The sequence below is a fragment of the Penicillium canescens genome (genome assembly GCF_028828765.1).
Source record: "Penicillium canescens strain IBT 15451 chromosome Unknown utg000003l_segment0_segment0, whole genome shotgun sequence".
Taxonomy (NCBI): domain Eukaryota; kingdom Fungi; phylum Ascomycota; class Eurotiomycetes; order Eurotiales; family Aspergillaceae; genus Penicillium; species Penicillium canescens.
In genome coordinates this window covers 4,598,489-4,667,417 of record NW_026703965.1, presented here as the reverse complement: position 1 = coordinate 4,667,417, position 68,929 = coordinate 4,598,489, and the positions used below count along the sequence as shown (strand labels likewise).

The 68,929-nt window shown below is 47.9% G+C and overlaps 17 protein-coding genes across 17 annotated transcripts; 11 read left to right on the top strand and 6 right to left on the bottom strand.

Annotated features, from left to right (window-relative positions):
* Positions 1–6,303: 6,303 nt before the first annotated feature.
* On the top strand, positions 6,304–7,138 carry N7446_005086 (uncharacterized protein; the record flags this gene model as incomplete). The annotated part of the gene is made up of 2 exons (XM_058513834.1): positions 6,304–6,442; positions 6,504–7,138. The coding sequence occupies 2 exons, from the start codon at positions 6,304–6,306 to the stop codon at positions 7,136–7,138; spliced, it is 774 nt and encodes a 257-aa protein (XP_058375163.1).
* A 13,715-nt stretch (positions 7,139–20,853) lies between these two features.
* Positions 20,854–21,400, top strand: N7446_005085 (uncharacterized protein; the record flags this gene model as incomplete). The annotated part of the gene is made up of 2 exons (XM_058513833.1): positions 20,854–21,025; positions 21,081–21,400. The coding sequence occupies 2 exons, from the start codon at positions 20,854–20,856 to the stop codon at positions 21,398–21,400; spliced, it is 492 nt and encodes a 163-aa protein (XP_058375162.1).
* A 1,104-nt stretch (positions 21,401–22,504) lies between these two features.
* N7446_005084 (uncharacterized protein) lies at positions 22,505–23,045 on the bottom strand (the record flags this gene model as incomplete). The annotated part of the gene is made up of 2 exons (XM_058513832.1): positions 22,505–22,707; positions 22,760–23,045. 2 exons carry the CDS (start codon positions 23,043–23,045, stop codon positions 22,505–22,507), a joined length of 489 nt encoding a protein of 162 aa, XP_058375161.1.
* A 1,109-nt stretch (positions 23,046–24,154) lies between these two features.
* N7446_005083 (uncharacterized protein) lies at positions 24,155–25,075 on the top strand (the record flags this gene model as incomplete). Its single annotated transcript, XM_058513831.1, has 1 exon — positions 24,155–25,075. One exon carries the CDS (start codon positions 24,155–24,157, stop codon positions 25,073–25,075), a length of 921 nt encoding a protein of 306 aa, XP_058375160.1.
* A 2,575-nt stretch (positions 25,076–27,650) lies between these two features.
* N7446_005082 (uncharacterized protein) lies at positions 27,651–28,922 on the top strand (the record flags this gene model as incomplete). The annotated part of the gene is made up of 1 exon (XM_058513830.1): positions 27,651–28,922. One exon carries the CDS (start codon positions 27,651–27,653, stop codon positions 28,920–28,922), a length of 1,272 nt encoding a protein of 423 aa, XP_058375159.1.
* A 2,137-nt stretch (positions 28,923–31,059) lies between these two features.
* Positions 31,060–31,524, top strand: N7446_005081 (uncharacterized protein; the record flags this gene model as incomplete). Its single annotated transcript, XM_058513829.1, has 1 exon — positions 31,060–31,524. One exon carries the CDS (start codon positions 31,060–31,062, stop codon positions 31,522–31,524), a length of 465 nt encoding a protein of 154 aa, XP_058375158.1.
* A 6-nt stretch (positions 31,525–31,530) lies between these two features.
* N7446_005080 (uncharacterized protein) lies at positions 31,531–32,205 on the bottom strand (the record flags this gene model as incomplete). The annotated part of the gene is made up of 3 exons (XM_058513828.1): positions 31,531–31,744; positions 31,791–32,086; positions 32,134–32,205. 3 exons carry the CDS (start codon positions 32,203–32,205, stop codon positions 31,531–31,533), a joined length of 582 nt encoding a protein of 193 aa, XP_058375157.1.
* An 807-nt stretch (positions 32,206–33,012) lies between these two features.
* Positions 33,013–35,692, top strand: N7446_005079 (ATP-binding protein; the record flags this gene model as incomplete). Its single annotated transcript, XM_058513827.1, has 8 exons — positions 33,013–33,443; positions 33,506–33,609; positions 33,660–33,778; positions 33,828–34,659; positions 34,709–34,895; positions 34,948–35,020; positions 35,069–35,488; positions 35,543–35,692. The coding sequence occupies 8 exons, from the start codon at positions 33,013–33,015 to the stop codon at positions 35,690–35,692; spliced, it is 2,316 nt and encodes a 771-aa protein (XP_058375156.1).
* A 1,072-nt stretch (positions 35,693–36,764) lies between these two features.
* On the bottom strand, positions 36,765–39,038 carry N7446_005078 (uncharacterized protein; the record flags this gene model as incomplete). Its single annotated transcript, XM_058513826.1, has 1 exon — positions 36,765–39,038. One exon carries the CDS (start codon positions 39,036–39,038, stop codon positions 36,765–36,767), a length of 2,274 nt encoding a protein of 757 aa, XP_058375155.1.
* Positions 39,039–40,026: 988 nt separating this feature from the next.
* On the top strand, positions 40,027–42,067 carry N7446_005077 (uncharacterized protein; the record flags this gene model as incomplete). Its single annotated transcript, XM_058513825.1, has 3 exons — positions 40,027–40,244; positions 40,290–41,274; positions 41,330–42,067. The coding sequence occupies 3 exons, from the start codon at positions 40,027–40,029 to the stop codon at positions 42,065–42,067; spliced, it is 1,941 nt and encodes a 646-aa protein (XP_058375154.1).
* Positions 42,068–44,625: 2,558 nt separating this feature from the next.
* Positions 44,626–45,996, top strand: N7446_005076 (uncharacterized protein; the record flags this gene model as incomplete). The annotated part of the gene is made up of 2 exons (XM_058513824.1): positions 44,626–45,154; positions 45,203–45,996. The coding sequence occupies 2 exons, from the start codon at positions 44,626–44,628 to the stop codon at positions 45,994–45,996; spliced, it is 1,323 nt and encodes a 440-aa protein (XP_058375153.1).
* A 9,459-nt stretch (positions 45,997–55,455) lies between these two features.
* N7446_005075 (uncharacterized protein) lies at positions 55,456–56,058 on the bottom strand (the record flags this gene model as incomplete). Its single annotated transcript, XM_058513823.1, has 1 exon — positions 55,456–56,058. The coding sequence occupies one exon, from the start codon at positions 56,056–56,058 to the stop codon at positions 55,456–55,458; it is 603 nt and encodes a 200-aa protein (XP_058375152.1).
* A 2,124-nt stretch (positions 56,059–58,182) lies between these two features.
* Positions 58,183–58,392, bottom strand: N7446_005074 (uncharacterized protein; the record flags this gene model as incomplete). Its single annotated transcript, XM_058513822.1, has 1 exon — positions 58,183–58,392. One exon carries the CDS (start codon positions 58,390–58,392, stop codon positions 58,183–58,185), a length of 210 nt encoding a protein of 69 aa, XP_058375151.1.
* Positions 58,393–60,042: 1,650 nt separating this feature from the next.
* Positions 60,043–60,926, top strand: N7446_005073 (uncharacterized protein). Its single transcript, XM_058513821.1, has 3 exons — positions 60,043–60,273; positions 60,335–60,719; positions 60,770–60,926. The coding sequence occupies exons 1-3, from the start codon at positions 60,051–60,053 to the stop codon at positions 60,858–60,860; spliced, it is 699 nt and encodes a 232-aa protein (XP_058375150.1). The 5' UTR covers positions 60,043–60,050; the 3' UTR covers positions 60,861–60,926.
* A 639-nt stretch (positions 60,927–61,565) lies between these two features.
* On the bottom strand, positions 61,566–62,434 carry N7446_005072 (nmrA-like family protein; the record flags this gene model as incomplete). Its single annotated transcript, XM_058513820.1, has 3 exons — positions 61,566–61,654; positions 61,709–61,830; positions 62,322–62,434. The coding sequence occupies 3 exons, from the start codon at positions 62,432–62,434 to the stop codon at positions 61,566–61,568; spliced, it is 324 nt and encodes a 107-aa protein (XP_058375149.1).
* Positions 62,433–63,335, top strand: N7446_005071 (uncharacterized protein; the record flags this gene model as incomplete). Its single annotated transcript, XM_058513819.1, has 4 exons — positions 62,433–62,575; positions 62,793–63,060; positions 63,124–63,139; positions 63,199–63,335. The coding sequence occupies 4 exons, from the start codon at positions 62,433–62,435 to the stop codon at positions 63,333–63,335; spliced, it is 564 nt and encodes a 187-aa protein (XP_058375148.1).
* A 2,392-nt stretch (positions 63,336–65,727) lies between these two features.
* Positions 65,728–66,495, top strand: N7446_005070 (uncharacterized protein; the record flags this gene model as incomplete). Its single annotated transcript, XM_058513818.1, has 1 exon — positions 65,728–66,495. The coding sequence occupies one exon, from the start codon at positions 65,728–65,730 to the stop codon at positions 66,493–66,495; it is 768 nt and encodes a 255-aa protein (XP_058375147.1).
* Between the last annotated feature and the right edge of the window lie 2,434 nt (positions 66,496–68,929).

Below are 68,929 nucleotides of genomic sequence, written 5' to 3'. Positions count from 1 at the left end.
AGAGCATGGAGTCATCCAGGTCTACTACTGTTCCCCGGGTTCTCATCATCATACGCCAATCTTGCTCAGGGACCATGGCATTCCCAGCGTCTATCTTCCTCAGGAAGCAGACCACTCCCTTGGTCCGACCTCCATACTTTGCCCGCCACCATTGAGGCTTTGTCATTTGCGACGGATTGACTCGATCCCAACGTCCAATGTAGCTGACCAGCTGCCGGGGGCTGATTTCTCGACAATGCAGAATATCGACCCTGCGCTGGTTTTTCCAAGTACTTCGACAACTACTCCTGAGCCCTTGAGATTTACAACAAATCTTGGCGCCGCTGCTGAAGTCTGTCCTATCCCCGCTGATACCGGTATCTCCCCTTGGTTTCTTGATCAACCACTAGGGCATTCCCAGATAGTCCATGACAAGAGCGCGTGCATAAACGATCTTTCACTGCCTGACTGTCATGATTATGACAAGCAGCCTGATCATAAGCCGGATGTTAAGGACCAGGAATTTGATATGCACAAGCGAAAATTCAAGTGCAACATCATTGGCTGCAGAATGGGGTTCAAGCGTCAGGACCACCTCGAGCGCCATACAAGGAGTCACTCGAAGGAAAAGCTCTATGTCTGCTGGGTGCCTGGATGCCACCGTGCCTTTTCACGCCGCGACAACCTCCAAGTCCATTGTACGAAGACACATGCGAGACCGGGTGGTCGCAACCGTTACGTTGCCACCCTCGACGAGACGAGCCCCGACTACGATCCAGATTTCCGTGGCCAGCTGTCGTTTGACGGGCGTCCACTCAGATTTTCAGCACCTACTAGCCTCCTACCTGTAGCTAAGCCTCAGCAACCATGACTTTGTGCAAGATTGGAAATCAATTCTGATTCTTTCAGATAACAAACGAACGAAACTAAGTAGCCTGAGTAGATCCCCTTTATCCCGGCTGGTCTCCTTCCGATGTAGCTAGGGCCAGTTCTACGGTACAACACCACGCCGCTGTGTCGACAGCTTCAAGAGTGAAGAGATGGCTGTTAGATGAAAGAGATCTCTCCCTGCAGAGCATATAAGTGCCGGTCTTGTGGGACAGTAGACCGGTATATCTCACCGAGGATATCTCAGCGTTGATGAATACCCGGTGAAGCGGCCATACGGCCGACGGTGACGTTTCGTTCATCCTGGTGAAAGATCAACGCTTCACGAAGACTTAGTAAATTAGCCGTTTCTATTTTCTTTAAAGGTTGACATTTGATTTATTGGTCCTCTGTCTGCCACATTGGAAAGAATGATTGGCCTCCGCCATTATATTAAACCTCCAGCAACCCTTCACTGCCAGTTCAAACGCAGCGGCCACATCCCCCACCCACCCACCCCCAGCGACTATACCGGGAAAGAATTGAAGCAGATGGACAAATCCGGTCAAGATGGTTCGTATAACTTCATTTCACCGCGTGCCTGTGCTCACAACGGACTAGATATCGACTTCGATCTCGACCTTCACGCAATCTGGCGAGAGTCCTCTTGTATACCGGCGCCGCCTCCTTGTCTTTGCGCAGATCACGAAGATATTGCGCTAGACTTTCCGAATGGATCAAAGTCTGTAGCACACGAGGGACAAGGATCCCCCTTGGTCGAATGCTTCTTCCACCCCGACAACGATAACCAGTCGGGCTTCAAGTGGACGGGCCCAGATCCTCTGTCGTTCGCCACTCAGGCTGATGACCTTTTCCTTTACATGTCGGCGTTCTTTCTTTTTGAAGAGGTCTTCTGGGTGGAGTTGAGGCTTGCAAGGTTTCATCAGTTAACGGGCGAGACGGTGGGAGAGCATCTGTTCTTCCTGCCCCGTGTTGAAACGGCCATGGGGAATCTACGTCGGGTACGTGGACAGATCCTGGACATCATATCCCTAGCCACTGTAGGAGCGATACATCCTTCCTTCCAATTGTCTTTGTGGCCGCACACAGAACCTCTACCGTATTCTGGTCACTCTACTCTGTCCCCGCTAGCGACACTACCCACGACGCCATCCCTGGATCCATCCTTCTTTGTACATAATCTCCTGGAAAACTACAAATGAATGTGACGCACGCATGTGACTGTACTTGTGTTTCCATTGTTTTCTGAAGAACGTCCGCAAGGTCGTCAATAGTCACGTAATGGCAATGTGCTTTGTACGACATTCTGTAAATAAAACAAAGCCTCGTCAAAGGATTGACACTACGTTTGAGTACGGGGTCTTGTTCTCCGTTTGGTTCATTACATGACAGTAAAGAAATACATAGCACACTCCCATTGGCAACCCCCTCATTCGGTTCTTTTGAGATCCACCAACATGCCCAGACTACTTTTCGAGCATTGATTCCAGCCATTGAGCACGACAGTCATTCGTTCCCACGATGATTCCAAAGCCTGCTCAAAGGAAAGCAGTCGTAATCGCTGCTCATCATGAGGAAGCTGAGGTCCATTCCTCTCTTTGCTCGGGTTATTGCTAGCCTCCTTCGGGAATTGACGCTTCTGGTCGACATCCTCGCCACTGAGGTGCCTAGGCATACATGATGCGCATAGACGTCGATAGAGCCCCACAGACCGAGCCGCTTGAAATGCTAGTTTCGGATCGTCGCGATCGAGATTTGCTAGTGTCGCCAAGATGGGTTGAAAGTGCTCGATCGTCAGGGTTTCTTTCTGGTTGGTTTCCAGCTACGGGAGGGAGAATGTCAGTAGTCAGCCACAAGATCTGACACTGTATGGGATGCACCTAACTTACCTGTCGTGGGTTGGAATCAGAAGCGTCCTTTGGGTGGCCTTTGTCAACCTGAATTGGCAGTTCACTCGGCTGCTGATATCCTTCACTATTTTGGTCCGGTACGTTCCTTGGAGCATCCATTTCGTAATGGGCAAAGAAATGATTTCAGAAAAATTAGTCTGTACCGGATGATAGCCTCTCTTATAGTCCACCTGGAGACACGTAGTCACCTTGTTAGTGTTACGACAGAGGTATGGGTCTCAACGCAGTCATCTATTTGATTTTGATGGCTATTTGGTATTTGCGGCCGTTGATCAACCCTATTCCCATGCTAATGAATATGTTAGTAGCCAAATAAGTTGTCCAAGCAGCGTTGGATCATGTCTCGCAGCTTCAACGGCTACATAAATTCAAGCGCTATATTTCTTAATTCGAAAGCATTTGGCTGGCCAGGACCGGTGAGCAACAACTGACACAACCATGTCAGCGACTGGTGAAAGACCGGGAATTCTGTATCAAGCCGGGCACTCGTGTCTGCTTGATTCTTAGTTGTCGGCGGCAAAAGCCCGGATTGAACTAGCCTCACAGGTGGTGTCTGGTCAACGTTGAATCAACGACCATCTCGCCTCACAAACAGGCGTCTTTATATGTTGTCCATGTATTTTGTCAACAATCCAGGGTCACGTTGAAATCAAACCGTGCACAGCAAATGGCAAGACATCGTTTTCGATAGGATTTGTTGAAGGGAGGGCCAACTTAGCAACTTGGGTGGGCAAGCAGCGATGATTCAGGTATTCTAGGTTTCTGTGCGAGTTTTGCTGACTTTTCTACCTTTTGTTTCGTCCGTGTTATTTCAAGGGGCCACACCTTCCTCTATACACACTAGGTCTCACTTACTAGTGATCGATTTCCGTACGCAGACATCGCTCTTGACAGTGGGGTGAATGCCTCCTACTTTCGCCTCATTTTCGGCACAGAAATCTCGATTCATCTTAGTGTGGGCGACAGTTCACAGATGATACAACAAACTACGGCAACATCCTCGCAAACAGAAGCATGTGACACGGATATGATATTCCCAAGCGACAAACTACTTTTCTACGGCGACAGAAGCGAACAAAAAGACCTGATCGATCTCATACCCACCGAACAGCCTGGCATGGAGTTCCACCAGCATGAAAAGTGCGACTCTATCTCTCATGGCTTGACACACCCATTGCACATCAGCCAAACCAGAGACCATGGTCATCTTTGTCAACAAATGAGTTGCTCAATTCCAGGTTCCAGCCATTGCGGATGGCGGCCTGTGGTCTGTTGGTTTCGATACCAGCCTATCTGGGAGCCATCGAACTCACCCTTGGAGGCTTCCCCTGGCCATTTTGACCTTGTGCCTAATTTGTTCGGAACCTGCCCCTTCCCAGCCCCACAGAATACCGATGATCCGTGGATAGAGCGGCTGGGAGGGCAGCACATTGGACAAGATACGCAGGTTGCAGAGGCCTGTCAAGTCTTCCGACAATCCCCCAATCCCATCCGCACGCAAGATCCCTCCGATTTCGGTCTCGGAGATTCACAAGCCAGCACCCCAGGGCAGCAATTCAATTGCAGACTTTCGGGATGCAAGCGCCAATTCAAACGCCAAAAGACCTTGAACCGCCACCTGGCAAGCCATTCAGGAGCGAGACCTCATGTCTGCTGGGTCCCTGGGTGCCAACGCAGTTTCTCGCGGCGCGACAACCTCAATGACCACTATAAAACACACGGCAAACGTGGGGGCCGCAATCGGTATGTGGCTACCCTAGACAAGACAAGCACCGTCTATAACCCTGAGTTCTGTGGGCAGCTAACGCCTGAAGGCTGGCCACTTGACCATGCTCGCCATGACTGATCTGGTGCTTGAGATGTACAGTGGCACCGGATTTCCACTGTTCTTCGACTTTCTGTTACCAAGGACGAGAAGAAATGGCATAGAGTTTAATACAGTTGCATATTGTCTCTTCCCTCTTGGCCTACTCGCTTTTGTGCTGTGAAACTATGTTTCACTCAACCACAGGCCTATTGCCTTTCATTGGATTTTCTAAAAACCGATTCGATATATGTAGCATTCAGATTAGCAAACGCAATACGAAGAAGTCCTTACTGAAATGGAAGTTGTATGATATTCGCGGCGGCCTTGAACCCTTGGCGGAGCTCTCTATTCTCTGACTGGAGTTGCTCGTTATGAAGTGAACAGCCTGGTGGTAGTGGGCGGGCTTTTATGACGCGAGGTCTCGGTGCTGCTCGAGCGTTTTGATATGAGACTCGGTGCGCTCGCGCATTAAGGGCTGCTTCAGATGGTTCTTCACACGTTTCTTCGATGACCGACCGGGGGAGGTTAGCGTTCCTACGCGACATGCTCAGTCGTTATCCGTTCAGGGACGTAGGGCCCCTATTGCCGATATTGTGGCTTATGGGTAAGTCACGAGTTCCGCAATGCTGGGCGCGCCAGGGTCGGTGAACCTTTCGCGTTCGCGACCGCGTGTGTCACCTGGCGCTAGCCAATGGCCTCGAAAGGGATAGCAATAGTAGAGCAGGGCCTCGGGAAGAGCTTCAGATTGAGCAGAGCCCAAAATCAAATTCCCCTCGATCGTTAGTCAAAATAAGGAATGGTATGGGGGCAAGAGGGACAATGGGCGACAGGGAGCCGGCGTTCATCCCTACAATTTCTTGCTGTCACCACCCTAATCACACACCACACAATCAATGTATCAGGGGTTTTGCTTTCTTTCCTTCCTTTCTTTCCCTTCTTCTTCGTCTATTTAATTTCTCTTCTTTCACGTCGAATTGGGAATAGTAGTAAAAGCTGCAACAAGGGGGGTAAATTCTGTGTTGTGGAAATTGACGCTATCCTTCGAATCCATTCCATTTCACTTTTTATTTTTGCAACGGCGAACTGATGACCACATATCCAAATATGACCCAAGGGCATGAGCCTCAGGACTAGATATCCGATAGAATAGATGAACAAATCTAAGCAGAGACCAAACGGAACATAGAAACATACAATTGAGTAGGGAAATAGTGGTTATAAGATTAAAATGTTCAATGCGGATGTGGGACGGCCAATGTCGGGTCTACGGGTGAGAATCGACCTTATCGTAATCCATCTCCCTAGTTCCAATATTCTAAAGCTGATCCCACAACTTGTCGCACGTTGGAATGCCATCTCGGTGGGTCGAAGCTCCGCTGCGTATGCGGTGGGCGTACTATTGCCGCAAATCTGGCCATGAGCGTGTTGGTCTTCCTAATTAACATATGGAGGAAGACCTTGTCAGCTTCGCTTCCGTTATGGCATTAATTGTAAGGGATCTTCTTAAGATTTGGGTGAAGTTCAGCAGAGTATCGTCTGACTGTACTAATGGGACTAAAAAATTTAAAAAAATAAAAAAAGAAATTAACGGGAGCTGCTGCTTTCCATACCCAACATTCCTCAATGATTTACGTGGAATGCGCCTGGTTGTCATGGCGTTTTGCATCCACGGACCCCTGCGACACAACAATATTACTCCTTCATATCGCGAATACCAGCATGACAGGAAAATTCATCTTCCCAACAGAAGCTGAGAATCGTTTCATAGTGGCAGACCTGGTGAACGTGACATGGGATGTTGTCGCCCCCCTCATCTCGATTTACGAGAGCTGTGGTAGCATTAATCGCAAATTGAAAGGTGAGATATCAACCCAAAATTCCCTGTAGCTTTGTACGGACTATTTACCTATTTTGAATAGATAAAATAACCAACAATAATAGCTACATATGGATTGCGACTCGGAGAGACTACGCTGAAAATGGGTGCCACTTCGTACTCCAGCCATTCACAGCACAGGGAGAATCTTATGGTGACAATATTACCGGTATTGAATTTGGGATATCGAAACGGTACACAGATGATCCACCACCAGTCTCCTATAATTTCGTCAAACCATCTTCATCCATGGCTGGAAGCACCACGACAGCACTTCAAAGTTCTCAACCTACCGGGGTTATTTCCAAAGCTACATCGTCCTTGATAGATACTCCGGCTTCCAAAGATAAGCACGGTCTATCGAGTACAAGTAAACTCGGAATTGGTCTTGGAGTCTCGTTGGGTTTCTTACTGATAGCTGTCACATTGGGTGCATTCATCTTGACACGGCGAAGAACCCGTCAGAAGGAGAGTGGGAAAGCCCCCGCAAGTATCCAGATCAGCAATGGACTAGCTACTGATTCCATATACGAGGATGGAAATCCCCATCATGTGGCCTTGTCACAGATGGAGACAACGGCTTCACTTTGCCAGTTGCCCAGTGATGATCAAAGGCCGACAAGAACGGAGAGACGGCTGAGTGAATTGATGTCCATTGAGCGAGTGGAATTGGACTGATCTACTTGTTGGGCTGTAATATACATAATATTCGACTGTCTGTCAGAAATGGATCCAATATCACCACATACGTGGTTCCTCTACTGTGCCCGTTGTGCGACAGAGTCTGAGCCTGTTATTGTTTAAAGGAAGGTTAAGCCAGAGGGAATGACTGAGACTACATATACAACAAGCAGATCAAGTTGGTTCTAAATCAACTTGGTTCTTCGTATAGACCATGCGGGAATCAAATCTGATGGTGCGGCTTGAACAGCCTTAAATCATAACACGCCCTACTTGAAAACAGAATCCGTTAGTTGGGTTCAAGCTCAACACGATACTCAACAACAAGCTGCGTAAAGGCCTGCTGGGGTTCATTTTCCATTCCAGATACTTTGAATTGATCACGCTCCTACCCAACACGTATCCCTTCTTCTCCATAGGCTATAAAAAACCGGCGGAACTCCCTGTAATACTCGTCTCCAGAAATGGCGCACAATTAATCAAGCGGGTCGGCATCTTCAATGGTAAACGTTTTTTAAATCCAAGTGCGGATCCTAGAGTCTTAATGTGAAGTTACTGGCCATTATTTAAGACACATGATTTTGTGTAATGATCTCCAATGTGCGACCTCAGGGAGAACAAGACCAAGACTGTATTTCAAATAAGAGGTTCCGATGATACTGAGGAAGCATTTACGCAAAACCACTGAGATGTTTAAGTCTGAAGTCTCTCTCAATGAGAGAAACTTCCCCTGACTTATACTCATGATAGAAGGATCTGGGCTGACAGTTTCATGTCTATTATACATGTATCGGGTATAAACCGTCTAACTAATCATTCATGGGTTCTCAACACTGTAGGAATCGAATATCTGTCAAAAATTTTCAGTGTCGGGTACCTCTCCTTGAATGCCTGGCCATCGATGTGTACCCTATTGTGGATACTTGGGTTCAATCCAGTTTTCTGTCAATTCAATATATGTAACATCGAGATTAGCAGACGCAATAAGAAAAGTTCTTAATTAAATGGAAGTTATATGATATTCGCAGCGGCCATGGACCTTGGCGGAGCTCTCTGTTCTACGACTGAAGTTGCTCGTTGTGCCGGAGAACAGCCTGGTCGTAGAGGACGGACAGGCGTTTGTGACACGAGGTCTCAAACATGCTACTCAGTTCGTGATGGGCCATAGGCCTTCTGTTCCCAATGTTGTGGCTTATCGATAAGTCCCGAGTTCAGTAAGGCTGGACGCGACAGGGTCTGTGAACCTTTCGCGTTTCGCAATAGCGGTTGTCACCTGGCGTAGGCAGCTCCGGTCGCATCCCGTGTCATTAATCCTAGCCTCACGCTGTGCTAGGCTAGAGCGACGTGACAAACAATCATCCCGGACAAACACATGTACGGTCACAGAGATAAACGCGGTAGGCCTACGACTTGTCCAAATGGATGATTATGTCCGGGTAACTTATTAACATGTTTGGCTACCCTAGAAGCCGCCTTCGATGATTTTCTGCCGAACCCACTTTTTGTGATTGGCACTCTGGGCCCCAACCGCCGACTCATCGCCCTGTCCGGATCGTCTACTATCGACCAATGTTTCTCCTGAGAGCCGCGTGGCCTGTTCAGGGACAGTATGTGCAACAGGCAAAAGAGCCGGCGTCCAACTGGGCTCAAACACTGTGCCAGTATTGGAAGATTCTGCTCGGTCGGAGGCTGTAATCGTTTCGGATGTTGCATGGTAGAAAGGGTCATCGTCCGCCCACCACGTGCAAGAGGGTTCAAGGTCCAGGTCAATCAATCGAAAATCGCCACTCGTTCTAGGATGAACGAAACGGCGTACTGCTGCGCGTAACGGGTTGCTTGCGCATACTAAGACCAGTTAGCGTTGGCATAATCCAAGGGGTAACCGACGGAGCGCTCATACCCGAAACCGCAGTCGTTCCGCTTGTACCATCCATAAGGCGTGCCAGCTCCTTGGCGATATTGATGGCATGAAAATGGTATTTCAAGCGCGTACGGTTGCGGTAACGAATCTGGTCCACGGGCCGAGTATCTAGGATATGTGTGGTAAATTGCAGGATCTGCCACCGAGTTAGCCCTGTAAAATTTATAGCGAGAAGGAGAATTCACTGACATCAAATCCCCGGTCATCTCGATGTCTATGCTCGGGACAATCGTCTCGGTCAAACATACGGTCGAGTTCAAGGATTTGCGAGATTTCATCCCCCACCCAGGTGGGATGGTCTGTTTCGATAAGCACATGACACCGCAAAGCATCTGAGAAGAAGAAGGCCACCTACTGAAATTTTTCAGCCTAACTTGCCACAGGACCTCTAGCCGTCGCACCGTGTTCCTCCGGCTTCGGCTTTCTTGAACGAGATGTCGTATGAACGGCAACGCGCGGAAGAGTCCAATATCTTCAAGTACGAAGACGACAGTCCCGTACTGGCCCAGGTGAGGTGCGTGCCCGTAGGGACCCAGCACGCACACTGGAAAATGAATCGTCGAGTGCGCACGATCCGCAGCTTGTGCGATCCTTCCGGTCACGCCCGGTCCAGGCCGGGCCACTATGCGTAACACATGAGTTGTCGGTGCTCCTGGGTTGCTTTGCCCTGTACCTACCGAAGCCACGTAGAATGCGGGAAGCTGCAAGCAGGACCTTACTCCAAGGCGTGGCATCCAGAGCTGTACATACTGCCCCGGTTGAGTCACGCACTCCGCCGGTACCGCAATATCAAGCCATAAGAGCCTGTTGGAAGACCGCGCGAGGGCCCGTCGAGAGGTGATGCGCCACGATCTGTGGAGCCACATGGTATGTAGACATGTCCCCGCGCTCCAGGCAAATCCGGCGCAAATACCGCCTAGTAAAACCCAGCGGTAGGACGATACCCGGTCGATCAAATGGTAGAAAAGGGCGCCAGTGGCGATCGAAGCAAGCATATGGTGGATCTTGAGGCCAAGTTGCGGCCACCGTCGAAGAATCGCAGCGAGCGTCCACGGCAAGATCGAGACGAAACTGCATCCGGCCTGTTCAATATTAGCCACTTCTAGTCAGACATCCTTTGGGGAAATGGGAAGGCTGCCGTTCTCTAGCCGCCTCACGTACCAGGAGTGGGATGACGAGGGGAGCTCCAAGGCTTGTATTTCGAGCAACTGTGCCTAAGACGGACCCATGAAGAAGGCAATGCAGCACGCAAAGGCGGCCTAGCCACCTATGGGCCCACTGGAACGTGCCCCGTTCGACACGGTAGACGTGGGCCGGAAGGCTGAAGCTAAACCCGGAGCAGAGGGGAACAAGGTGGGTGACCGCCAAGCATCCGGCTCGCTTCTGCACATCCGCCCAGGTCTGAGCATGAAGACTGATTGCAATAATGTTGGCAATCACCAGGGCTGCAAGTACTCCCCCTTGCAAGTATGACGGGATATCCAGCCACTGGAGCACGCCTGGCGTTGGCGCCTGGAAGAAGCGTCTCCAAGATACTGCGTGTTGCAACCTCAAAGGCAAATAGCTGAATCGGCGTGCGAGGCTGTAAGATATCCAGCATACAAGAGCGAGGAGCCCACAAAGACTAAACTTGTCTTGGACGGGAGCCCTGGCAAGCCATTCGGCAAACTTTGACACAGGGCGGGACATGCTTTTAGGCGAGACAATACTGGACATCAGCAGGTTTATATCGTATTTTCCATACGTTGTCTGGACAACGCTGACCAGAGCTTTGTTTGAGCGGTCGAAAGCAGCTTGGGATGTTGATGCGCTGATCATTGCTGCTGGTGAGCAAGATGGGAAGGCCCTTTTCTACGGCTCCTTGGGCTGAGATGACCGGTTGATGATTGAAAATGATCATCATCGAGCCCCCGTCAAAAAACGATGGACAGCGTAAAAGGTGCGTCTCGTGAAGTTTATGTTCAACGTTGAAGCCCAATTCCGCGCTCATCGTGTGCCTGCAATATAATGCGTTTTTCAATTGTCCCATATTTCCAACTGTTGAAGTCAGTCAACGTGCTGAGACGCATTTTCAGATGTCGCATGGCCGCTTGTCCGGCTAGGCAGTGTGTGTCATTGTCAAGAGGATCAGGGAGGCAGCTGTGGTCAGCGACGGCGACCGTGGAAACCGTTGTGATCCTCCGCCCGTGGGGTTTTCACACCAGGGCTTTTTCAATGGACCAAGTCATTCTGGCTATTGATGCAATCATACCCGAACTCGCCGAAGACGCAAAGAGCGTTGTTTCTACGGAAGGCGGTCTTGTTGTAGCAAACACGCCTCCGAGCTATATTCCGAATAGGATTCTAATCTAGTGCCGATCTGACAAGGCTGGACCAATCACCACAGAATCCGTGCTCTATAACCCCTTCTGGCTACGTAGTATTGCAGTCCCATCAGGCTTGCTTTTGCTTAGTGTAAATCTTGGCATTTGATTCCTGGTCTGGAAGTTCCTAGAGGTGTTACGATGAATGTTTGGCTGAAGACCATTTCAAGCAATTCTCTGGCCCTAATGTGAACGTGATTGTTAGATCGCACAGATATCAGTAAATATAGCTCCTGTCAAAAGATTTGAAAAGCTCCTTTAATTCCTTATTGGGCAACTTGTACTTGATTCGAAAGGAACAAAAGAAACACAAAGGATAGACGAAAGCAGCGGTTTTGCCTACCTCCAACCCCTTGCAACATCCATGTCGGCCCTAAGAGTGAGTGATGGGCTTATGAGAAGAGGTGACATGTATATGAGAAACTTCCAGGAGCTCGGCAAGAATACCCGCTTTCTCCCCGCTTGACCTTTCGAGTCTGAACATGAGCTTTGCCCTAACAAACCAGGATTTACCGTTCATCTGCTTCAGCATAGAAGAAATTGATTGCTTGGCTGGACTGGAGGATTCGCCCGCGTCAATCTTAAAGTTTGTCGGGTCCACTGTGGAATATATCCAGATGAATCCGTTGGAGTACTCGAAGGACGCCGCACTCCCGTTCAATTTCGAAACCAGCGTGTTGAATAATGGCCCGAAGATTGTGACTGGAAGGCCAACACAGACATACATTGCCTCATCAGGGCTCTCTGGACGCACAGCCTTGAGTACCGATTTAGCCTCTTCAATGGATCTTGAATCAACAACGACCGAGTCAGATACCCAGAATTCGGTTGACCAGCGGTTGGAAGAAAGAGGGCCTCTATGCAACAGGGAATGCTGGAGGCCAAAGAGGCTTCCGCTGAGACGTTTTGTTTGCTTCTTTTCCTTCGCGCCGAGAAGGATAATCTTCAGGTTTGCTGAATGCGTTGTCTCCAGAATTCCAAGCTGATAGTCATGTGGTTCCAGGTTCGTGAGCTGTGCTTGAGGGAAGACATGAGTGAAGCCATTCTCGATGGATACGAATTTGCCTTGGCTATCAGCTTTGTTTGGTGGATGACCTTGTGGAATCATGGTGGACGAGTGTGATGTTGATGCTCTGGCCACAGAGCTTTGACTGTTCCCACTTCCAAACTAGCTCCTCGGTCTTCGAATATATAAAAGGGGTTTTGGTGATCGGGACTTCCGAGGAGGAGAGACCAGCATGAGGAACATGATCCCTGCTTTGCGCAGCATCTTTACAAATGGCCATTGGAAGTCAAAATACGTACCTATCCGTACGCCACAAATGCGACAGAAACGGATGTTCCAGTACTTGTAACATTGAGTGCAGTATCACACAGTTCTTCCCAGCAAGATCTTGTCGTAGTAATCCGCAGATACTGGTCTCTGTCGACGTAAATGTGCAGGATCAGGTATAAAGTTGGCCGTCTTTGGGATGAGATTAGTGTATAAGACTGTATGGGAGCGCCTTACAGTGAGTGATACTCTGACGGTCTAGGATAAAAAAAGCGCACTTCACGGAGGACCAAGCGAGGTTAAGTGTTTTCCTATCACAACTTGAATGTGGCCACACTGATCTGGGCTTCCATAGTGGAAGGGTATATCCTGGTGAAGTATCAAGCCACAAATGTTGACCAAGCTGTTTGAGACTACATTGGCATCATGCCAAGAAACAGTTTTCACTCAACGTTGGCGAGCTGTTTAAACATAATTCTCTCGCACGACGAGAGACAACAAGCTCAAGGCAGACACATTCAAGGTCTACATTGATGCTGCTGATGGACGCACAGAAAGACTATTTGATCTGTGAAAAAGCTTAGGACAAGAAGAAAAATATACGATGGAAATGCTCGTAGAAATCGCAGTCAACTTAACTGAATCTTTACTCTGGACATTAAGCATGTCAATTTGTGACTATGGCTGGGGCGTGGACTAGGCTGCTTCACTGACATTTTTCCAAATCTACCTGAATTGGCTTTGCTAGGATTTACCACTTTATTGCGGGTAGAAGTGTTGAGCGGACGGAAGATGTAGATGTTGGGCGCTGCCATACTCTGGCGATATCAGACACGTGCAATGAAAAAGAAGACACTTGCTCAGATCGCACTGTGGAGATATGATGCAGAAAGCCTACCAAGTGATGTACATATTCTCTCCAGCGTATGGTGACAGGGCCAAATATGGTTGGGAAGAATATTAACATAACGAGCCTCTCGGTGAAAAGCGATCACATCGCTTAGCACGCGTCAATACAAAGACCGTGTACTGACAAACTAGGATTATGCACAGCTCCAATACTAAGTACAAATCAAGTCTCCTCAACAGCGCCACTTATATGTGGTTTTTCCTGCTCCCAGGACCGCCATATAACCAAATAGTGTACAACCGAACTCTCATTCTGTTGGATAACGCGTTTGGTAACTATACTTATCGGTACTTTCTGGCCATTCTGGAGATGTCAGCCCATTATCTCGAAATATTCTCCTCGAGCGACTTACGAAAACAGAAGAGTCATTGCAATGCATGTGGCAATGCTGGCTGTACTGGGAAGACACAGAGGATCTGTTCGAGTAGGCGGATTGCCCTCCGTCGGATACCACAAATGCGCGGTCTTCACTTGTTTCCGAAATATCATCCTCGGAGTGCTCGGAGACTGGCTCTGAAGCACAAGAGCCATTGAGCTCACCGTGAGAGGACATGACATCGACAAGCTCACTTTCTCCTTTCAAGGTCATCTTAGCCAGGGACACTAGGTGTCAGAAGAATCAACTGGGTATGAACGAAATGATGTGTTTGACTTTTCCAGTCTGGTGCGCCGCCCGCTTATATAGCCAAAATGTCTATTTGATGACGGTGTCCCAACGGGCGCAGTAATTCTTGGAGGGCGGATGGAAGCCTCAGAGACATGCGGGAGTAATTCAGCCCAGCTTATGGTGCAAACCCAGTAGACAGTTGATTCACTAGATTCCTAGTGAGGAAGACCCGGTGAGAGGCAGACTTGTTGACCAGATTAGGCGTTGAGAATCGTTGATCGATTGACTTCCCTGCGTATGCTTCATTATAACGCTGGCCATATCGATGCCAGTGAAATCATCAGCAATCCGACAAACCCATCATCAACAGGGTTGCAGTAAACATTTTGCAACGTGTACCGCGTTGACTCAACAATGGCGAAGCAGAGCCCGGAACACCACCGACATTTTAATTTGCGGGCCGCCTAAATTGAGAATTTTGGATCAACATTGCTGTTTCTTCAATGTGTCACGGAATTCAACTTCAACACCCAAGGCAAAAGAACGGACGGATTAGTCAGGAGAGCAAGATACATAATGTCTGACGCATTGACTGATTCCTGGGACCCAGCGGTCGCTCTACCATAAAACCCTAACATCCGTCTCGCTTGGTTTGCCTATGATCCTATCTATACCGACGGGTCTCCTCGCCAGTAAAACACCTCTTCAGCGCGATGTTTTCAATTGGGACAGACTCAGACCCGTCATCTGTTCCAGTATCGCGGTCTTCGGTATGTCTTCCCCCGGATGCAGTCAATTGATTCTCACCTAAGAAACGACTTACAGTCTTTCGCTGGCCACTCAAGGATCGTTGCTTTGGAAGCTCGACCGAGAAGTCCCTCGGCCAACCTCACGCGGTTTGCACCCGACCGCCGACATTGGGTGCTCTACGAGACCGCCCAGGAGCACGAATTCTTATCGTGGTGGCTGGAGACCGAATATGGACAACAACTGACCAAAAATGGACAATACAAATTCAGATGGTCGACTTAGTCGCGCTCCTCGGAGGTGTGGAGGCACTTTGACCAGGTGGCAGAGCTCAGGTCTGGTCGACCCAAGGTAGTGTGTCGGTCTTGCCTCACGCCGCTGAATCACCCACATCACCCACATCACAAATCTCATGGAACGAGCGCAATGGGTAAGCACCTAAAATCCAACTCTTGTCGGAGAAGCAAGCAGAAGGTGTTCGTTTCTGCTGTCACCCCAGGCGCAATCCAGGAGGCCCGTGCGGGCTTTCCCCCCGAGAGGAGCAGATTCACCAAGGCGCAGCTCAAAGAACAGCTTCTGCGGACAATTACATCCGCAAATCTTCCATTTGGGCTCACGGAAGAACCCACATTCAGGGAATTGTTGAACCTGGTCTATGCCGGACCTCAAGTTTTGGAGCTTCCCTCGTCAAAACAACTCCGCCAGCATATGCACGATGTGGCAACTACCTACCAAGAGTCACAACTGCAGGATCTGCCCGGGGACTCCAAAGTTTCGATTGCCTTGTGCTGTTGGAAGAGTCCGCTCGGGCACGACTTTCTGGCTATTACTGCGTATTACTTTGATAAAGAGTGGAGCTACCGAGAGGTGCTGCTTGGATTCGAGCTACTTTGCAGGCCCGAGACAGGGACTGACCCGGGTGATCAAATACTTGCACTGATCGGGAACAAAGGGCTGCTTGGTCGGATATTCAGCGTGACAATTGACTATAGGGTCGACGAGAATCTGGTGCTGTCATTACAAGAGAAGTTGATTTCCTCTGGTGGTATCAGCCGTCTGCAGTGCTTTGTTGGGCTTCCTGGCACAGTGCAGGCCATCCAGCTCTGTCTTCGGCGGTATATCGAAAACATCACAAGCTCCCCAGAAAGGGAAAGGGTTGAGAATGTGCGAGCAATATCACACGCCAATGGTTGGACTGAACCTTCAGATGGCGAAGAAATAATGTGTGTTTTGGAAAAGGTGAATGTCCTCCGTCCTCCTGACGAGAAACAGCTCTGACCCTTGTGTCTTGCAGATTCGATCGTTTGCAAAGTTTGTCAACGAGACCCCCGGGAAGCGCGATGAATTCTTGTGTCTTCAGCCCCCATGGATTCGACTCTTGCCGTTGGACGATGCAAACGCCCGCTGGAATTCGGTGTTTTTGATGTTGAAGCGAGCCAGCAGATTGCGAAGATTTATCGACCAGTACTGCCAGGAAAGGGAGAATTTACGGTACAAATTGACGAATACGGACTGGCGCAAGGTTGACTACGTCGTGCAGCTGACAATGCCATTCATTCAGTTCACGACGGCCCTCCTGGCCTCGAAAGAGGCGACAGTCCATAAAGTCTGTTTCGTGTTCAAGATACTAATGAAGCATATCGACGAGTCAGCTGAAATATTGAGAAGAAAATCAGCTCCATGGAAGCGGACCCTACTTGAGGCGTCGCTTGTCATGAAGATGGAACTTGGAGAAGTCTACGAAAAGACATTTCAAGACTTTGGGGTCATGTATGGCACTGGAACTTTTGTTGCGCCCCAATATAAAGTGTCCGCATTTGATGGCGCCTCGTCATGGCAAGCCTTGGGCCATCCCGAGCGCTACATCGAATATCTGAGGATCTTTCACCTACAGTATCGGCCGCAAATGCCCACGAGCTTGTCTTGTGTGAATGGACTGTCTTGCTCTCCGCAGTTGTTGGGGCTCGACCGGCTTCTGCATCCACTAGCTGGTCTGGCGGGTAGTTCAAGGAGTGGGCAAGATGAAGTTGATCAATATCTTCGCGAAGGTCTGAACAACTGCTCACTATACTTTCTGCTGACTACTGACACAACAGGGGTTGTCAATACATCGCCATGTGCTTACTGGAAAGACCATCAACACGAGTGGCCTGTTCTCACTCGACTGGCTCGAGATCTACTCTCCATTCCGGCTACAGGTGCTGGCACAGAGCGACTTTTCACAGTTGCACAAAAAATCTGCTATGCGCGTGGGGAATATTTAGATGAGTCGGCCATGCAAGACCTAGTGATGTATGCGTACTCGGAGGAATCTGAAAGAGGGAAGCAATTGATCAGCCGGGTAGAACGTAACAAGGCAAGTAACGAAGAATGGGAGGAGTTCGAAACAGAGGCAGAAAGGCCTGAACCGATCAGCGAGGATGAGTGGAGCCCAGCTGAAGCGAGTATTGACGAGCGCCCAGAGGACGACGAAAACAGCGAGGCAGACACAGTGATTCTGGAAAGCGCGCCTACGGATGACCTGGGCCAGGATATGGCGGATGAAGGCGATGAGGACTCATTCCTGCCCCCGCCTGTCACGCGGCTCATCAATAGCGTTCGAAGAAGATTCTCAGGCAGAATGACAGTGATCTAGCAGGGTATCTCATCATTCTTCTCCGGTGTTTGTTTGTTGGAATTCACCCTGCCTATCCTGCAAGAACGATACTCGCATTACAACTTCATTGTGGCTGATTTATAATAAGCCGCGCCCATGGAAAGGAGAAAACGTCATATCAACAGATCCTGTGGAAAGCGCGTATGCAAGACAGTCAACGTTACAATTATCGCTTTTAGCACTGCCAGTCTTGTTTCGATTTCTGAGAAATGTGGTGGCCTTTAGCTTACGCCCCTCCCCATCATGGGTTCATCAAAACTATGTCGTAGCAGTAGCCTAATGCCAAAATAAGCAAGTATTTCAACTTTGAAAGCAGAATACATGATACCATGCAGCTCTCAATTAGATCTTACTTTGCGGTTTAACACACGAGATAACGCGACTATCTCAAACAGATCAGCGGACGCGTCCATATTATATTGTCGTGTTAAAATATGGTAAAAGTGACAAATCAGTTTGACGATAATCAACGTTTCTAATTAATCCCTGAACGAATGATATAAGTATCATTATATGTCTTGCTGGCGCAGTCGAACGTAGTAAGACTGTCAACCGTTGAAAGTATACAGCTTTTGATCATCAAAATGACCGGTTGAGCGAATACCGGGTCTCCATTTCAGGCTTTAGCTGTGCATCAATGTTAATACAGTACAGATGGATTAAGAGAGCAAGATAACCTGTTGAGGCCGCCAACAATCAAACTGATGGAACTATCAGCAAAACGTGTTGACCTTTGCTTGTGCAAGTATTGTCGGGATATATCCTTCTGTCAGAACACGCGAGCGGTAACTTACCGCTAGCGACTGATAGATCACATTTCTTTGCTTGGTGTATGTAATCTTGCGCTAAGCTGCGGCTCTGGCGCTGAGACGGATTCAGGGGTAGATGGAAGGAGAGGAGACAGACAGAAGAAGGATATACATGAATCAATCAACTTTCGCTTTAGGAGCATGAACACTGTTCACTTAACTGCGTACACGGTACCTAGCTGGTGATACCAACAAGTATAAAGACACTAGATGAGAGAATGGTAAGAGTTTCCAGAGTTGCCTAATCCATGTACGTCTCTGCCACTCCTACGTCATTCCTCCGTTTAATGGTGCCGCGGTTCTGTCAGCAGCAAGCCTCTTGCTTTAATATCCTGTTGTTATTACCTTGGCTGGCAAATTAGCATCGTGGTAAGATTCTACAGCAACCCAAGTATGGCATTACGAGATGAGGTTGTTAGCGTACGCGAGGCCCAGTGATCCTCTATCGTCTGCACTCGGGCAAGATTGTACAACAAACGAATAGTGCATTCTTACCATCCCAACGTTCAAACAAGCTGGGATGAATCTAACTTTCTATTTCAATATTAACAGAGGCTTTGACTAGTACAGGAACATGGTTATATGTGGCTGCCGCTGACAAATGTTTGTCTTGGGGACGTAACTCTGTGTAAGAAAAAGGGATAAGAATGCATAGACTCCTTTAGCAACGAAGAATCACAGCCTTCAGAAACACAACAGGCAAACTATGGACGAAACCTAAGCTGGGAAGGTGCTGGAAGATTCCCCCGTAGACATGACACTCAGAGAAGTCCAAGCTTTTGCAAAATCCAGGCCCGTTTGGCACCTTTCATGGTTGCCCCATTTTTTTTGAGATATGTTTTGGTAACTGGGAGGCCTTTGCAATCAGGATGCCCGGCGTGTTCCAGCCACGACAATGGTGTCCCGTACATATCGTCGAGAGCATTGACTTGGGCTCCGTTTTCCACCAGAATTCTCGTTGCGTTGTAAGAGCCATACTCAGCAGCCCAGGAGAGAGGGGTACGTTTGTTTTGATCGCGATCGTCAATTGGCGCGCCAATATCCAGAAGTCGTAAAAGAAGCTCAGTACAGTCCCCCATAGCGGCGTAATGAATCAGGGACCTCTTGAAAGGGCCCCTTGGGTTGCATATGCCCCGGGATTGGACCGACTTCTGAGTTGCTTCGAGGAAAGCCATGATGTTCTCGTCCAGCGCATTCATCTGGATATTTTTGAGGCGCTTGAATTCACCATCCATGGTTGTGGTGGATTGAGATGACATGGTCTTTAGACACTTCGAAAAAGCCAAAGGTCAGGGTCGCGAGAGCCCATGACCAAGCTGGGGGATCATAGGCTATATAGTAATGGTGGGAGAGGATGTCCCATATCTCCCAAAGTATAAAATATGAATATGCTTTCTGCTATCCATGTGCTTTTTGGCGGGTTCTATTTCATTTTAGTGATGCAGGATGCTACTTGGAAGCACAGGAGTAAGGTTCAAGGGCATTCTGTTTTATCAGTACATGTTTCATGGCCTCGGCAAATTGCGGCTGCCGGCCACAACATACAGTATGCAGCGGACTGTTGGGTTGAAGAGACGAAAAGGCTAACAAAAAGCCAGAGGCAACTCACCCGCACCGTGTTGTAGTGCCTCAGAAACATGAATTGGATCGTTCAACACAGTGTGTTGTGGGGACCAAGGCTGGGTCGGCCTACTTCCGGAACAAGACCGCCGACCACACACACGGCCTGATACGCCTCGTAATTGGATACATGGGTCCTCGGTTATGAATAGCATAGCTCTATCAGAATGGACAAAGACCAAGGTCGAAATCTATGGTTGTGCATTTCGCGCCCCGCGTTATCGTAGACGCGGCACATCACTTCGATAATGGCCTGCTACGCCACAAGTGTCCAAGTGCATATCTAGTCCTCACTTCTTCAGCCACGACGACACGCCATAAAGCTGTAACAGGCCATTTTCCTTCGGCCGGGTTGTGAGGTGTAATCTGGTGAGATGTTGAAAGGAAGTACCTCAGAACTCTGGAGCTCATCAGTTCTGAAAAGGTTGCCCGCATGTTCTAGCCCTAGATACGTCAAGGGTTATTGGGCAAGCATCAAGTTGTCTTAGCAGGCCTAAACTGATCTAACCGATTCCTGACCGCATAGTGAGCCTCAATAACCGACCATACTTGCCAAAGTGTTAATCTCCCATGCACCTCAACTTTGGTCAGCCGACTGACATTTTTAATTCAATATGTGCCCCCTACAGGCGATCTGAAGGCTCTCAGAAATCCCGGTAATTCTATAAAAGCCTCTGTCATCCTTCCTCGTTTTGCTCGACTACACACAACGCCAAATCAATCGGTTAAGAAATACAGGACACGAGACGCAACACACAATATATTTTCGAATTTTAAGCTCCTGTAATTCGTCTAAGACAAGGAAAATGCGCTTCTCCATCATTATGATTCTCGCCAGTGCCTATGCAAGCGGATCTCTCGGCGGCACCCTTGAGATCATTGATATTGATGGTCAATGCGCGATATGGTCCTATGACAACCATGGCTGCACGGGATCTTCAGCATTCTTTGGCCAGCTTGAGGGAGAAAAATGCTCAAGTAAGTGGACTTCTGGCATAAGAGTCAGCAAAAAGAGTTACTAACAAACTCGCAGCGGTGAACGAAGTCGGAGACCGCACCCATCGCTACCCTGTGCACGGGGTGGAGGCTTGTGGCACGGAAGACAATTCGTCAGCTGCATGGATTCAGGTGGAGGATACGGGGGTGGTCACCTTCTCCAATCACCAAGGAGAAATGTCGTCATGTACATTAGACAACGGACTCAAGCATGGCAGCCGATGTATTGCTTCTGATTCGGGATCTTCCACCAAGGCGTCCTCCGCTTTGACGACGCCGAGGTCTTCGTCATCAGTGTCGGAATCATCCTCGACTACCTCCCAGACCGCACCTTCTTCTGATTGTTCCGCGGATTGAGGAAATATGAAGAACAAGTGGCAAAGTGACATCACTCTCGGGATGTACCAAGCATACCCTTCACTGCTTTGTAGGTGCATGGAATTTTTGGCTTCCTGTTACTTATGTTTTTCAGTGTCTGGTGTAATTTCCTTTCTGAACATTATATGTACTGAGGGTAAATTAGACGGAGATGTGGACAGCAATGCATTGAGTTAAACTGGATGGGTGTTCTGATAGATTTATGCTGATTCATAGATTGTGATTCGATTCTGCATTTTGTTTTTTAGGTTCAGTTGGGAGAGTAGTAATAGATTGTACTGTATCTATGCTTTGCTTTCCAATTTGGGCGCTTCTCTTGAAGATTTCCATCGATATGATAGTATTCGAGACCTTGTCCCAATCCGACGAAAAGCAAATAAGGGACTTCCCATTTTCGGAAATTTGGGCCATGGTGATTGAATATGCCCTTTGATGTTGCAGGTTAGTTTGTGCGTTATATTGTCGTCCCAGGGATTGAACATACATATAATATGACGCTTCTTGAGTTTTCCGACGGTCTTCGAGCTCGACGACAAACAGCTCGCCAATCACGGGAGCACGGGTAATGCAAATACCAATAGCAGGCTCAAGATGTATCTTGCTACCTTGAGAATCTGCCAGAATCAGTTCGGAATTCGCATGGTTTGCTTGGAGCGACTGCCTGCTTGTCCTAGCGCATTGTTTAGTCTTTCAATTTTCTTTCTTATCACTTGGATCGAGGAATCACATACAACAGATCGCCCTGTTGGGAGTAAGAAGCTATGTCGATGGAGAAACCGTGCTTGAGATTTGCAAGTTGGGGTTGGGTTGTATGCAACTCCCTGCAGTGGTATTCGACCTCTAGCACACGCACGTAAAGTGGGTTTACGAGTGCAGCCTTGCTACTAACATCGACGGGCGTGGCGTACGTTCTTGCTACGGTGTTTTTCCGGAAGCCAACATACCCCGGACGACCGCTACGGAACGTGCTATCACTCGTGGATTGCCGATTCCGCAGTGCAAATATTTTTATCGGTAGGGACTCTCGCAGGGCGGTCTTTGGGCCGATTGGTCGGTTTTGGGGCCCTAACAAGGAGTCATCAGCTAGCTGGTAACGATCTCTCTGTTCTGGACCGTACTCAAGATCTCTTGGAATTTGTTAGATTGAGGCTTCCCAATTGCGAATAATCGGTCGACTATTGTGAAACAATTTGTTGTATAAAGCTCCCCGCTAATTTTGTCGAGTATTCTCGCAAGGTCCTGGTGGTCGTAGTTTCTCATAACGCATGCTAGGGCTTCGGATTTCTCTGGACATACATTAGTATTAGTGTTAAAAAGAGTGCACGACGTAAGACTGACCGGATTCTTGCATACCTGAGGCACCTTTGAAGCCCCATTCAACAGTAGTGGGCCACCACTCAGGTTCCTCTTCCAGTCTCGATTTCACAGTGGCCAAAACCCCGTCATTAATAAAATCCCAATCAACGGCGGTTGGCCACCAATGTGGTTTGTTTTCCAATCCCAGTTTCGCAGTCGCCAGAAAGTGGTTGTAGAGCACTTCTCTATCGTTAGGGCAGAGTGCTTGGAACCCCCAATAGTATTGATCGGCGTAAGTTGGAACTGAAAGGTCGACCTTTGCGTCCATTGTGTTATTCATGGATGGGTAAAGTTTGAAGGTCCAAATAGTAGAAGGGTAAGGAATTTTTTTAAACTCAAGAGCAACAGATCAATCGTAGGGAAAGTCACCACCCTGACCTAGCTGCTGAGCTAGCTTGGAGGGCATGAAAGCTGGACCATTCCTATTCGGAGAGCCGCTAGGGGCCTTAATCCCTGTTTGGGTTTCGCAGGCATAAGCAACCTATAATCAAATTGAAGGCTTTCGACTGCAATGCGGTGAATCCAATTTTTCTTAGTTTGGTTTATCGCACACTTGGCTTGGCTGCTAGTTATGGAGTAGTTTACCGAATTGAGAATTTTCCCCCTGCGTCCTTCAACTCCTTCCTTACGAGGACTCCGTGTCCATGTATCATGGAGCCGATATTTTCATGAATTTTGGACAAATAAGTCACAAGAATTTTCATCTCAAGGCCTCCGGTCAAGACTGACTACGTTGTCTGAATCGCGCCCAAATGTCGCCTGTTCACATTCCTCGTATTTATATTGAGAACTAACACTTTGGCGGGGGCCTCACAAAAAGCGTGGCAGCTCCTAGGATCAGTTCGGCCGATTCCAACATAAATTACAATAACTGTCGTAGATGGGAACAGGAGTCGCAGCTTCGGAACTAGGTTGCGAGCAGGTCTCGCCAACCCATGGGTGTTGGAAGCCATGGAAGGGTGGCGCCATCCTGGCCGATAGGCTGTAGCCCTCCTGGGCATAGCCAGGAAGTGTTGGTGTTCTGTGCGTACGTCTAGCCCGTAATCTCGAAATTGTCTTAACCAATACACGTCCGGCAATTACCGCCAAGGCCTTAGCGCGACTCACTCGCGTCGCATCCAATGGAGTAGCTCTTACGGGGCCAAAGAACAACGTCAAGCGTGTGTTGGTCAAGGCGACTACGAGATTGCGGGCTAGACGCCGTAATATAAGTAGTACGTACGCTCCTTTGTATATCCTAACAAAATTTCCTGCATATCATCTATCAACTGAAAGAACTGATGTTCATATCGGCTTAGCGCATGCAAACATCCCTCAAAACTGCTACACCGCATACTCTCTGCAAGCCTGGCCACGATTGGCCCACCGCATCCAAACATGAAGCCAAAGGCATGGGTATACAGATTCTCAATACCCCAAAGATATCGTAACGTCATCGGGTCTATCTTTGAGTTGGTTATGACGGAGAGCGGGTATTACGAGCTAGCCGACCCCTTGTTGAGTGGGCTCACCGCCACGGAAATCTCTTTGATAGCGCACCTGCTCGGAGTCACAGAAAAATTCCTCTACGCTAGCAGATATCTGAATCCTTTGAGGGAGCAGGACCCTTTCATGGTCTACTTTGAGCCACTGATCAAGAAGGGACTGCAAGTCTTAATTCTTGGTAACGATATTCTGGATTTAATGGAGAGAATCCAGCGTCCGGCAACGTACTGGGGCAGTCGAATTGCGGAGGTGGAGACCAATGGCGGACTCATACATACGCCTGAAATCTGGATCGTGGCAATAACCCCCAATCAGCCCACGCACGAAGCGCCAACAGAGCTCGCGACATCAGAAGAGCCATTTGACGCCTTAGTCCAGCCTGTGGAGAGCAAATACATGTACAGAGACCCCGATACGAGCATGCCGGTGATGTGGTTAAAGGGTACGGGCGTATACTTGAGATATCGAGATCCTCAAATGGAGACTCAACGGTCGAAATACATGTGTACCGTGAAATCTTCCTCTTTTGCGATCGATTGGGATGATCTTTACCAAGACATACGGCCCGGCTCTACCCTACCCTACATCGACGCTTCAGGAGAACCCCACACGATCAAATTTTCAAAGCATGATACGGCGATGGAATTCAAGTCGGATATTCATAATGAAGATCGCTCGGTTGTTTTGTGGAAGAGAATGTACGTTCCCGAGGCGAACGCGGTATTCAATGGCAGGGTGCTAGACAGAAATGGGAGGAATGTTTTGGGAGAGGTTGAGTTTGCTTTCAAGTTCCCTTTTCAAAGTAACATATAATTGGGGATGACATTGTAAGTTATAATCAAAAGTCAGACCTGCCCGCATGCGCTCTTCAGATCAAGCTTTACATGTCCTTATGGCGCCTGTCCATTCTAAGGAGACTTGACCCGGCAATGTAGTTCTGGGTCGTCCGGATCCTGACCTGTGAAGCTCAAGATGAGTGAGGTATTTCAGCATCAAGTGCTGTGTCGAGGTGCTCATTAATGTAGTATGACAAGAGCCTCCAAGCAAAAATGACAGCAGTTGTCGCCCATTGCCAACTGTGTTTTGTACCCATGGTTTGAGGGCGAATGACGGTGTGTAGAGGACTTTTGCGGGAGCCGACCGGCCTACCTGAGAGTCCATCTCTGCACCGCTTCGCCGGTCGGCACGACTCTCCACTCTGCGTGGGTGATCGTAGGGTGCAGGCGAGGTAGATGGAAATAGAACAAGCGACTGCCAATCACTCGTGAGTGTACGTGACCGACACTCGGCATCGTGATCAGCAACTGTGGCCATAGCATGGATATGGATTTTTGAAGCAAGCCTAGCAAGAAATGAAATCCTGATTGTTTATACTTCAGATTACAAGGCGACCGTTCATCTTTGCAAGTGCTGGACACCACTAGGCCTTAGTCAAAATTTACTGGCTGCGTTGCTCAATTCGAATCTGACATAGTTACCTTACCAGCGATGACAAAAAGACAAGGATTCAGCTCAGTGGAGCCGCGTCGAATAAGGCCGAGATTGTTGACAGAAAATGCAACTCGTGGGGCTGGAGCAATTGACAGATCTCTGTGCTTCTTGAATTGACTGTAGAAATCACTATGTTGGCCCTGGAACCTTCAAAAGCATTTCTAGGGGCTGTTTATCCCCTAGGAAATCCTCTTTTGGTCCCGGGGCTATTTCTAATACTAGGAAAACGATATGTACCCCTGGGATCTTCAGTTTACGTTCCCTAGCTGAATACGAAACTGGCTCTGGGAATACATTGACCAGACCTGGGAGCTATGACGCCCCTGGGAGCTTACGTTAGAGTCCTAGAGTCACTATACTGCCTTCCGAGGATCGCAGAAGCTCTCACAAGACACCTTCACCAACCCTGCGCACAATTCTGCGTCATTGGATCCCCCCAGGAGGCCAAATCATCGCCCCAGGATTCAACAAGTCGTCAACAGGAACGCGGCTTTGATTCCCAGAGGTAGGGATACCAAGGCCCCGGAAGCTACATCGGGTTTCCTGGGGGCTACGTGGCTCCTAGAAGCTGCTTCTTTGCTCCCAGGAATGTTTCAGGAGCCCCTGGGAGTAAGATAACTCCCAGGGTCAAGAGATGAGCTCCTGGCACCGATAGAACCGTCAACAGGAACGTGACTGGTTTCTTGATAAACATCTCCCTAGATTACAGAGCCCCTTCCTGCAGGCAGACAAGAGGCGAAAGCAGGAATAAGTAAGAAGTAACGAGGCAGAAGCCAGACAGGAACAAGATCACGGTGTTGGATTATAAGAATAATTCCATTCAATGCCCGAGTTCCGATCCTGAACTTTACATATGGCATTGAATCAGCGCCACCAATGCCACCAGCACGTCTTGTCTAATCTGGAGAGCCCAACTACATCATCCAAGTCCTCCAATATGTAGCGCGAACAACACGGTATTCCACGTTCAACGTCTCGGGTTTAGTGCTCACTCTATGGTAAGCCAAAATCAGTGAAGTGTTCCAGGTGTATCGAGGCAAATGTAGCGTACTATGGGCAGTGCAGAACTTCGATCCGCTCTCGGCCCACGTATTACAGCCTTGCTTAACACACTTGATGGCGGGACTTGGCATCTTGGGCTGGTGAAGTAGGGACTTCAAATTGATTATGATGGAGAAATTGTTCGAATACAATAGAGAAACGCAGTAGGAAAGCAGTAGAGTATCTTCGAGCAGCTCCGGGGAAGAACCTACTATTTGAGGTCCAGTCCACCAACACGAATGCAATGCTGCCTGCTGATGCATGCGATACCTCCCAAGGTCTGACGCTGCTACTGCATCAGTCACACTGCCAAGCCTGACATTGGCCTATGAAGTCTGGTAGCCCAGCGCCGCGGCTGAAAGTGTCCCATCATCATACCTGATAAGCACGGGGCCCAGGAGCAAGCTCATGTCCCTCGAAAGTCACGTACCATTGATTGTGACAAGGGTTGCAGCTAAATCGGATCTAGTCTTCTATGCTGACAAGGCCTGTGCGTATATGATGATGACCACTGCGTCAGTAAAGGACACGTGTCAATCGTACACGGTCTATGCAAGTTTGACATTACTTATTCAGCACGGGTCATTCCAGCCACCAGGAGGGGTCGTTCTAGGGTCTTAACGGATAGATACAAGGCTCGACATTATCGTCTCTGCTTCGCTATTTCACGATATCCCCGTTCAATTTCGAACAATGGCAATTTGGCATTGTGATTTTGACGGTTGCAACAAACCTTCTGTTCGCACGTATGGGGACTGCGTCCTTTGTGATCTCCATCTTTGCGCGAAACATTTGGGGCCAGAGTATCATACGTGCCCAAAGTGGGAGGTTTGTGAATCAAATCCTACAAATTGAAATGGCTACTGATTTTTTTCGGTCTGAACAGGATGAGCATCATTACGACCCTGCTGCTCAAGAGGCTGAAAAGAAAGAAATCACGACTCTTATTGAAAAGATTGATATTTTAGCGCTCACTCGACGTGCTAGCAGTCTCCGCGGCGGTCTCGCGTGCTCTGTAGCCCAGGGTCTACAATATGACAGAGCATTGCGTAGCTCAGTTATGGGAGGCATGAATTATCATATCGAGATTTTATTCGAGGATGGGAAAAGCTGGCTCGCGCGTATCCGAAGATTCAACGCTACTTCCCCACCCCCGGAGCTGCGGGATTACATACTGCGCAGCGAAGTCTCAACATTGCAGTTCTTGAGCAAGACAAAAGTTCCTGTTCCTACGGTTTTTGACTTCAATGCAGACGAATCAAACCCTGTCGGTGTTGGTTATATCCTTATGGAGAAGTTGCCTGGGAAATCATTGCGCTGGTCAATTACTACCCCTGAGCAGAGGCAAAAAATTGCTAGTCAGCTTGCGGATATTTACATTGAACTGAAAAGTTATCCCTTCTCGGTAATGGGCTCTTTCAATCAGCAGAACTCTTCTCATGTGGGCCCCATCGCACGAGAGTCATTGACCGACTTTCAGGACTTGCATATGAAAATGCTTGGGCCCTATTCGTCTTCAGAAGAATACTTCACCGCACACATTCGATTGATATTGGATTTGATAATACGACAAGAATCCTACGTCAACCGCCCAGTCGATGCTTTCTTGATACATCGTTTTCTCCTAGAAATTATCCCCAAAATCTTTTCAAGAAACTCTCTCGACGATGGGATGTTCTACTTGAAACATGCGGACGAAAAGGGGGATCAGATCCTCGTTGACAACGACTACAACATAACAGGCATTATTGACTGGGAATGGGCCCAGACTGATTCGAAATCAGCAGCTTTCAACTCGCCAATTGTGCTTCTTCCGGTTGCGGATTTTTACGAAGGGGCTGATCATATCGGCGAAGATGAAGCTTTCTTTGCCAAGTGCTTGGAAGAGAAAGGACATCCAGATCTTGGGGAGATAGTCAGAAATGGGCGGCTTCTTCATCGAATCCAATTCTGTTGTGGATATGACCTCGATGATTGGGACGGATTCATTGGGCTCTTTTTCGGGCTACTCAAGACCTTGGGCATCGAAGGCGATTCAAACTGGGAAACCTGGAAAGCGGAGGCCATGGAAAGCTATCGAGGAGATTTTCAGCTAAAGCAACTCCTCAAACTGTCCGAAGCTGAATGAAAGGGGACGCATTTTCAATCATATGACATACGCTTTATTGCGACAATTCGCGGTATGAATCTAAATACTGCGCCCAAATTAGGCTCATAGAATTACTTGCAATAGAATAAAACCAGAAGGCCTTTTCGTATGGAGGCACGGTTTGTCTAGAGTCGATCTCCTCTTGCCCCTCCAAGGCGGACAAAAGAGGAGGCCAAATCTAGACATAGCAATCATCGTAATCTGAAGCCCGGGCCACCAGTCCTCTTGCCTAGCGACTCGCCTTCTCACAGTGCTTGCCGGATTGACACGGATCCTGTTCTCCAACCGTTTTGTAAGTCCCCTATTCCAATATTCTTCCCGTATCTATCTATCACCCTAGCAATGTCAAACGCTAAATTTCGCCTCAAGTTCTTTGCCAGAAAATACGCAGCCTCCGCGCGATCTTCTCATTGATTACCGCTACCCGAAGTCTGTGTCGATCAGAGCATTACCAAGATGTTTGTCATCCATTTCCTCCTTACTAGCAAATGGTCTTACTTTACGGCGGCTTGTCAATGCAGGCCGTGTGCCCAAAACAACCGATACAACCTTGGCATTCTTACTGCGGAGATGTCTCAATATCAAAAAGGCAAAAAAATAAAATAAAATAAAAATTCAAAGATCCGGAACGGGGATATTTGAGCAATAACTCAAAACCGAGTAGTACCGTTAGAAAATTCCAAATGCATAAAACTGTTCCAGCAAACCCGCATCGCCAATCCAACTGCAACAGCCCGAGTCCTCTTCATAAACGGTGGATGGGAAACCTGACCGACTTTGAATTAATACGCATACTGTGGTTGGAAAAAAATCTACACACCTGAACTTCAATCATCCGTGTTTTAGTTTTTTCAAGCCCACGTTTTATAAAAAGGAAATTCCAAGGGATGCTTCTAAGAGAATAGAAGTCGGTCGCATAACCGCGCGGGGACGAGTAGCCGTTTCAATGTAATACCCCGAGGCCAGGCAACCATAGTTCCAGGCAGGAAAATATGATATATCCGATCATGTGATAACAGCTGCATGTCGCTTTGATCAGTCCGCACGATCTTCCTGCGTGAGCATATGATTGTAGTTATATCGACAAAGAATGGCTTAACTGAACGCTCCTAGGTGTTAACGATATCAAGGATGAAGAAGTATTTTCGGCTAGAGTGTTAGCTCACCAGCTGATCTTCAATTCTTGCCACTGCAGGTTGGACATGCAATGCCGTTCACGGTCTTTTTGCCTAGGCAGGTTTCACATGGGGCCATCTTCGTCCTCGTCAAGGTGAAAAGTAGGTAAAGAAGTAGATTCTTGATGGCTTGAGCGGTAATTTAAGAGCAAGTCAGGAAAACCTCATTAGTTCTGTGAGCAAAAGGCTGATGTTCTTTCTGCCCAACGGCGGCGGCCCTGCTCGGTATTTATTGGATTCCGGCCGATTTCTCGGATTCTGACTAATCGAGCTTCCGCCGAACCATGGGAAAAGTTGGGTGGACCTACCTCTCCTCGGCACCCCATCCTCAATAATGTCAAACACACAACCACAGTGTGCTTGCTCAGCCTTCTTTGAAACAGAATTAAATCTACTCGAGCATTTGGAAGAATATCGTGTTAGTAACGCTAAGATAAGTCGTGTCACTTAGCTGACTTCTTCCAGTCCCGCGAACAGCGCCTGCAAGCCGAACTCGAGCGGTGTCGAGCCCATTCGAGGCCCAATGGTGATGACTGTCGAGGGAAGGACGACAACGACCAAGGCGAGAGCGACGATGACCAACATATTTATGACAAAGATGCCGGAAATCCTATGAGCACTATAAGGAAGACTGGAGCTTCCAAAGGGCGTTTCTGTCCATCCTGTGAACGTGCGAAGCCATTTCCGAAAATGCAGGGACTCCGGCGGCACTTCCAACAACGCAAGTGGTGTCCTCTCTGACGCGCTGCTTTCTATTAATTATTAATTCAGATGTCACATGCGAGGAAGTTTGTGTGTGCTGTTTTAAAGTTTTCAGGCTCGTGAGCGAGTTCATTAGACATGCCGATAGACATGATGGAGCATGCGAAAGAAAACGGTCATTCATCAAGAAAACATGTGATGAGTTACGCGAACAATCCGACAAACAACTAGCTCTCGCAATGAGCCAGTGTCGATCAAGCGTTCTTGTGGGGAAGAAACGGAAATGGGAAGTGGCAGCTTTGGGCTCCGATATTTCGGGAGCTCAAGCCAAGTTTGACAGGATCGGTATGACGGCTTTGGACCAAAGTCTTTTTTCCCAAAGCAATGAGGGTGACAGTTTTCGCCAGCTCGGCCAGGCTCGCGATGAACTATCTGCACCCCTAATCCCGATGCAGTCGCCCATAGCCTTACCCCGGCTGAGCACCATGGTTGATACCGTCAATCCTAACAGCTCTTCGAACATGTCAACGGAGGAAATCTACTTCAATCCCGGAGAAGGGCAAACCCAAGATCTCGACTTGCTACAAGATTTTGATGCTCCTATCCTTCAGATTATGAACAGTATCCCAGCATTGTCGACCGGATGGGCGGCTCAAGATGATTTTGTGGATATAGCCACAGAAGCTGCAGTATACCGTGAATAATGAGGGCTAATTCTTTGTGCTTCCACCAGAACCCTCAAACGTGAAGTTCAGTCCAATTTTCGCGCTCAGCATCTCTAATTCCCTGACTTTATGTTCCAGTCCTTCTGAGTGTGGAAGGATCATTTTCGCCCAGTTGGCGATCACTTCATCCGTGGCAAAAAGAAACGTAATGGCATATCCCTGCTCGATCTTAAAACCGAGTCTAGCATCTAGAATCACCCTACAGTTGTTAGATCCTGACACTATAATATAAATATATTACTTACAAGCCACCATCTGGAAAATCCTTCACCTCGGGCTTAGAGCCCACACGATCCAGCTCGGATTGGGGAATCTCATATAAGGATCTTCTCCCCTTCGTAGTCGCCAAGTCGCAAAGATGCGAAAGGGTATAATACTCCGCTCGCGATCCTTTGGCCCACAGATGCACCATTAGAACACGGCGACCAGCTTTTAGACCACCCCTCCTGAAGCATTCGACATGGCCAGGGAATTCTTCGTATCTCAGCCAGTGTCCGAGGCTGCACCGTTCAAGGGAGGTTTCGAGGATAGATCGGATTCGCTGAAGATGATTAGATGGTAGCCACGGAGATGTATCATTCTGCTTACTTCATCAAAGGCAAATTGCTTGCAAAAGTCCATACCATATTCGGTGAGGTATGGGAAGCCCCGCCTCTCCATCTCCAAGACACGCTCGCCAACCGTTGAGTCATTCAAATCAAAAATCCCTCCTCGAGGAGATACTTCCTTGCCACATCTAGCTTGAATGCGGATGATGCCATAACTGAGACTGGCTGTGCCTGAAGCCGACGATGCAAACAGCTGCGGGGCAGTGGTCGGTTGAAGCTATCCGGAAAATTAATTTTCAATAACCGTCAAACCCCAGCCCCACTTCGGTCTCGGGCGTTCCCGTTCCTACTTGTCCGTTTTCGCAGTTAGGTACGTCAGAGGAAACACAGTTTTGTGATACCCTTCTACAAGGATCACAGTTTTGTGATACCACTGCCTACGGGGAAGTTATCCGTCAGGGAACACAATCCTGTGATGCCGTTCCACAGGGATCACAATTCTGTGATCATCACTGCAATTGGTCGCCAAGTCTACCGCGTCATTAAGCTGGTGCTTCCGATACCTACAGAGCTTAGAACGACACCACGATTTAGTGGTTCGATGCAAAAGCGACGCCACCAACTGAATAATACCTGAGCTTATCCAATCAAAATTAGCAGTTTACTTCGTATATCATGCATGCACCGTACAATGCACTTCTATGCAGCTAAACGCTGAACGTGAGGGGAAGCAAAATCTTGAGCTGTGAGTATAATCTTGGAAAACACAGAAGTCCAGAGTAACGAACACATAAGAAGGAGCAATTCCTCAGGTTCTTATTGATCTTTCCCTTCATCATTGGCATTCCAGTCTCTTGGGCCACTCCATACCAGCTTCCCATATCGCACCGATATTTTTCAGTCGTTCAAATTGCTCAACATGGCACTGAAGACTCCTTCCTGCCACCAAGGCTTGACACCACCCAATAGCCCAACGAAGGAGTCGACTATACCTCTTGCCACCTTGAAGGATCTGATGCATCTCTTTGGTGTGTTTCTTGGAAATGCGCTGCTTGATCTTACCGACCAAGAACCTCCAAACACTCCTATCTCCCAGGACCAGTCCCCACCAAGCCCTGACATGGTTCGACTGAAGCAACTGCTGGTGAACCTCACCAGTGATGAATGTGCTTCGGCTGAACTCTCCATGGCAGCCAAGCCTGATCATTCTTGTCCTGCAAGCAATGAACAGGAGGACATTGCGGTAGCAGATGGAACAGATCTCAAACATCCAATCAGTACGACGCCGGATGACTTCAAATTGTTTGAGAAGTGGGCATCTACACCCTCATTCAAAGCAGTTGTCGAAACGTATGAGCCACCAGCCAATCTCCCCTTCTAATTCCTTCAGAAAATGGCTGACCCGGATCTAGCTGGGACAAAGAAGCATGTAAATACAAGATTGTCGAACCGGCGGAGACCAGCAGTGGTCTGGACGATTATGCTGAATATGCATTCGTTGTCCGTGAACGTGTTGGTACGTAATGTTTTGCCTGGAAACCGAGACCAGACTAATGGTATAATTAGAACGAAATTCTGAGGAGGTGACGCCGTACATTGACATCAAATCGGAAGGCCTGCGCAACATCCTGCGTGAGGTGCTGCATGATATCAAGGCCATTAGCCTGATGGAAGACAAGCCATCGGTAATTGAGACAGAGTATTATCTCCACGAAGATCGCTGACATTGGTTAGATCGAGCAAAATATCCTTTTCCATTTCCTCCCAGAGCTCGGCAAGTATGCCGAAAATATGGACAACTCGGACTGTGAATTCCCACGTCAGCACCTCCGCTTGCTCATCGACCACCTCAAGCAAGCATATTCAGCCACCTCGCAGCGTCTCGAATCAATGCTGCAGTACGGTCATATTACATATGACCTTCTTTGGGCGCTTTTCAAGCCTGGTTGCCATGTTTATACCACATGCATTGGCACAAAAGAGCCGCGATGTGTCAGATTCGAAGCGGGGGAAGAGATGACACAAAATGACGAGACGTGGTGGAATCTCGAGTGCCGATTCTTTGATTATGACGGAGTCAAGTTCGGCGAGGCCGGAATGTTTCTGCGTCTGGCAAAGTTCCGGGGGTCAAAGCCGATCGAGAGTCTTGAGGCCTTCCCTCTCCGCTACCATCCAAGGCACGGGCAAGTCCGGAAAGACTTGGTCGAAAGAGGCGAAAAGTTTCGCAATTTGGCCGGCTCACACATTCGGCACTGTAGAGGCAGCGCGTTCTTTATGAACAAGGGGAAGGCTATCAAAGTCAACGTCAACAGTCGAGTGGGAGTGGACGCCGCATTTTTTCATGAAATGCAGCCAAACTATTCCCGACCTTCACTCCGCGACCTAGGGGTCAAGGAAAAGGATGGAATTGCAGTTATTAACATAGGTGCGATGCTCAAGGAGGATCGCGAGCGGGAGAAGGAGAGAATGCAAGGAGACGGAGTGGATGCACAAAAACTGAGCGAGACCGATTTCTTGGTCGCCTGCCCAACAGTATGCTGTTTCAGCTTCAAGGAGAAGATTTTCTGTATGTAAGTCTACTGACAATGTTTGGCGTCCGACTAATGTGATTTCAGTGGAGTGCGCAGTCAGTGCTCTTGAAGACGTGGATTGGTCACCTGAGTCGTTCGACTGCTTGAAGATCCCTTTAGAGACCAAGACCATCCTCTTGTCATTGGCAAAAACCCGCCTAGGGATGATACCGATGGTACCGTTCGACGACGTAGTTGACGGAAAGGGCCAAGGATTCAACATTCTTCTGAAGTATGTCGGCGAAGCGCCTATACTATCAAGACTTCCAACTAACTCGTGCTAGTGGCCCACCGGGAGTCGGTAAGACTTTCACGGTTGAGGCAACCTCGGAGTATTTCAAGCTCCCCCTCTATTCGGTATGAACTATCCAGCTCGGCTGATTTTGGCGTCACTGATTTTTTCAGATATCCGCAGGCGAACTTGTTGTAGACCACGGAGATTCCAACGCGCTCGAGCAGCAACTTGAAACAGTATTTAAGATCGCGAAACATTTTGATGCCGTCCTTCTCTTGGATGAGGCAGACGCTTTCATGGAGCAGCGTACCTCATACCACGATACCCACAATCGCCTTGTGACCATTTTCCTCCGAAAGCTGGAATATTATCAAGGAATTCTTTTCTTGACGTCAAATCGGGGTATCCAGTTTGATGACGCAATTCTAAGCCGGATCCATTTGACCATCGAGTATGAAAATTTGACGAGAGAGTTTCGCAGAGATCTTTGGTCAACCTTTCTGTCCAAGGCATGTACGATGCAAGGACCTGCCGTCGTTGAGGAGTACGATCTCCGACGATTGGAGTCTTTAACTCTAAATGGGCGAGAGGTGGGTTCCAGAGAGCTGCTCTGCACTTCTCACTTGTTGACTAACATGAACTAGATCAAGAACATCGCAGCAATCGCACATGCTCTCGCTGAGGCTGACGTCAATCAGGTGACCTACAAATACTTGGAGTTAGCAGCCGATTCCAATAAGAAGTTTTCAAAGGAGTTTGGCAAAGAGAGGCCTGTTGATGGAATGTATGTCTAGTAGCATACCTGGGAAAGTCCTGTGGATTATCTCGTTTCTCAAGGTTGTCGAGCAGTCGGTCTCTTATTGCAATATGTTCGATTAGTACTGCACACGACAGTCCAATATATCGTTACTGAAGCTTCATAGTTGAATCAACGTTTTCATATCATTCATCACCTCACACAAAAGTCAAGTGCGAGAGCCAGAATTGGACGGTCAGTTTGTCATTGTCAACACATATAGAAGCGGAGTCCCTCTTGGGGCAATGTAGGTGAAGTGGAAAAGCGGGCATCAAGGATCGATAATAGGTCGAAGTTCTGGTTGATTCACGAGGATGTGGACTGGAAGTGCTTCATGCTTCATTATCATGCATACTTGAACTGCTAATCCAAAAAATAAGCATATTGCTTCCCGTTACACAAAGACGTTTTGTATCTCCCATCTCTGGTTGACATAGTTGTCGTTGTACCGCTCGTGATCGCTGCAAAGTCGGTCGACATTTCAATATATACCGGTGAAAGTCGATGATCAATGCCCGGCCTAGTTCTTTATTCCAAAGAAAATTGTCACGCCGAAAATCTTCGTGAGTGATTCCTTTGTTGATTTGCGAATCTCCTGGTGGAGCCAAGGCGTCAAGTCCATCGATGCTGTACTTCCGCCCCCCCCCCCCCCTCCTCCCCCGCCAGCCCATCATGAGCATATGACGAATCTCTCCAGCTCCATAAAGAAAATAGATTTCGGCCAAGTCGATCGTGCCCAGGAAAACAGGCACAGCAGACCCTTGGGTTTTCCGTTTGCAGCAGTTGTCTCTTTGCTCGTGGTCTTTGGAGCTGGCCAAAATTCAATTTTCTAGAGGCGTAAAAGTCGATGATTGTTGCCCGTTCGAGCTTTTCATTCCAAAGGACCTTCATATCTCGAAAGTCTTTGTAAATGATTCCCAAGGCCCCTTGATTTCCTGATTCGATCTGTGAATTTCCAAGCGAAACCAAGGCGCCAGCTCCATGACACTGTACTTTCTTCCCTATGGACATCACGAACAAATGATGTAATCTGAAGGTGCAGATGTAAATGTCCATGAGCCTAGGGGCCGTCATGTGCATACAGCAGTTGAGCTGGATAGGAGCCTTTGTCTGCTTTTCCCCTCCCCGACGCGATGACCATGCCGCGTGTTGCCAGAGGTTGGTTCAAGTGCCCGAGGGCGCTTCACCCATTTCACGTCCTCCAAGTCAATGACTATCAAACGACCGCTCAGGTCATCCCACAACATATTACGCCATTCACTGTCGCCATGGACCACCCCGTGTGAGCGGAGCACAGCCAGGGCCTTCTCGCGCTCCTTGTGGAAGAAACTCGAGTTGTCATCGTTGATGACGTGCTGAAGCCTGCTTCCTGACCAGCTTAGGATCATCATCTGCTCCATTAGTTCGCCGTGGTACCAATATGAGACTCGTGGCGTAAATGTCCCAAGACAGACGGGTATGTGTTTTCCCTGCAGGCTCCTGAGATAACCATAATTGTCTGCCTCTGCTTGAATGAGATGCTGCTTGTCCGCCGTGGTAGCCTTGATTATCACAGTGTATCCGTGTAATAGAAGAGTGGCTTTGATGAGGTAACCGGTCCGACCACAGACGTGGAGTTGTTCAAACCCATGATTTCGGTTTCGGGCAAGTTGACGGTGAAGCCGGCGTGTGAACTCCTGTGGTCCCATGGTGTGCCTCTGGCTACCGTGGAGTTTCCAGTTGGGGCATTCTTTATCCAGCGGGTCTCGGTTGACCATGCCACGGATGCAGGCAATTGTGCAGTAGGGTCGTGTTGACTGCCCGTCTTTCCGAGAGGTCTGTTTGTTGTCCCCACCGGCTCGTGTGTTTTCGCTTTCCTTAGTCGATTGACGGTTGTTGCCTCGGCCGCGGCTCGAGCGGCTGCGAGCAGCTGCTGCGATGGATGGCGAATGCGATTCTTCATCACTGCCGCTGCCTTCGGTCGACGAATGCTTCGGAGTAGACATGCCTGGTTGGCAGTGAGCACGGGATCGTGTATTGTGTGTCTTCGGCTCTAGTTTCCAGTGCGAGGGCCGATAATTGGAGGCTGGCGGGTCTTTGCGGAGCGTTTCGGGAATTTTTCTCAATACGTCCAGGTATTCGACCTCCCAAGTCTTCAGCTTGTCGTGTGCCGCATCATGCCACTCTTGAGACGGAGCTTCGGCGGCCAGCGCTTGGAGGGTGAACGCAAGCACTTGACCAATGGCTGTCCGGTGGAGGCGCCACTCATCGTTCACCTGCACATCTTGATTCGGGATACATAAGAAATATTGAACAATAGTGGGATCATCCTTCGGGATATGGAGAAAAACAAAAGCCTCCCCCGTGCAGATGTAGCCGTGTTGAATTCCACTGTCGATCATGTATGAGAATATCTGAGTGACCACTGCGGCGACGAGGCAGGTGGCATAGAACTCAAAAGTGTCGCCTTCCTGATCAATGACATCGCGAGCGAGATCCATCTGATGTAGACCTGACACCCATTCGGGGATTGTCACCTTGTGTGGCGCTTTGAACTCCACCGCATACACCGGTTTCTGTCGCTCGTTGGCCACAACGTGCACGCAGAACTGGTCGGCGCGGCGGTTGCGTCTTCGTGCAGTGGCAGCCCTCTTCTGGCTCTGCGCCGCTCCTCTCCCCTTTCCTCTGCTTTTCCTATGCCTCATGTTCGGTGGTCGCTGGGGCCGCACGTCCTGGAGATTCATCTGCTCCAAGCTATTCTCCAGCGAGGGTTCCGCTGGGTTCGCGCGGTCATAGAAAGCGACTCGGCCCTGGATGCCAAACTCGTGTCGAAGGGTTTCATCGTCTCGTAACTTCTCAATCACCATTTCGACAAAGTTGTCGACCGTGTCGCGCTCAAAGTTCCGTAGGGACGCTTCTGAATAAATCGGCTTGTTCTGGATATTCGTAGCGACATAGTCCAATTGGGTGTCAGAAGGGAAGAGCGGACGCGAGGTAAAGGCGGCCGTGCGGTCGAGTTTCTTCCAGATTTGCTCTTGGAGTCGGGGGAAGTCAAGCCAAGGAACAATGCATTTGGGGTAGAGTCGGTTGACGGGGTCAGTCGCATCACCCTGGGTCGTGAGGGTCGCATCCGTCTCAACTCGAATCGCTTGAGATAAAGAGACGTGGCAACGATCGAGAAGCCGAAACAGTGTGTTGGGCTGCACTCGCAGCTCTGCCTCTCCTTGGCGCCGCTCTGCCTCTTCTCGCGCCCTCCTCTCTTCTTCTCGCGCTTGTCTCTCTTCCTTCTGGCGCCACTCTGCCTCTTCTCGCGCTTTTCTCGCTTCCTCAAGCTGGCGTCGAAGCTCAGCGATTGTATCCTCCATCCCTTGTCTCCTTCATCCCCTGTCAGAACTTGTGTTTCTAATGACAAGATCGCAGTCAATACAGCAGGGGGCTATCGTCTGCCTTAAGGGGAACTAACCGTCACGGGCTACGCGCATGACGATGTTTACCGGCTTACTCATCTGGTGCCTCAGGCAGAAACACCCTTGGCGGTTTGTGCTGGTTTTCAGTCACTGATTCCAAAATGCTCGGTATACGTTAACAAAGTCGTTTCGGGCTACCTAGACTGGCCTCATCAGTGGAACACCAGCTGAAATATACCCGCATACCTTATCCCTATTCACGGTGTATACGTCCTGGTATTTCCACAACGCCAAGTTCGCGCGGTCTAAAGCGTATTTTGAACGGAGATATGTCTTATCTGGAAGGCAAGCCCATCTTCAGCTTTCTCACGATCTGTCAACCTCAAAGATAATCGAGCATGTTTCAACGTTTTCCCGGTTCATTGATGACCTCATTTCACCGTTGACTACCGTTCACGCATGCTTGATTGAAACCACAGGCAGGTTTCTAAGGTCCAACGGGTTGCATACCTCATCTTTGGACATGCTGACTTCGGCATTGTGTCTGAACTCAACTCAACAGTTGGCACGCTAATATAAATACGGAGCCACGGTGGCCCTTCATGGTTCACATGCCGGGTATTCAACGTTGATGTCGAGTTTGCCGGATATGACCTAGCTAGTCAACCGTAAGGATCTTCAACATCACCGTTTGGTCATTCGTAAAGGTCTGGTAAGTCATGGATGCAAACCAGTTTATTGTCACATTTTTGATATATCAAGTTTAAACTTTCCCTCATGAAATTATTAATGAGGATGTCACTGTCTTTGCTCACCGCAATCAACGATTTCAGGGAGGATGTCTTAGAGGAAAGCTCGGGCGCCGTATAAATAACAGGCGTACGACCCAGAGACACAAAAAGCCAATAATTCATTCTGCTGCAGTGCTCCAAATGCGTACCTAACGATGAGTAATCACACCGATGAGGATCCCATGGATCAAGATAGTTGTACAAGCACGAGCGACGAAGCGAATCTGCAGCTGGATCGTGAATTACAACAAAGCGAGGGAACCACTCACACAGCGACTGAGCCGTCACGGCAAACTATCCCAGTTGGGATTTCACCTGCCTATGTGAAAGGCTGGGACTCTGCAGATGCATTTCGCGAGCTGTACCAAAATTGGTATGTGGCATTCTCTTCTATTGGATAAACACTGAGACAGAATAGGAAAGATGCTATTCTAGGAAGATTTCAGCTAAACCGATTGGATTTCAAGCCATTCTATGAAGACAAGAAAGACTATTTCTCCATCACAGTCCCGACTACCTCGAATGACAACGGCAATCGGCGAGCTCTGGGGTACATAAAATATGAGAAAAAGACCGGTCGAGTCACCTTGACCAATTCCTGCATGCAACTTCCCGTGGAGTCTCTCGTGATGGGGTTCACATCCAAGGACGAGCAAGACCAGCTGGCAGGCTCCCACGGTGACGGGCTCAAGCTGGCTGCGTTAATAATGAGTCGAGACGGATATAAAATGAGCGTGGCTGCAAGCCACTGTAGGTGGAGTTTTGGTCTGCATGGGACGTCCCAGTCTCTCCGTTGTGTCATCACTCCTTCCAGAAAGATGAGTCCAGCCATTCAACGAGACCCAGCTGATGATATGGCAAAGTTGCGGTTCCAGGATGAAAGAGACATCACGGTAATGATTGGGGCTGGACGTGCCAATCAAAATCGACCGGTATCGTCTGAAACATTCTTCTGGTGGCTGCGAGTCACTCTCGATATTCGCGGGCTCTCCTATCCCCCCTCGATTGTAGAAACGCCCCGAGGAGACTTGCTTCTTGATTCGCAGTTCCACGGAAAGCTTTTCCTTCATGGGATCCTGCTACCAATGACTACTTCAGGGGTCAAGCGCTACAAGTTTGGTTACAACTTTGCTCTGGGTAAGTTCAGCCGTGATCGACAAGGAATGGTCGCCAAGTGTGAGGTGGCAGATCAGGTGCGGCAAATATGGCAGTGTGCCCTGCACATGCACGAGCATACTTTACTTCCAATTTATGTCAATCTCCTTCAGAACTTCCCCCAGGCGGGCGATATTGAACAAGCCGATAGACTTTTGGAACCGTCTACCACGGCCCGTATCTGGGAATACTTGCTTCATGTGACGAGAAGAAAGCGATTCTTTTATAGCGAGACATCAAGCGTCCAAGTCAGTTCACGGTGAGATGTTCAAGCTGGATATGCAATATACTAACCTCGAACAGAGTGTAGGCATGATACGAGAAACTACCGGGAAGAGGCCAACGAGAGTTCCAGAGGCCCTCTGGAACCTGCTGCGCTCAGGTACACCGATCCGGACCGTCAAGGAGGAGCAGATAGAGCTTTTCAAGGATGCTGAGATTTGTGCTACGCCCGAATCTGCCTTTGCAAAAACAACAGACTGGGCTTTGAAGGCTTGTCTGGCACTTTTGAAGGCGACCAAACATATCAAAGTAGTCTATGTCAAAGGACTGACAGGGAAGCTTGATGTGTTATACGACGCCGGACACGGTACGCTGAAAATTCATCATCGATGGTTGGACTTTGATGCGACGCACCAGGAAGCATCGTGTCGGAAATGGTTTCCTGCTGCCATAACCGAAAAGAATGCGCCGTTTTTCTGCAGTCATGTCGTAGAGGAGCTCTTGTACCTGTCCATTTCTTCGATCTTCAAAGCATCCTCGACGCTGCGGATGACTGAGATGAAATACATGCGTCAGATCAGACGCCTGCTTCGAGTTCTGCCGCATAGCATCAAACTCAGACCCCAATCCGGAGGCCTTCTGGTCACCTGGGAAGACAATGAGGCAGAGTCGTTTCGAAAACTTGGTGGAGGTGGGCCAGAGTACCGAGTCGTCCTCCATGCAGAAGAGTGTTTCATTGCCAGATCGGAGCTTCTCCACTCGGACGCAGGTAAGTTCCCCAGTTTACCATCCCTGCGCGTGAAGGAAATCGAAAGCTGAAGTGCCAGACAGTACCGAGTGGGATGGAATCCGCGGCATGTGGGTGTCGTCAGCAATTTGTTGTCCAGGCGCGCCGATGGTGTGTCTTTGCCGCTTTGGATCATTCCACAAGGTATTATGCGATGATCTCTCTCAATGAACGGCTGGCGATCTATGGCCTTCCATCTGAGTTGGTGTCACCTCGTGACGCAAGCATCGGTGGGCCCGACCACATAACGTGCAATCTGGATCGATCTCCTTTCGTTGGTCGCCAACACGAAGACAGGAATTTGGATTTGCAGACCAACCTAGTCCCACTTCGAGTTGATCCAGCTCCATATCAGGGAACAAGCAAACGGCAAAGAGTCTCGAAGTTTCAAAGGGATGAATGAATCCGTACTCGAAATTAATTGGAACACAACTCTGGGATACTAGCAGATGCTTCATTGAGCTTGGGGCCAAAGTATGAGGTCCAAGAGCTCGCACATAAGACGCAACGGCGGGACACGTCGAGGTCCAGTACCAGTCAAGGAGGCATACACAAGCCGGATCCTTTGGGTTGGCATGTCACTCTCTGTTTCAAGGATGACGTCCAGCTTGCCAGCAATACCCATGTTGCTTCTCATGGCTACGTCAAGGGCAAAGGGGACTTGACTTTTCTTCAAGCGACTCATTCGGGGGCGAAGCCAGACTCCCACTTGAAGTCGAATGGAAAGCCGGTATGGCCTTCTGAAATGGAGTTAGATGTTGCACCGGAGATTGGGTATGGTCACTTTCCAAGTGCTGGTAGTGGTTAGGTTTTGGATTACCAATATACTTGGATCTTGAAGGGTAGCAACCGGTCGATACAAACCCAACACTTGTTATGAGGATTCACCAGGGGATGGTGATAGCTGCTGCCTGTAAATTCGTGTTGCAATTGGTGCTTTGTGCGGAAAATCCAAGAATGGTAGATAAAGTGGCTAGTAAAACTTGGCAGAAACAAAGAAAATTACATGGATTTATAGAACACATTACTGTGGAAATTGGAATACCGTACAGACGTGCGTATTATTATTCGTCAGCGTGTCTATTGCAAGGTTGAAATTGTCTTTTTCCTTTTGTCATCTTAAAGAATTAGCCTACTACTGAATGGTACCATACATTTTCAAACCACCGATCGCCGTCAATACAGAGCAACAGTGAACATTATTTTATTGAAACACTATTGCAGCAGACTGGACTGTTACTTGGGTGATAATTGCAAAGCCAGGTTCACCATTTTACATTCTGTTCTTAATCCCGGGCCCACTGCCAGGAGTGAACCACGGTATGGTTCATACTATTTTACAAGCACGAGGCCTGGAGTTAGGTTCAGTCCGACAATCCAACCGAGAGTCTGAACAACTAGTGCGGGTCTGTAATCCCACGCGAAGCAAACTACATTAAGTATTCGAAGAGGATCCAACGCCTGGCAAATAAGTGATAGAAGCGCACGCAAAGTATGTTAGCAGATACAGTGACGCAGCAAATGTTTTAACACCCCTCTTATTTTTTAGATTCTGCCGGTCAAAAATTCGATTTTTTCAACACTCTTTAACTTGTTTCTTAATAAAACACTTGGCTTTTGTGTATTGAATGAACCATACCTTCTATGAAAAACACCTGCTGAAACAAGAATGTTTAAAAAGTAAGATATCATAAACTTGCTCTTCGGTCTACAATAGGCGGTCTCAAAAGCAGTCTGTCCAAGGGTGTTAAAACATTGCTGCGTCACTGTACATATCGCAAGCTATATACAGCGGGGCCACCTGCATGTATATTTCAGAGATAGTGTCAAGAAACAGGAAGATACTGTCTTTTTACCGCTGAAACATGTGACTTTTTGTATTATGCATTTGCTTACTAATTGTGTCTGACCAGATTGTCAAAACCAGATCATTGTTGTTTTTAATAAGCCAGAGAATTTTACCATTGTGAATTTATTAGTGCGCTCGCCATACATCTGATTTCTATCAAATAGTCTCATTAGAACTAATTGTAGGAAGAGCTCAATTTCCAAATGGGTTTTGGTAGTTGATTGGCTAATAATAGGGGCTTGGCACACCACTTTTCGGATGTATAGTTGCCCGAATTCTCCTCTCCACTGATTTTTGGGTCATCTAGTAGAAGTTGTGCCCTCCTTTAGGAATTGTGGCTTAGTGGCGTTGCTCCACTAGAATCTGAAACATTCCGCGATTTCCCTAGCCGCCTCGTCCGCGCGGTCGCTACAGCGACTGACTAAGACAACTCAGGCGGGTCTGTGCGCTCTAGACGTCAACTTATCATCTACCAAGCAACCAATACGTCAAGCTACAGGAAAACTATCCTTTTCAAAGATGACCTTGTGGCGGGCATAATTAATCGGACTTTCACCGCCTAATCATTTACTTAACTCACGTCGTCCGGTAATGGCCTTCGTGATCAGGTCACGAAATTCACTTTGGGCTCGTCAACGAAGCTCTATATATCGGATGTTCATTCACCCAACATCTTCCTCGTTGCTCTGCTATCCTTGTTCTTGGAAAATTTCTGTTGGTGGACTCGCATGCAAGTCATTTATGGCTTTCAAGAACTTCTCGTCCAGTGCTGACTCTGGTCCACTCCCCTTCAAATATGTACCGATAGAAGAAGTCGAGAGACTTGAAAAGTACCAGCCTGGTGGATATCACCCTATTCTGATAGGAGATATTCTTCAATCCCGATACCGAGTCGCCCACAAGCTAGGCTACGGAGCCTATTCAACCACTTGGCTCTGCCGGGACTACCAGTCTAATACATACGTGGCAGTCAAAGTTGGAACGGCGGATTCAAATGATCGTGAGGTTGATGTCCTCAATTATCTCAACCACTGTTCCCCACTTGATCACCCGGGGAGGACAATGATACCCACTATCAAAGATAGATTCGTCCTCCATGGCCCTAACGGCACCCACCCTTGCTATGTGACAACTTTAGCAATGTGTAGTGTCTCTAGTGCGAAGGAAGGGTCATACAAACGCATCTTTCAGGCCATGACCGCTCGCTCGCTGATTGTGCAACTTTTGCTAGCCGTTGAGTACATCCACAGGAAAGGAGTTGTTCATGGAGGTTAGTCACCATTCTTTATAGCTTTACAACCATATGCTTATACAACAGCTACATCAGACCTTCACATCGGCAATATTCTTTTATGTCTCCCAGCCGATTTTGATCAGCTCTCAATCGAAGAGTTATACGAAAAATACGGTTCGCCCGTGTCAGAACCAGTTATTCGTTTTGATGGTCAGCCCCTTGAGTCTAGTGTTCCGTCTAGCGTCGTCCCTCCTATCTGGCTTGGGAAAGCTTCAGAGGAATTCTCCCTTCCAGAATCTAGAGTCCTGCTCAGTGATTTTGGAGAGGCATACAGACCCTCTACAGAGTACCGATATAACTCGCACGCCCCTATGTCCTTTGTGCCTCCTGAAGCCCGATTTGAGTCAGAATGTGGTCTTTCTTTTTCAGCTGATATTTGGACACTCGCATGTTCCATCTGGATAATACTCGGCCAGCGCCCCTTATTTGAGGACATACTTGCCACGCCGGACGATATCACAGCCGAGCAGATTGATACTCGGGGGAACTTACCTTTACGGTGGTGGGAGAAATGGGCGGCGCGCCACAAATATTTCGATGAAAGTGGAAAACCAAATCAAGGTCGACATGTGAGGTCTTGGGAAGACCGCTTTGAAAAGCACATTCAACTCCCGCGACAACAGGCTGGAATCCAAGGTTTTGACTTAGAAGAGAAAGCTGCTGTTATGAATATGTTGCGGTCGATGCTGTCTTTTGAGCCGGAAAAGCGGCCAACTGCGCAGGATATTGTAAAATGCGAGTGGATGGAGAGATGGGCAATACCGGACTTTAACAAGTCTCACTTTAGGGAGTGCCGGGGCCGCGGACAATTCTCATGATGCTGTTCCCCCCTAGAATATGCTGTATGTTGTAGCCGCATGCAAAATCTCCTCTGCACTCCGGGTTATTTTGTTTTATTCTTTTCCACGCCACCGATTTCCTTCTCTTGGCCTGTTGAATCTTCTGCCACCTCTCATTTCTTCTTAAAACACGTTGAAATTCTGGCGACCCGATGCTATTGGTATACACACACAAACAATCTATTAACGCCCGGCGGCTAAGCCGGAAGGGCAACTATCTCTGATCTACTATACATGTCATAATATATACAGTACTGTGTCTCCTTAGAGCCCATACATAAAACCTTGCCATATATGTCATTTCAAGCAAACAGTGTCGCAGCGGAACCTCGTGGGTTAGTAATTTTGTTAGTAGGCTGGCTTGAAGGCGCTTCTCCAAGTGTTCAACATCCTATCTTCGGCAGTTGAAGCGCATCTACCATCTGTAGCACGAGGTAGTTGGTGAGTTAGATCGGAAAAAGGGGTGATTTATGTTCGTTGGCATGGTTAAGTGGCCTCGAGTCGGCCCGTCGCGATGGCGAATCGTATTGAGGCCCGTACCGCTTCTAAGTTTGGCGTCCACTTCAGATCATCAGACGGCGATTTCCCTCCCAGGAAGAAGGGCAGGTTTCCTCGGTGGGTGTTGGTACACTGTAGCAGTTCCGTTCGGTGCGCAGTCCACTTCCGACATCGAAAAAGGAAGTGCTCCATGGTCTCTTTCGCTTGTTCACATGCACACTGATCCGTCTCTGCCGCGTTGATTCAATAGAGATATCCATTGAGTCTTGCCATGCCAGTCCGGAGTTGAGCCAGCACGCTTGCTTCTTTCCACGATAGGCGATCAGACAGCTGTCGAGTGTGTTTTCCTGGAAGTGCTGCATCCACTCGTTTGACGTGTTTCCCAACGTTCTCTGGCAAGCCTTTCCCAGTGGCTACATGTGACTGTGCGATGTTCAGGGTTGTTGACTTCATCCTAGGAACTCGTGCTTGGAGGAGAGCATCCGCTTGGGTCGCGGTCCTGGCTCTTTCGCTAGGCCCAACAATTTGTTCTCTTCACTAGTAGGGATCCAACGAATGTTGATCCGGTTTCCGGTTCTCCCTAGCCTTCTGGTCAGCTTGTAAATTTGGTCGACGTGACCCTGGCCCGACTGTTATAGAATTACGCGTGGCGAATTTCGGTCAAAGACCATTGTCTTTCTTGCTAATGATGGGTTACAGTATGTGTCCTTCAGCAGATCGAGACACCTCATATACAGATTCCATATTCTGACCCAGTCTAGAACTTAGTGGTGTTGCTATTCTGGCAACAAACTAAAATGTACGTCAGTGGAAATCCGTACCCGACACCCAGGCCTGTAGAGCAGGAAATAGGGAACTTTGAAAAGGAAGGCATGGGTGCCTGTCCTAATTGAGGCCTGTTGAAGCCATGCATTCGTTTAGCCACCGTTGTTTGTCCTTGGTTGATGACACCCAGGACCTGTGATGTTCTAAAAGCTAGTCAAAAGGCAGAGCAAAGAATACCTCGCAATTCCAATTAGATGCGCTTAAGGGCCAGGGCCGCATTTGTTCCTGGGTAAATTATCATTTCCTCAATTTGCCGCTCGACCAAGCCATGTACATAATCCATGTCAGATTTAGGAGTGAAAAAGTGATGTTGAAAGCAACCAATCTACGCTATAGTGCATAAACAGGGAGTTTCAGAACGGCGTGATTGCGTCTAGTCCAGCCTAGTCCAGCTGAGCCTGCGATGTCCTCCATGGCTGCTTTGTGGTCCTCGGAAGATTTGAAGCTCCTAAGGTCGCAGATACTGTTCTAACTCGCTCTTGTTCTCATATGAATGAGTAGGAGCATGATTCTCTTTTACCTTGAACTTAACTAGAGTAAGTATTTCTGCTTCGCCGTGCTCGGTAATCCTCTACAGATAGCAGGTCTTTTATCTCAGACGCCGTCTCATTACTGCCTCCAGAAATCAGGGGGAACTAGATTTACTATGCCTGACGCGTCTGATATCAATTTGCTTGGGCTTGATGTCTTTCACGGCTGAAGTCTAGGGAAAAGTGAGATTCTCCTTGTTGATGCGCATTTCTATCTCTGTCCGTATAAACAGTAGATAGATATCCATAGTAGTATCTAGAGACAAACATGCACATCTCCATCATCACTATCAAGAAACCGGTCACGCTCCTGTTGACGGTTCTATCAGTGCTAGGAGCACAAGCCTTGGCCCTGGGAGTTCTCTTGCTCCCAGGGACCTCTGAAACGTTTCTGGGAGCAAAGAAGCTGCTTCTAGGAGCCACGTAGCCCCCGGGAAACCCGATGTAGCTTCTGGGGTCTGCTATCCCCACCTCGGGGAATCAAAGCCGCGTTCCTGTTTGACAACTTGTTGATTCCTGGAGGCGTAGGTGTGCCTTCTGGGAGTGGTCCAATGACGTAAATTTGTGAGCAGGGTTGGTGAAGGTGTTTTGGGGGTCCCCATTGGCGCATGATCAGAAGCTTCCTGCGAATTGTCTTTTTCACAAAGGGATGGCAATTCACTGGGCTGCTGTTCTCCTTCTCTTTCCTGGTCTGGCGAACTGTTAGGGGCATCCATCTTGATCGTAGGGAAAAGGCGAGTGTCTGGGCAATAGCATGTCCAACAATTCTTGGAGGATTTTATAGACTAGCAGACGTAGGTGGTTACTCATTCTCACTTTCACCATGAAAGTCAATCAACACAGTCTGACTTTGCCTAGAACCCAAAGATTTTTCGGGGCTCTGTTAGCAGTCCGTTTAATGATGGTACTGGTGTGAATCTCGTGGTGTTGATGATTGGTGAATGTGCCTCATATTAGTGGCTTACTGGTGATGAACGGTCCAGGAGATATATATTCAATCACAACGCAATTTTCACATTTGTTAAAGAGCTCAGAAATCCAAAAGTAAACAGACTAAAATTCAGAGGATTGAAAAAGAGACTCAAAGAACAACGTATTTCAACACCGGTCATAAGTTCAAAAGTTGACTCCCCGTCATCAAGGACGGCCAAGCTTCAATGGGTTGACGGGTTGAGTACCCGCGCCCGCGCGACCGCGGCCTGACGCTTTCCGCAGCTTAGACGGACAGAACACCACACAGCTCAGACAATCAACACTCGAGCGAGGCCAGAAAATTTCCATGTTCCTTAGATGAAAATGTGAGCGCTCTTGGTAAAATCAAAGAATGAACAGCTTCCATTGCCTCAATATTAAGACCGTAGGTTCAACCGTGAGCCAACGTTTCTTAACCGACTCACTGACTCATTCTCAACATGACCCTAGCATTTTTTCTCGGTGGGCATCTAACATGACACCAAAAATTTCGCTGCAAATAGTTGCGGTAGAACGAAGGCATGAATTGCAACAGACCTCACTTAGGATAGCGTCGTGTCCTTGAACGTTTGCTCTATAATAGAGCACGTACGCGACGGGAGCCGAGAAACCTATAAATTCGCCCTCTCCCCCCAGCAATTTGTTCTACAACACTGTCACTTGCTGCGCAAAGTCGAGCAGGCCCTCGGTTTGAGGCACCTGATAAGTTCTTCCCTTCAACCCTACTGGAATTTCCACCATACTGACACCTATGGATACGTCGTGGGCCGACAAGCTAGAAAGGGCTTGTGAGAAAGTGATTCCCACCAGATCCACTATGCCACCTATACCAGCCGATCAAAGAAGCAGATTTGGGTTAGCTGGTCAAAGTATGCGAATATCTGTCCATCATAGCAGCGGATCACTGTCCCGCCCCTGAATATATCGATGCAAAAAAGGGATTTCTATTCAGATATGTAGATTTCAGCGCGACCTATTCCGAGACTGGACTGACTTCAAAGACGATGCGAAATAACCGGATCCTTGCATTCCATCCAATGCACGCGCAAAGCCACGGAGCCCTTTCCCGTGTCTTCTTTCAGAACATGTGAGTTCTACACGTCTCGCCGATCGACAAGCTAATGATGGACAGGAGACCGTTGACAGCGCCCTAATGTGAGTGCGAACCAGCGGCGCCGTCAGAGCTCCGGGCAAAGTCATGGCTTACACACCATTTCTGGCCCTGCCACATCAAATCATGCAGCATGTCCTATGTGAAATACTGCAAATCGAAGGCGCGGGCCAACGACAGGACGCATAAGCTTCAGACGTTCGTTGTCCACGATGAGGTATGTGGAATATCGCTCCTTCTGCTGCGCCGGGTCCGATAATATGTGCTAAGTCTGTGCCTCAAAACACAAACACTGCTGACATCTCTTTGCCGTTGTAGGAGCAGCCCATCGCCAACCGCGAAAGTCTTGTGTCGAGTTACCTATTCCGGCCGAGTCAGACAAGACCAAGGGGCCGACGCGCCATCGCGTCTTCCCCCACCTCACCGCCTTCACACTGAACGGCGGAGTGCCTCAACCTCTCGCCGCCTACGAGCAGCAGTTTCCCAATACGACTGTACAATTTCTTGTCACACGTGAGTTCGTCATGCACCTTTGCCGTCCTGTGAACTTGTCGGTTCATCCATCGCGGCTTTTCGAAGCGACAGCCAGAGAGTGCGACGAACCTGGATACAACATCATGTCAACATGGCATATTGGTGCCTGCATTGCCGAAGAGAATTGGCAGTGGTCTAGTTGATAAGCTGGTATGATGACGATCCTAATTGACCATCGGTCTCAAGCATACGGTCGGATTCTTCATGAACGGCGTGAAGTACAACACCTTGTCCAACTGGATCAACGCTTGCTGACTCGGGTCTCACCATAGGAAGGAACCCTCAGATTCCCATGACTCGAATGTGAAGCGAGCAAATATCTTGTCTGCTCGAACTTCCCTACACCAATACCATGGTTGGCTCTGTTTTTCCACATGACTACTGGTGGCATCGACGAGTCGCTGCCTCGAATTTCGCCCAGTCGACTGGGTTCATCAAATCATGCCTTGGTATGCCTACCCTATGCAAGGCCCAAAGGAGCTCATAGCGGTGTCCACAGGGTCAGCCTACCGGCTTGGATCCCTGGCGTCCATTGGTGTGACCATCGTTGTCCTCTGATGGCGTTTAGCGTCTTTCGAGCCTGAAAATCTGAAGACACCGGGAGGAGCCGATGTTTCGTCTTGCTAAAGCGTATTTTCGTACACGGGTCGAGTCTGCTTGCAAAGAGAATGTAAGGCGAGTCCCGTCATCTCTAGCCGAATCAACTAACAATAGCCATGTCAGCTTCGAATCGATGGACAAGACCGAGGACGGCCAAACGAAAGAGAGAACTCATGACCCAAGAACCCCGTCTGATAGAGTCCCCCTGATCCCTCTTACTCTCCGCGTTGCCGAGCTTGTCGACATGTACGAGCGAGCGGGAACCACTCGGACATACACGGAGCTGCATGCTATCAGGATTGTTTGTCTTTTCCCTGTTAGACAGAAGCTTGGTGATTTGATTCCTAAGCCTGTGTTTTTCTATCCAAGCCCGAGCACTACGTGCAAAGCCCATACACCTTGAATGTCACAGCAGCTGGAGGTCAGTCAAGTTATCCAGTATCCTTCGTCCATTGAGACCGTCGTCTAACATATCGCAATTGGAGGCGCAAGCAGGTCTTACCAGCAAATCACCGATTCCTCTACGTCTCTGAGCTCACTGTGCTTTGACCATCTATGATGTATTTCTCCGCGCCCAAGACGATATCTGGCATATCACTATTGAGCAATTCATCGTGAAGGGTGGGTTTGATGTCTGTAACAGCACCACGAGAGCCCTCGGGTTGTAGGACCTCTGAATGTCCCGTACAGCCTATACGAATTATCTACCCCAATAAGCGCTCATGTTACATTTGCTTGGGGAGGATTTGAGCGGATGCCTGCTAGGGTCACAGGCGGATGAGAACACCCCTGTACAAATATCACCAGGTCCCGAGCGGCGATCGTGGAGAGTGTTTTTACCAGTTCTGGTCCCGGAGGGCTAGTTGGAAATCGACCGGACTTCAATCATGCTATATCAGCAGCGGAGCATGCTGTATTGCATGACTCGGGAATAGGCACCACAGAAAAAAACGACTGTTTCTTAATCGCTGTAGTGGACTTTTACGAGAGATTGGGTGAACTATGAATCGGAAGTACTGACGGGGAATTATTCACAAATTTGCGACGGCTCCTACCTGTAGGAGCGAATCAGATATTCCCGAGCCAAAGCTACCAATGACATGTTAACCTCGAGAGAAAGAAACTCTCACTCTCGCAATCGCTCTATAATGTAGGCATTCTAGTGTAGAATAGGTTCGAGTGACTAGCAATAGTCATCTCAAGCAATTTCTTTGGCGACGCAAGAAACTGAGCCTACCGCATAATCATCTTGAATTGAACCCATGATTCGGATTTTCGAGACATATCACAAGGCTCTACACTTCGTAGTTCTGATCTTGAGTGTACAGTATATTGCGTGACCAGAGTTGCACAATTAGTTGGAGGCCGTAGTCAAGGCGTGACCAACAGGGATCAAAATTGCTTTGCAGAATCAAAAAAAAGCAATTGAAGTTTCTATGATGTGGGTGACATGGCAAGAAACCGCGCTGCCTCCATGAGGCGTTGACCACCCCTCCCTTCACCGCCCGACCGTTCATAACAGTGATGTTTCGGTACACACATTTCACCACATCGACATCAACACTGAGCAACAACACACCAACACCAACTCTCACCATCTCTCACCAACTCTCTTCAACATACATCAACACTCACCAACTCTCACCATCTCTCACCAACTCTCATCAACACACATCAACACTCACCAACACTCACCAACACTCACTGTTGAAATATCCCGGTTACTGAGATGATAATGAGGCTGTGATCACGTGCATACATATATACCTGTTCATCAGCCTGCTTGTATCTTAGATAACATGCAACACAACACACAATCAACTCCCCTCAATAACATGAACACTGAAGCATCACTTAATAATCAACACTCGCCAACACTGGTAGAGCAAACGCCAGAATGGGAGTGCCAACTCCATTACGGCGAAGGGACTATCGGACCGCAAACTATCAATGCAGAGCAATTGGGAATACGCCCTTCGGTAACAAGGACACTTCAGTTGTAATTTATAATTTTCTGCATTAAATTTGGGATGATCTATCTAGGGCTCATTCTATCTATCCGATACTGATCCTTCGGAATACAAAACAGACGAGGAAGATGTTGGGCAGGTCTTTGCTTCTTCGAATACTCTCGAATACTCGAATACTGGTCCCCAGCACCACGGAGAGGTGCCTGCACATTGCTAGGGAGCCATAGCAAGTCATTGGCGAGCCAAGTTTTGCATGACTGAGCACAATTTTACAGTCACAGGGCTGATTGGCTGTGAGGGAGCGCAAATCTTACATCGCTGGGCTCGTGGCAGCGACAGCCGTGGTCACGGAAGGCCTGGAGTCCTTGGTTTCGCAGAGCCCATCCTGCGAGGCACACTTGATCACGCAGAGCCCATCCTGCGAGGTAGTCTTGTTTTCGCAGCACCCCCCTGCGAGGATTATTGTTGACGCAGACCTATCCTGCGAGGTAGTCTTGTTTTCGCAGCACCTCCCTGCGAGGATTATTGTTGACGCAGACCTATCCTGCGAGGTAGTCTTGTTTTCGCAGCACCTCCCTGCGAGGATTATTGTTGACGCAGACCTATCCTGCGAAGCACCTTTCTACACTCGCGGGGCTCATGGCAGCGAGGGAGCACAGTCTTACATCGCTGGGCTCGTGGCAGCGACAGCCGTGGTCACGGAAGCTCTCAAGCCCGCAGGAAAGAGAGGGACACTATGATGCATCAAAGTGTGAGGACCAAAGTGTGAGGATGGAAGTCCTGCGAATTTTGGGCTGGGAATCCGGCCCCTTTTATAATTTTTCGGTCAAGTCTCTACCATGGAACCATTGCGCCCAGGGTAGCGAGAGTCACTGTCCTTTGATTGGCGTTGAAGCACGTTGAACGACGTTGAAACGGTGTTTGGACAATTTGTGGCCTATAGACTCAAGTTTCGACCTGGGATCATTTCTCTCAAATCTTGCGTTGAGTATGGTGAATCACTTTCATCAACTGTTGAAAGAAAGCAACGCCGCAAAAATGTGATTCCTACATATTGTTGAGTTTGCAATTAAATCGCTCAACGCGGTGGCACCCTACATCTGCCTGTTTTAGCCACGGTCACCGTCTCTTTCATGAGGGTTGAAGTGCCTCAACAGATGCCGAAATAATAGGTTGAAGACTCTGTGCCGACAGAAACGCTGAACGAACCTGCGGTTGGCTGGAGGATCCTTTGGTCTCGCTCGAATCAATCCTGTTCATTCTTGGCCCCGCGCCGCTGAATGTTGTTTCTTCCCTGTCTACTCGCAGCCAGCTAATGTTGCTTTTACTAGAATCTTTCCTCCCTGGCCGCACAGATATTGACATACTCTCAAGCTCAGGATGAGGATTGTCCTTCTTCGGGAGGGCATAACCAAAAGTCCAGAGCTTATTGGGAAGCCTCCATAGGAAACCGAGCCTAGGACAACCATGTAAAATGTGCAACCAGGCCCACGAGCTGGGTTCTCGTGATCGCCACCCCCTCGCGAGATTGCAACGCTACTATCACATTCTGATGAGGCCTTGGGCACAAGAAGCACGAGTCGGACCAATCAAACACCACGCGTGAATTTAGACAGACGCAAGTACGGTTCTGCGATGCAGATCCCAGCGACGACCCACGGGACAGTAGATCAAGGACGTTCTATTTATGGCCCGGAGAAGAAATGAAGGATTTGCAAAGGTCCGGACACGATCCACAAGCCCAACCTTGACGGCCGTCAGTGTCCGATGGAAAAGGACTTTGTTGCGTAGAAGGTACGGTCGAGGTACGGTCCAGGCAGGTGAGGATTTGGAATATCACGCGCAATTCTGGCAACAGAATGGTAGGCTAAATCCCGATCCGTGGTTATGCTTTCCTGATTCCTGTCACAGGAGAGTAAGTTCTCCTGTCAAGTGGCAAGCTGCTTGTGTATCTGGTCTGTAGAACGTTCTAGAAGCTATGTCTTCTGTCCTGCGTAAAGCTTCCCCGTAGAGATTGTACTCTCTTTGAATCCGATATCCACTCATTCGAGTCTTAAAGCTATCTACTCATCCTCGAGTCATAAATTCTTGGCAGATTACCGACATAGCATTCCAACATACCTTCAAGACTACTTCCTATCAACCTCAAGTTAGATGCGATATTAGTAAGAAGCTTTGACTATGATCTAAAATTGATAGACAATATCAGCAATGTCATATAGTTAGATAGTGGGCTAATAATGGTACTAGCTGTGAAAGTTTTGCACAATAAAAGATGACTTTAGGTCACGGGTGATAGAGGGAAAAGAATGGCATAAAGGGAGATTTTATATTTGATAAAGTCCTAATAGCAGCAAATTATATATAGCAGCATTACGACTGGCGTAGTTCTCTCATATTACCCCAAAAAGTCTCGAATGGCGTGTTCCAACTTCTCCATAATCGTGTAAACCGCGCCTTGGATTCCCAATGCCCGAGCCGCATCCACATTATTTGCCTTATCATCGACAAAGAATATATTCTCAGCCGGAAGCCCAATCCTTTGCAGGACAAGTGTATAGAACGCAGCATCTGGCTTTCGCAACCCCGCCTCTCCCGAAACAAAACTCTCCTTGAACAGATTCCAATCCATCCCGTCATCTCTTGTTCTCAAGTGAGTGAATAACTCTTGCGAGATGTTAGACATGATATATAAGGCCTGTACATTCGGATTTGTTTTAAGTGACCGGAGGAGATCGGCCAAGGCTTTGTTCAACTGGAGCCCATCGCGAATCATAGCAAAGGCGAGATCGACCTCAGCGGGACTTCGATCAAATTCTTCAGCAAGCTTGGCGAAGCAGACGGCCTCATTGAACTTGCCGATGTCATGGTCGGCCCAGATTGGAGTTGCGATCATGGCTAGCAGCATTTTTGGTGGGATGTTGGTCGTCCCGAGTGGAGGCGCTTCCCAGCCGTAGAGAACATCTCCGATGTCGAAGACGAGGGCTTTAGAGATGGACATTATTATTTTCTTATGCCTTTAAAGGGAAAAAAAGAGATAGCAAGCTTGGGGTTTGCTCACAAAGGGTCTTGGGAGGGGTTGGCAGATGTTTTTCCCCACTTCTTTTTTGTCCCGAACAGAAAATTGTGGGCAAAGAGTCGATCAGTGTGATTAACAAATTCCATTTCCTCTGCCACAGACCTGATAATCTCTCGATGATTTCTCCTTCAGTGTTTCTCTATTATCCGCAGATGTTAGAATCGAAGTGTATCTAGAATACAATTAATTCTAGGGGTTACTCTAATAATTTGTTGGCTTGAGTCTGTCCTGATGCCGACATAAAAATAACCATCGTATACTACAGCGCGGGGAAAGGGAATAAAACTTCAGACCTTTTATCCTATATTAGACAGTATAGGGAGCCATAGGTTCCAGGTCTTCCTTGGTTCGTATCGTTACTGTTGAGGATTCTTATACAGAATTCCCTTAAAGTCACGAGCTCTGCCCTAGCTCCACAACACACACGAAGTTGGACATTCTTACTTGGTTTCCGTTAATCAGGATATTTATTCGGCCGCGGATCCCAATTGGAGAGGTTCCTCAATTCGAGGAAAGCGACGGCTTGAGAAAGATCGTTCATCCGTTCTTCCTCCCGGGCGACTTGTTCCAACCATTCCACCGACATAATCACTTTATTTGGGGGTGCCGGGTTTGATTTAGTTTTATCCATTATGAAAGGTTGTATTAAGTAAACACGCCTGTCCACTACGAGGAGGGGTGTGGTCACACTCTCCTATACTTTAGGAAGATGCTGGTCTGCAATCAACATATGCATTAAACCAAACTCTCTTCTAGGCTCGCATTTTTTTTCGCAGAGTATTGGTGACATAGATATCCAAACAACAATTTCCCGGAGCCCACTGGATCTGGAAAGGAATAATCTCCTGGTTCTATGAGGTCAGACCCCGCATCATGGTCAAATTTCCAATATCTGGAGAGTACAAGAGAGAGTAATTTCGCAAAGAGCCTGAGATCTGCGAGATCTTCTTGCTGCATGTGCTTTAAGAGAAAGTGAACAATTGAAATAGGAAATGAGCCAAGGATTCAGGGATGTCATTTGCCTAACTTACTGTTGTCTACATAATGTATGCAGACGGACTGTGAGGAGCTGAGTGTCAATTACTAATTTACACCCCAGGCTCCTCGAGGATGAATACTATAAATCCTTCTGACAGTACTTCAAAATATTGGCAAATATGTGAATGTTCTCTAGCGTTTCATGAAAGGGCGTTCATTTCGGAGAGAGCAACTCGAGGTTCTGACATGAAAGCGAGAGGGTTGACAATTTCACCATTTTCTCAAAAGGTCCTCCGCATTCGCCAGCCCATCACGATACGTGCTAAATGCCAGACGCGAATTTCGGGCCAGAAGCAGTTTATGAAATTAAGTTGGGCATTCTCGCAACATTGCCATAGCATGTAGTCGCTAAGCCGAGTTTCCCCCGAGGTTCGAATAATAATATCTGGCGAAGGGTCGTCTTTAGTCCAAAGGTTGTGTGTGAGAATCCTTCGAGTCGCTTCGAGAGAGAGGTCTTTTGTCCTGTGAGAAATGATGTTTGTCTTCAACCCGTTTATACTTGGCTCTACAAGCACCATCATAGGTTTCAAGACTGTCTTCTCGTCGTGCTCGATGCCCGTACTTTCGTTGATAGATGAGTATCTGAATGATACAGGCTGATTGCGAGCTGTTGACCTAATCCCTCGGACAATTTCTCGTCGCCCGCTGTATGCTATGCATAGATTCACTTTGACCCTGCTGAATTGTCAAATCATAATATCTCCCTTGAAAGGGGCGTTTCGCGGCATACCTTCTATAATTTTTGGTGATATCCATCGCATAATCCAGAACGCCCAGCAGATCCGGTTCCAGCATGTTTCGCTCACCACAATGGCTCAAACACACCTCCAAACGATGCGCTAGCCCTCCGGGCGCAACCCACTTGCCAACCTCATCATTAATAATCTTCATAATATCCTCAATTTCGTTAGGATCACGCTTGAAGTTATCCACTCCGAACATGAAAAATGACACAGTTGAGACTCCCAGCTGATATAAGTCTTCGATTATCTAGCGGTCTTGCATAAGTCAATGCGTTCTCAATTTTGCACTCGGTGTAAAAGCACCAACATTTGCTGCATTTGCAAACCCCTTGAGGTGACCTTCTTTGATTGGCATGTTATGTGTACGGGCATATCTTCGATTGCCATCCATGATCATCGCGATGTGCTTTGGCACCTCGCCATAGCTAAGGGTGGCCAGTAATGCTCGTTCAAGATACTGAGATATTATAGCCATTGTGACGAGGAAGATGTACATATTCGGTGGGTTTAGGGACCCTGGATATGATAACTGCGAGCTAAAGACGAATGCCGAGGTAGTAACAAGAAGACAAGGTCCGGAAAAAAAAATAGAGGAGGGCTCTGCTCTTTTTACAATCGGCGGTTACCTAATCGCAAGGTTGATCGATCTGACACGTGAAATGATTCGAAAATTTGGACCTATCATTTCCCAAAATTGAGACTAAAGATCTGCAGTGGGGCGCACATCTTGGATGTGTATCTCAGGGTTGGGTGTGAAATCTATCCTGATGTGGTTAGCCTTTTCACTTGGGACATCTATGCGAGCTTGACATACATTTATTCTACATTCTATAATTATGTTATAATTATATCCAGTGTAAATATTGCATATATGGTACAAAACCTAATACTTCCTTCGTATAAGAGCACGAGAGCAAGAACATATAGACTTAAATGTGAAAAATACGGTGGATCTGCATGTGGATTTTAGGGTATTTACCCAGAATACCTTACGATATCAATATAAGACACCTCAGATAAAAGTGCACATTACCTTTTTCTCAGCATATCCTACAAAATTGTCAATTTCACAGTTTTCAGGTAGTTAGAGAGTTTGATATTACCAGTCTGGTTCCCTTACAATATAGGTCAATTATTTGTGCCATTAAACACAACATAAACATTCTGCAAAAAGCACAAGAAGCAGCGCCATACTTCCCTGTGTGATCCCCAATAATGCAAGATAAGGCGATAGGCCTGACAGGGAGAATCCCAGCGGGCTTAATCAAGATAAAAACATCCACCGTACAATGTGAACTTTCCAAAAAGGACCAAATTCCTGCGCTCACCGCCTCTTCTGTCTCCGCTCACATCCGATCTCTAAGTCTACATCAGACACCCACATAGTTCTCGGGGATGTGTTAGTAGTCGATCTAGGAATGGATTATGCACAGATGCAATTCTAGGTGCTGCACTGTACGATGCCAGAACCTGCTAAGTGCCAGGGCAGGGGCGGGGCGGGGTTGTGCATTAGATACGAACCAGTGAAGCACGAGCCATTTGTTCGCATTCTCGAAGGCCATTCCATTCAAATGCATCGGCGCACGTCTCGGCATATCTTGTTGGGTCATGGTTATGGCTAACGCTTGTATGGTTAACGCCTGATACACTTTAGTTGGTTTGGGTTGGGGAGTGCTTCATCCAATTCAACATAACTGAGTTCCTTAAGTCGCAAGCTGATATCATGGATATTCCCGTCTGCAAGGATGCCCCGACATACTCACCGCTACTTGCCCGGCTCACTATCCGCGAATGTCTCTTACCTCTTATAATATAGTTTAAGTCTGATTTAACCCTATTCTAGAGAGATTTGAAGAATTTTATCGGCTGTTTAAGCCCGCCTACATTCGCACAGATTGGAGAGTTTTACTATTACTTGATACGATCTTCTGCTTGTTCTTACCTTATCACATTATAGACAAATTCGAACTGAAGCTCAACTCAGAAGGCAACATGCCAAATATGAAACAACACGACCCATGGAGAGCCTATATTCCTCTTATTGCGATTTTGTGCTGGGGGGCGAATCAAGCTCTTGAAGTCTTGTTCCAGGTGTTTGCATTCTTAGCGAGCTTGCGTGAATTCTGCTCAATAATGCTGGATGGATTGATCTACCGGGACAGCTTACTGGAGTACAATCTTAATAAATCGCTTCCTACCAAGCGACCCAGCCACTTGTCCATAATTCTGCCCCAGAGTCACGGTCTGAGTAATGTCGACAAGAGCCTACGTGAGAAGGCTGTCGAAGATGTTGTGAGTCTTTGTTACTGGTCCATGTGCTCTCACATTTGGACCTTCACTATTTATCACAGATCAGGTAAGTTTAGCCCCACCAATTTGCATAAGGCCTTTTAAAATCTAATCATGACGCGGTATAGCTACCTCAGCCGACGTTCAATGGGACATACTCTATTCGCTCGTTCGCAAGATTCGATCGTCAAGTATTCAGACACCACCGTGTATAAAGATATCCACACTGAGTTCCGTTCTGGAGTCCAGTGAGCCGGACACTGATCAATCTAAATGTCTCAATATTCGCATTCTGAACCATTCCGATGGCCAGGAGGCTATCGTCAAACTTGCACAACGATTGCAGAGTTTGAATGAAGAGGGTACGGTGCCAGAGGAAGTTCTTAGCTCTGAAGCAATTACCAAGGAGCTGGATAACTTGTATGGATGTGCTCCCGACCTCATCTTTGTTTTCGGGCCGCAGTGCTGCTTGAATGGATATCCTCCGTGGTATATGAAGTATGCGGAGATAAAGTGAGCTCTATTTATTTTGCACCAAAGAAAAGAACTGACAACACCTCTAGAGTCTTTCCCGATGTTCCATGCCTTAGATATATTCAGTTCGTGAAAGGGCTCCACAAGTTCGCTAAGGTGGAGATGCGGGAGGGCAAGTAAAAATCTCGGAGATAGCAATATGTGGGAGTTTCACACCACTGGAATTTAATCATCATGAACTACCTAATGAATTGTTCATCAGATATCTCTCGACGGCGGAATAGCAGAGCGGTTCATTATGTCAGATGCCAAGTGTAAAGCAAATTATGGAGCCAATCAACCGTAAAGTATCATCACAAAATTATTCCCTGTGCTTTTCCAGAGGGCTTTGAGATCCTTTTTGATGCTTTCTAATGGCCACTTGCATTCCATCTTAGAGCCAATGGCTTTTTTGGTTCGAGTGTCCCGGATGAACCCCATCATCATGGTTGAACATTTTTCAACAATGCATTTAGTACGAACATGAACTATGCGCTTACACCACAACGCTAGTTGACGGTAAAGCACCACGTGACCGAGACTCCAGTACCTAATCTTTGAGAGTATACGGGGAGTCACCAGCTACTCCGGAAGCTACCCCCAGTGGGCAGACCTAGGAGTAGAGACGAAAGATATATAAGGACACTCCCTCATGTACAGTACTTAGTTTAGTTCTACGTGATCAATCGCATATTGTGCTTGTGTTTACTACTCAGACTTTGGTGACTCTTTATTTGATTATACTGGACAAGTCCCATGAATAGTCTAACACGTTGGTATAGAACTAATAAATTGGTTCATTATTGTGCGGCCTATGTATGGCCGGTTTTAATAGAATCACCCGAACTACGACGAAATACCATCCGGCGATAAGAGGGTAGCCTCATTCTTTTGGAGCTTTTCTTCGTCATCATGAATCACGTGAAACTTGGAGGCTACGTCATGTTAGCAAGTACTTGATTTATCAGCCTAGCATTCATCCAACGCACCTCCGACTCTCTCGGCGATGGCAATTACCTCATTGAAGGTAATGTCTGAGCCGCTCACAATACTGTATTCAGGCCAGTTGTCGGTGTCCAACGATCGAACCATGAATTTTGCGAGATCCACGCTGTAGGTCTCAGGGTATTGGGCCAGAATCTCAGATCTCGGGACAATAAGGACTTACCAGCGAGTAAAGACTTACCTGGGAGTAGGGACTTACTGGAGAGTAGGGACTGAGATGTGGTCACGGGACCCTTGGATAGACCAAGCTAATGTTGGGGAGAGGCAGGAATTGCTTCCTCTCCCCCAGTAGAAGTTTTTTCCAGATCTTTTTGAGGATACTGGAATACTTTATATGCTTTGAGACCCCTATAGGTTCAGAAAAAGCGTCTAGATATGTCCAAAAAAAAATTCGCCAAGAGTTGTCTTTCTCAGTTGTTTTAGAGGGAATAAGCCCGAGATAGAAAAACAAAAACATCAAGTGACCCCGAAAGAATCCATCACTCCTTTCATCAAATTCACCCACGTGGATGTCTAGTTGCAACGCTGAATCATGGCTACAGTCGACCTATTCAATCAGAGCCAGTTATAGCTTCAAGCAACTCTTTTCTGGCACACAATGTGGCGTAGTCTGGAAGAACCTCAGGGTGACCAGCAAGGTTCTTCAGAAGCTTAACCTCGTCGAAAGATTCGATCTTCTGGTTAAGGGCCTCTTCTAACTCCCAGCACATGCTTGGTGGCTTCGGGTGCTTCTTGCAGTCAAGGCCGGTTATCATCAACGCTTTGAATGCGGGAAGGTCCTTCGGCTTATTATCCTTCACCAAGTGGGCAATTGCGGGGATGGCGTGGATGAGATTTCGTTTGGAGGATGTGTGAGCTTTTTACTCACAGGTAAATACGCTGTGATTTCTTTCAGGTTTTCATCCAGGGCAATCTGCGAATATCCCATCTCTTTTCATGAGAATAGCTTTTGAGATCTCTGGGCTCAGACTCTGGTAGGATACTATAAAAGGCAGAGGTCATTCCACTCACTCTTATCTGCTCCACTTTCCTGGAATCCCGCAAAGTATCTTACACATATTACCCCAGATCACCTTACGCCTATCGACAATGGGTTGGAAAATCAAAGACCCCGATAGAAACTGCTCAAGCTGTAAAAACGCAGTATACCGAAGAGCAGATCAATAATGGCAAGATTGCGACGGAGGCCATTGCAGAGCTCCTTGAAGACACTCCCAAGGTCAGCATCATTTGCTCTGTGTATATTCCCTGTCCCTTCCAGACGCTGACCAGGAACCAGGACATATATTACTCTGCAGGAATGATCAAGCAATGGTTTACCTTGTTCATCATTGCGGTAGGTCAATCCCTTGATTGGGTAAAATTTGTTTCATACATACTGACAGTATTAATCATGGAGGACAAAAACCTTGACGGTAAGTGGAATAAATGCGAAGTCGGAGACTGCAAAGGTTAACAACAAATTTATTATCAGGGAACGTCACGCTGCAAGAACTTTTCGACCTTATGTACAAGTACAATTTTGACAAGGCGGACAAGGAGAAGATGAAAGAATTCTTCGAAGCTGCGGACTATTCGGAGGACAAGAAGTGCCGTTTGGCCGGTACGTAAGCTCATACGATTCCTTATTTACTGCATTTAACCTAACTAACCATTTGGTCTATATTCAGAGTGGTTCATCTGCGGATTCCTATATCTTGACCGTATTTCCCACTACCCCAGCGCTAAGAAAATTAAATGAAAATGCCGAGCTACCAGGGTAAAAACCATCACTAGCACCCTTCCGGACAGAATCACTCAAAGTGTACATAGTAGTTCATTTTCTAGCTCTTGGCCTACTATGGTAGTCTTGTTTGTCTTAGTCAATTAGTCCTTAGTAAACCCTTAGTTAGCAGACTAAGGTAATTTAACTATACAATCCTATCTATGACTTACGACGATTCAGTTCTATTAGTAAGCAACAATGTATGTATTTTCTCAATCCCCTCACCACCCGACCTCTCTAAGTCGCTAGAAAAAGAAATATTTCAGCCTGCTTGGAAGGTAACGTTATGGGTACCTCTGCTCTATTCTGAGCCCTCGGGTCAGACCAGTTCGTTGGGCAACAGTTGAACCTTACGAGGTTTCACAGTTTCGAAGAACGGCAATGGTCTTTCCGCGGAGTCGCCAAACCGCTCTGGTATTGAAACACAGCTTAATTTTATTTTTGTGTCACGCAGACAAAGTGGTTCCTCTCCACGGGTTTGTGTTCCACCAATAGTCGTAATAGCCATTTAAAAATCCCATTGTCTTAGTCTGTGGAGCAGGATGAGAAACCTCAGCCAAATATGTTCTTACATGGACCCGATAGATTTCTATCACTCATGACAGGTAAGGGGGCCGTATTGTATTCTTCTCCACCCTATATCCTACCGATCGGAATGTGGCTGGCTGCAAGTTGCATCTAGTTGATCCAGATAGTGGCAAAGCGCGGACCAATCACATCCTGGGAGTTATTGCATCCAGTCAGCTGATGCAAGTAGTTCCAGCAAAGATTGACGGAGCAAGAGTGCCGCATCCATAATGGAGACTTTCGTACACTGGGAAACGGCAAGTGTACTTCACTAATTAATAAGAAATATGTCGCGAATCGCCCTATTCGCGCCCAGTATCTGATCAAATGACGTTATCAAATCAGAGTCTAGATCAATAAGGAGCTAAGGGGCGGCTCGGTACGGAACGTAATGGAAAGCCAATCAGTACCGTCTATGACTCCACAGTACTTAAGAGGTGGGTACACAGCTGCATTTCTCGTCCCAAGCATCATCTAGAGGTACGCCTTGTAATACTTTAGAAGTGCTTCCTATTTTATTTCTCGTCATCCTATCGCGAGCCACCTACAGTGAGATCAAAGACACCCTTTCTTCGACCTCATGGATCGCGATCGACAAACTGTTGTGCTCCATGTGTCGGTCCGCCCACGCATAAGGGGACCTGATCTCCCATGGCTGGCTGAATGATCGATACGTTCCTCTCAACGTCGATCTCAATATTTAAATGTGGGTTAATAAGTAGGACATCTATTCTGCACGGTTTTGAATCTATTAAACGCACATGCGTTGATCGGAATCCACTATTGAATATACTGCATCAGCCAGCTCTTAAAAGTCAGCTGTTGGTAAGCTCTGCCCTAGAAGTGGTCTCCTCCCATTGATGTGATCGGTATGTGGTGGACCAGTTATATCCGTTCTTACCAGGCCACACCCTGTGCGATGTAATAAAAGGCGCACCATTGACATGTCTGTTTCTGACCGACCACAAGAATTATCGAAGCCCATCCATCGAGGCTTACACTTCAGACTTTGGGATGCAGCAGCGGACATGGTTTGTGAGGTCTCTCTTTCTTGTGTGAAGGACTATTGGCTACATGCATATTAGAACCACAAATCCTCGGAGAGGCGAGCCGTGTTGCATAGATAGCATTGTTCTTTTGGCCTATCTTGCAATAGGCATCACAAATAGTGATTATATTCACTAAAGCTTTATGTGAAGAACGATGATTGCTGTGTTAGAACGTGCTGTTGAACTGCCAGCAGAAGAAGATTAACGGACCCGGTAGGTGCCCCTAGCGTGAAATTAGTAACTAGTTTTAGATGTGCATCTATTCCGCACGCCATTACACATTTTTTCGGTACAGTACACCACGTAGGAACAGAACCTGAGTCAAATGCCTCGAACTCAGCTATCCCTTGCTGCTACTATCCTTGCACTTTGGGATCTGCGTATACCAAGACTGGGACTATCAATTTGTCTGGCGGGTCTCGGTTCAGGCATTGGTCAGTAGGACAGGCTAAAATCGCTGCCAGGGTCGCTAAATAGTGAGTGGGGAGAAGATATAAATTAGCCTAGCTACCCCAGCAAGTCTAGGGTATCTTCCTCACTTCCTTCCTATTTCACTGGCAAACTTCTTCGAGTGATCGCCATTCACATTCTCAGCTCGTGTTGCTTCCTTGCACTTCTCGAAATGAAACTTCAAAACATCATCCTTTACTGTTCATTCCTCGCTGCGGGCCAGGCCCAGTATGCTGGTGTTTGTCCCGAGAAGGATGGACAGATTGAGGAAATAAACCCTGGATATAATGTGAAGTACAAATGTGGTTGGCTTGGTCCACATGGAGGAAATACTTTCCCGAACATCAACACTCCCCAGGCTTGTGCGCAGCTCTGCCAGGACAAGCCTGATTGCACTGGAAGCTCCTGGCAATCCGTCCAGAAAAAATGTGTCCTTAGTGGCAGCCAAAACGGTCAAGCCCGTGCCAACGTCCTTTGGATGGAGGTGGTTGAGTCAGAGGACCCGTTCCCAGAAGATACAGAAGATAATAATCCCTTCCCTGAAGAAGACTGCGCCAGCGAGGTGGAGGCTTGCCAGGAGCAGAACGCAGCTTGTCAGGAGCAGAACGCAGCTTGCCAGCAGCAGAAGAATGCGTGGAGCAAGAAGCAGAATGCACTGGACCAGTGCCCCAGAAGGGATGGCAAAACTTTCAAGCAGGGAGGTATCACCTACAAGGTTCATTGCTTCAAACGTGGCAAGGGCTTCTCTGACTATCAGATGACCGAACATGGATTCACCGATTGTTTGAACGCCTGTTCCAGCGATTCGCAGTGCAAAGCTGTTCATTACATCATCAATTCTTCCCAACCCTGCAAGATGCTCGGCCAAATCAGCCACACTCAGGAGCCCGAACATAGTTCATCTCCACAGATTGCACTTATCCCAACCACGCCCAAATAAACACTTCATGTTGATCATCTCTTCTCCATGGGCTGAGAATCAACGTCAGGAATCGAGCGTCCATGGTGGCCGCTTTGGACATTATAGGATTGGGTCCGAGAAGCGATGCGGAGGTATGGCGATGAAGATCGATGTTTTGAGTTTGTTGATCTGAAATTTTGATTTAATCTGTCGGTCATTACAGAGATTGAAATACAGTATTAGGAAGTTATGAATAGGACGTCGCTTTCATACAAATATGGCCAGCCGATAGTTCCGTAGGGCGCTTTCCCATGGTTTCTAAGGCGCCGGTAGTTGACGGTAAAGCACCACATGACCGTTAAGATCGCGGAATCATGGTAAATCTTGGGATGGATATTGTCCCGTGATCTTTTGATTCGTGAGATTATCATCGTGGACGAAAATCGTAGTGTTTCTCATGATACCACTAGTCTGACGGGGGCTCGGTTCATGGGAAGACCCTTAGAGTTGCTGAAGGATCGTGACATTTCTTACGACAGCGATGGCCGTATGTTCTTGCGGTTTGCAAGAGAGTCAGAGCTCGCGGAAACCGTGGCTTTTCCTATGATACAGATAACCAGAAGATCGTCTGGCTCGTAAGAGCCTGAAGTGCGCTGAAACCGTGGTGTTCCCTACGATCTACCTTGTCTAACGATGTGTAGGCTCCCCCGAAGGGTCTTAGATTATAAGAAAATCTGTGGTTTCTCCTATGATAGAGATAATCAGAGGACCCCCGCCTTCGGGAGAAAATCAAGAGTTCGCGGAAACCGTAGTTTTTCCTACGATAAAGAGAATCAGACGATCTTTTGGTTCATGAGACACTAAGGGGCGCGGCAACCGCCTAATCAGTTGGTCCATTATTGTGCGGCCCATGCAATGGCCGGTTATAGAATCACCCAAACCACGACGAATACCATGCATGACCTTTCCGCACCCACTGTACGATACTCCGTAGTGGTACATGCACGTGACTTTGCGGACTTGTAGATTGATTGGCTATTAATGGGCGAGTTTGTGGCATCCAGCCTCGCTTCTCTAGATAGTTGGGAGATAACAAGCCAGGCCACGGATCCTTTCTCCCGTAGAACGTGATACTGTAGCCAACGATGTAGAAAAGTGAATCTGACAAATGAATACAACCACCTCGAGGGGTACAGTATAAAGTTCCCGCGTAAACCTAATGGATCAGAGGAACGAAGAGTCCCGAAGACGCTGGGCACTCATCAATGCTTGCCAACACCGTCGAGGGTGGAGAGAACCTCGATGTGCTATTCGAATACACGCTGCCGGACTGGGCTGTTGGCCCCAGAACGGCCTGGAACAACAATGAACAGCAATCGAGGCTGAAGTGAGGATGTCGGAGAACGGGGTTTGATCTTGCTTAGTGCTTACTGGGTAGGGTCTTTGATGCGGAAGTGTATATATGTCTAGTGAGAAGGAGAGGACATTGGAGAGGTGGAGGTGCATCCACGCATTCATTTTGTATTCATTGCTTATTAGCGTTGAATTTCTCATTTGTACTGCGATTTGTATGGGTTTTATGGGTTTGGCTTACATGTACGGGCTGGTGCTTCCACTCTTTGAGAACCAGCCTCTTTTTGTACTGGAGCATGATCAGGCGTACGGACACGAGTTCTTGCTTCAACCGGATAGAAGCGCCTGCATAGCCATTACGATACTAGTTAGGCTCCAACAGGTTAATAGAACTTTGATTGATTGATTGATTGATCAGAGGAACGAATGTATGGTTGGGGATTGGGTAGTCTGGTATTCCTTTCTCCACCTTGGAGTAGCATGGCTGACGTTCACGTGGGAAACTGACAGTGATCAGTTAGCCTCCACCAATTTAGTGACCAATATTTTCCAGCCTCACAAAGATTTCTTTTGGTTTTGTCTGAACGTTACAACAACTAATTGCGAACGGATGTACACAACACGATGCAAAATTGTGCTTATTCCGAAAGTGTAATCTCAAAACGACGCCTTTGGCATCCATAATTTTCACCAAAACCACCAAAAGTGATGCGTTCTCTTAGGTTCAACAAATACGGGCCGTAAATAAAGAATTTGAGGGGCAGATTGGCATTTAGTTGAGCCAAGCCACTGGATGAATGTTGCCGTGATATTTGAGCTAATGTGGAAGGTATTGTGACTACGTTGGAAAGGAATTGAAATGAACAATAAAAATAGTAGACGTGCTCAGGTCACCATGGGTTGCGGCTATAAGCAGATATTTATTCCTTGGAAGGCGGTGAGTGAAGGGAGGATATTGAGACTTTCTGGTAGACATAGATCAGACTCCCAAACCGACCTGCATCAGTCTCGGCAGTCGGTCGGTATAGCCGTCAAGCGCTGTGGCTGACGTGTGTTTAATAGGTGGTGATAGACGGTTCTTGGATCAGGAGTACATCCAGGTCCTGGCTTTGGTGGTCGT

Coding starts and splice junctions, on each gene's coding strand:
- N7446_005073 (XM_058513821.1), top strand. CDS start 60,051: ATGCTGGATGGATTGATCTACCGGGACAGCTTACTGGAGTACAATCTT. Junction 60,274..60,334: donor CACTATTTATCACAGATCAG/GTAAGTTTAGCC, acceptor GACGCGGTATAG/CTACCTCAGCCGACGTTCAA. Junction 60,720..60,769: donor ATGAAGTATGCGGAGATAAA/GTGAGCTCTATT, acceptor CAACACCTCTAG/AGTCTTTCCCGATGTTCCAT.